Source organism: Leucopleurus acutus (genome assembly GCF_964270905.1).
Source record: "Leucopleurus acutus genome assembly, chromosome: 7".
Classification (NCBI taxonomy): domain Eukaryota; kingdom Metazoa; phylum Chordata; class Mammalia; order Artiodactyla; family Delphinidae; genus Leucopleurus; species Leucopleurus acutus.
In genome coordinates, this window is record NC_139150.1 from 84,742,797 (window position 1) to 84,814,885 (window position 72,089).

At 40.2% G+C, this 72,089-nt stretch overlaps 1 protein-coding gene across 1 annotated transcript; it reads right to left on the reverse strand.

Moving 5' to 3' along the window:
• Window positions 1–36,670: 36,670 nt before the first annotated feature.
• Window positions 36,671–37,841, reverse strand: GAS1 (growth arrest specific 1). Its single transcript, XM_082842678.1, has one exon. The coding sequence runs from the start codon at window positions 37,741–37,743 to the stop codon at window positions 36,697–36,699; it is 1,047 nt and encodes a 348-aa protein (XP_082698804.1). The 5' UTR covers window positions 37,744–37,841; the 3' UTR covers window positions 36,671–36,696.
• Window positions 37,842–72,089: the final 34,248 nt, after the last annotated feature.

Here is a 72,089-nt window from a genome sequence, read left to right on the forward strand (position 1 = left end):
GGGGATATAAAGAGAGTTGGAGCAACCTATGAGCATCACCTCTCCATCCCACACTCCCTGATGTGTAAACAGGGCACATACATATATGGCCTCTTAATAGCGCTCATGGCTCCTCAACACATAGTACATATTCACATGCAGAGAGATAAAACTGCACCTTAGCTTCATGTCAATATAGGCCCCTCTACTTAAAACAATTTTGAAGGCAATCTAAATAAAGAAACCCACATTCTTCTGTTTGCATATTCACAGCATCTCCCCAGGAGGTGGGAGAAATGTTTACAATGTGAGAAACTAAACCCTTCTCCAGTGTTTCTCCAGTGAAGTGAAAGGGAGGAATGAGCTGTCAGTTTGGGGAGGGTCCGGAGAGCACTTTCTATGGGTTAAGGGGCCCCATCCGCCATGGGACCTCTCTGTCCACACACTACCCTGCTCCCTGGCTGCTGTCTTCACCACCTAGGTCCCACCTGAGGAAACACTTTCCTGCTAAAGAGCTATGAATTAAATAAAGCCACCTCGTGAAGTTGAAAGCAATTGTTGACGTGGAAGCAGTGATGACTGTATGATGAAAAACAAAAGAGTTTTGTAGAGACTCAACTGTGATGGTAATATTTAAAGCCGTCACATTTTATGTTATTATTATTTTTTAATTAGGTGCTTTTGAGGGAACATCTAAAACTAGAGCAAAGTTTTAATTTTCTTAGTTTATGAACCAAATGTAAAACAATTGTCACTGATTAGGAGCCTACGTGAAGGTGATATTGCAAGGTGACTCCTTATTTATTTGGGGACAGTGGGTACCCTGACATTGGAGAGTTCCCTGAAGCTCACCTCTGTGGGTAGAGACATGATCACCTGTGTGTGTGGACCAGGTCCCACTGCCCTTTATCTAAGTCCCAAGGAGGCAGGGGGCTGCACAAGCCCTAACTTTCTTCTCCTTTCCCCAAAGAACTAGCCTCTAAGGTCCTCAGGCAGCTCTGAAGCAGGTCTGAAGACTTTCCAAAGAGGAAATCAAATCCAAAAATGGTGTGAATTACCCAGGAGCACAGACAGAGGTGTGGAGCTTCTTGGGGCCACCACAATGGTGCTCTTATTTGAATGAATGTGGTCTCCCAGGATTTTATTGATGTCTATTGATTGCATAGCACTATCTCAAATATGATGTTACCTTAAAAAGTTCCAACTCACATGTCTTAGTGTGGATTTCCCCAAGAAGAGGCCCTGAAAGAAGGACATGGCTGCAAGCAGGTAATTTGGGGTGTGATGATCCCCAGAAGAAGGGCCAACAAAAGAATGCATTGTCAAGGTTGCCGCGGTGGGCAATGTAGTTCAATTCCACCTAGACTTCCTGAGAAGCGTCCTGACTGCTTCTGCTTGAAGACGGTGGCATTGATCTGGGCGCTCCATCTTTCCCACTGGTCCAATGTTTCTTCACATGTTAGTCCTCCTGCTCTTCTGAGCCAGGCATTCTCCAAGGGAGGTACCGCAGACTAGGGGGAGCCCAGAGCAACCGTGAAGTTGTGCAGAGTGAGCCCAGTGAGCTTGAGAAGGGGCATCAAGTACGGCGCACCTGCTGGGAACTGCCCTCCCTGTAAATAAATCTTTTCCGAGGGCTCCCAAGGGGAGGCACTCTCTACACTTTAGACACGAGGCTCTGTAACAGGAGCACTTTGCCCACCGTGCCTGCCTGTTAAGGGGTGGAAGTGGGGTTTTAGCTCAGGAAAGTTTCTTTCCACTATTTCTACATGGTGTAACCCAGTCCTCCAGTCCCCAATTTGTTTCTAACCTTCTTCGCTCTTCAGCTTTCTTTCTACCCTACTTCTAGTAACCACTTGAGGACCAGAAAACCAAGTGCCCCCTTCTCAATGATTCTAAAAGGGTTGAAGCAGAACCTGAGACATGGTTTATGAGCATAGCGTTTTTGGTTTTGTATTTTTGAGACGTAAGGAGTGGCACCCACAGGCACGGGGAGGTGACACGCGGAAGGGAAGGCACTCACAAAGGGGTGCATTATTAAGCCTCCTAATACCTAATACCAAAGACAAGTGATTCATAATCTCACCAGAAGGCTCTAGAAATGGTATAAAACACCTACTGCAGAATGATCCCAGCTAAGGGGCAAAGGGAGTGTGGTGCTTATGCCCCACGTTTCTGTGTCATGGTTAAGGGGCAACAGGCTTAGTGTTGTAGGTAAAGTGGGTTCCAACACTCTCCAGCAAAGGCCCTAGTGCTGCACTGGGAGCCAGCCTGAAGTGCTTCAACACAGAGAGGCCTGAGGGGACGCTCAGTGGACTGATCAAGTCAGCTGCCGTCTCCTACTCACCTTGACCTTCCAAGAGACAGAAGTGACTTTGGGGGACTAAAGCTCGTTGGGATAAAATTCCTCAGGGCTCTTCTAAGCAGTCAAGTGCTCAATCGATGTTCGTTGTGGTAACCCCTCTTCGCTTTCCCACTTATTTGTTTAACTCTTCCCTTCCCTCCGTGCTCTTAGCCAGCAAGTGACAAGGTTCTACATTTCTAAGGCATATTTTTTTTAATTAATTAATTTATTTATTTTTGCGATACGCGGGCCTCTCACTGTTGTGGCCTCTCCCGTTGCGGAGCACAGTCTCTGGACACGCAGGCTCAGCGGCCATGGCTCACGGGCCCAGCCGCTCTGCGGCACGTGGGATCCTCCCGGACCGGGGCACGAACCTGCGTCCCCTGCATCGGCAGGCGGACTCTCAACCACTGCGCCACCAGGGAAGCCCCAAGGTATAGTATTTTTCATACATTACCTGTTACATGTAAGCTCCCAACTACCTGTTCATCCTGAGACACTAAACGTTTTAAATCTAGCGTCTATTTGCTTAAGTTTGCGATGATGTTGGAAGAGATTCGGCTGTACATGCCACAAATGACAAATAGCCTTTACCACCCTTAGGGCTCCTTCTCACAGGTAGTGCTTTGATCACATCTCAGGAGTCACAAAGTAGGCTCTGGAGAGGCATCTGTGCTTGTCACATAGATTCTGAGGGACTGAGATGCTGTCTGCCCACTACAACACCCAGACTCCTCATGCCATGGGTTTTGTTGCCAAGCCTAGATTATCCGGCATTGTTTGTGTAGCACATAACTTCACAAATTACCTTATGTTGTCATTTGAATCAGGGAACATAAAGTGTCACCTTTGTTCTCTGGCAAATGCCAGCAGAAAAAAAGGGAAATGACTTTGCAGAGTAAGTGGAAGCTACGAGAAATTTAACCATTCTTCAAGGTGCCGTTCGTAAGATAATTAAATCAAGGGCAGATTCCATGACAAATGATATTTCTGTCTTGATGAAAATGAACACAAAATAATTTTAGACAATGCTTTTATAAATTCAGAATTTCACTAGCTATAGTTGAAGAAACTTGCTGCTTTCATTCATTTATTCTCACATAAATGTTTCAAGCTTATTACAAAAATACCTCTCTTCTAATCTGCCGTTTAAAAAAATTTTTTGTTACCCCTTACTGAAAGGCTTAGCTTCAAGATTATTTTCAATAAGTCCTGTTTTCATTTGTATTTGCTGATCCCTGTAGAGAAAGGCAGCGTTTTGTCACTAAAGTACTCCAACAGTTACAGCAAGGCTAGTTTATGGAGAACATTCTTTCCCTGATTTTGTTCAAATGCAAGTGCTGATACAATTTGATTAAAGTAGCTGTAAAATATGCTGGGTATGTGGGAAATAAGAGTATGGAAAGAGTTTGAGAAATTCTAATCCTGTAGCTCTCAAGACTTCGAGAGTTGGACCCCATCTGGTGTAAATGGATTAAAAATCTTTTCTCATTTCAAAGGTTTGATCTCAACAAGGGCTTGATTTGATGAAATCAAAGTGGCAGCTTGGATTTGAAAACTATTTAGAATGGAACTTCCTAAAGTTTACATGTGAGGGAAGAATTGGCAGAGATATAAATGTGGGGTGACCATGTATTTATATGTGTGTTTCACTGGAGGTCTGTTTGCAGAGAGAAGGATGGCAAAAAAAAAAAAAAAAAAAAAATTGAGAATGAGGATAAGTATAAGTATCAGGTTACTTGTGTAACAGAAAGATGTTTTTATAATTCTTAGCTTCGAAGGTTGAAAAAGTGTATATGCTTTTAAAGAACAGAGTCTCCTGCAAAAGCCATTTTCCATATTATCTCCCCTTCCTTCTCCTTATTCATCCCCTGATATATACTCTCAGGCTTTTGTACTTCAAGTTACCTTCCCCTTAATTGTGTGCTATCATTAGTGACTAATACCCCAAATAGGCACAGGAGAGAAAACAAAAACAAACAAAAAAATGGTCCAATGATAGGTGGTAGACAGAGTGTGGCACATGAAGAATGGCCCACATATGTGGTCTTTAAGGCCTAAATTCTTAAAAGTTGCAAACAGTGATTTCTTTAGAAAGGGAATTCACCTTCTTGCAATGAGTTGGGGCAATTATTAGTCTCACTAATAATGTGCAACTCTGTTGTCTCTGAGATGATGCAGGAGTAGTTTGCAGTCTCCCATCCCCCACTACCCCACACACAATGTTAACAAAAACTCTGGCAAATTTCTACCTTTGCCAATAGGCAAACTCCACACAGTATTTGCAATGGAAAAATTGTTGGAAAATATCTGGTTCAGTATTCTGCATAAATTGTGGGATGATGCTAGAGGCAAGCAAGATGGCAGTGGTGGGTATGAGGCCTGATGAAACAGAAAGCAGTGACCCAAATCAGCCTTGCTTCTCAGAGTTAGCAAGCAAGTGCAGAAATCCCTGAGAAGAATTCTTATATATAGGCATAAGAAAAGAAGATGTAAATGAAGTTCCTCTGCACATTTTATAAACTGTCTTAGACTCTAAATTCATGCTAGGTTCTAGATATACCTTGAACAAAAAGAGGTTATTGAAAACATTACTTTGCCAGAAAAAAAAATGCATTTAAACTCTACAATATGCTTGCATCCTAGCTGCATTTACAAGCCATTCAACTCTCCACTGTTCCCTTCCATGCTTGCTTTCCCCTACAGTTATCTCATCACCAGCATATGGGACTATAACTATTGTATAGCAGGTGCATTTAGAATTCCTGCATAAAGTAAATGTCCATAAAGGTATGCAATTTGTCTTCTATTGCTGCTACACGAATTATCATAAAGTTCATGGCTTAAAACAGCACAAAATTAGTATCTTATGGTTCTGGAATCAGAAATCTGAAATGACTCTCGTGGAGCTAAAAAATAAGATTTCATAGGGGGGGTTCTGGGGGAGATTCTATTTCCTTCCCTTTTCAGCTTCTAGAGACTGCAGACGTTCCTGGGCTCACAGCCCCCTTCTACCTTCAAAGCCAGCAATTGGATCATTTCGAACTCCTTTTCAGACTATCCCCCTCCTGCTTCCTTTTTCACTTATTAAGACCATTGTGATGATATTGAACCCACCTGGATAATCCAGGCTACTCTCCCCATCTCCAAATCCTTAATCACATCTACAAAGTCCCTTTTGCCCTGTAAGGTAAATAATCACAGGTTCTGGGGATTAGGAGGAGAATATCTTGGATATATTTTATGTATCTATGACTGGTACAGAAGGTAAAACACACACCCTGACAAAGCACTACTCTATTGGACAGGTTTTAGTATGCTAAATTTATTCTTTGCCCTATTACCTGAATTTAGTTAGTTCTACTATCTAACTTGTTTTCAACTGAAGGAAAGTAGGGATGTGCTAACTTTCCAGACTGCTTAATGAGTACCCAAGTGGCTCCAAAGTAATGCTATTGTTTTCAAGGATTTAGCATAGATATCTGTTCATTTTAGTTCACTGTGATAACTGGACTGAAGGTGATATCTCTTGCAGTTATTTCCAATTTTGGTATATAACAACAAAGTGAACAATCTAGCACTATTGGACAACTCTGTTTATGGAAATAATCAGAAAAGGAGAATGCCAGTGCCAGGGAACTGGTTGGTTATTACAGATATTTGTCTCTGACTCATCTAATCCCATTTAAGATGTGAAAGATCAACTTTCGGAAGTTCAGTGGATAGTGGGATTTACAGAATGGTGGAGAGAACGTATGTAAGCTCACTTCTCCATAAAATGGACAGAAACACTGATAAAAGTAGTCAAAATCAACATTTTAATAACTCTGGAAATTAACCAAAGGCCTGCAAGAATCTAAAGAAGGTTTATTCAAGAAAATCTGATTTTAAAAAAAAACTGATAAACATTACTAAGAAGAGCAGAATTTGCATTACTTTTAGTTTGACCTACTCTCATTCTCTTCTCCCCAGCTCCACAGTAGCCTTGAAAACCAGTAGCCTCACAACCGCGGTGGCAGCCATGAGGAAGGAAGTCCAGGTTTGAAGTTCCATCCCTAAAGCACAGTCACTATTTGACTTGACTTGCAGCTCCATGGGAAACCCCATTTGCAAAGCTGTGTCTTCATTTAACCTGACCTAGAGCTCACTCCACCAAAAACACCCTATCCCCAGTGCATTTTTTGAAAACAATCAGAGGCAGTTGTTCACCACTGCAGTTACTTGAAGCTGGTATATCAGTTAGGGCAAACAAGATGTTTGCCAAAACGTAAAAAAGAAGAACTGGAGAATGAGATATCCACAGGGGGCTTTGAAAAGCTCTGACATATTCCTGGGAATCTACAAGGCTATAAGTATGTAGAGCTGTGCATGTGGGGTTGTGCTTATGACCAGGAAAGACCTGAAAGAGCCCCACATTCTCACCTCTGGCTGAGCCTTGCAGCTGTACAAAAGCAGGAAGTAAAGGCTAAGGCGGAGCTGTAAAATGTTGGGACATCAAGTGTATATCCCAACACACACACTTTGCAAAGAATGGAAGACTTATTGCTTAAAGGTCTCTAAGGAAATCTCTAACCAATCGTTATCCAATCACTAAACTAACTGAGCAAAGACTTCAGTGACTGCAAACTACAAAGAATACAACTTTTACAGAATTAGTCCAGGAAAGTCAATAAGTGAGTAAGCAACAGCTATAACAACAGAGCAATAACAAAGAGTGGGTTGGAATGGGGGTAATCTAATTTCCAGAATTGCCACATTATATTACTTAAAGTGTTCAGTTTTCAACAAAGTTATAAGATATGCAAAGAAACAGAAAAATATTGTCCATATCGGGGGAAGGGAAGCAAAGGAAAACAGTCCACAGGATGTGCATTTAAGGAGACCCAGATACTTGACTTACTAGACAAAGACTTTAAATCAGCTATTTTAAATGTGTTCAAAGAACTAAAAGAAACCATGTGTAAAGAGTTAAAGGAATTATGACAACGGTGTCTCACAAAATAGAAAATATCAACAAAGACATAGAAATTACATTAAAAAGTACCAAAGAGAGATTCTTGTTTTGAAAATAAAATAATAGAAATGAAAAATGCCTTAAAGAAACTCAACAGCAAAGGTAAACTGTAAGAAACAAGATCAGAGAACTTGAAGACAGGTCCATTGAGATTATCCAGTCTAATGAATAGAAAATAAAAAGAATGGGAAAAAAATGGCAGAGCCTCAGAAACCTATAAGACACCATTGAGTATACCAACATATGCATAACGGGAGTCCTAGAAGCAAAGGAGAAAAAGGGAAAAACAGATAGAATATCTGAAGAAATAGAATAAAAAATTTCTCAAATTTGATGAAAAAGAATGATTTTCAAGATGCTCAAAACTCCAAGTAAGATAAACACAAAGATATTTGTACCTACACACATCATAATCATACTGCCAAAAGTAAAAGAGAATCTTAAAATCAGAAATTCCTTCTGGAAGGCCAGTATTAACCTGATACCAAGGTTAGACAAAGACATCACAAGAAAAGAAAACTATAAACCAATATTCCTTATGACTATTGATGCCAAAATCCTCAAAAAATAGCAAACTGAATCCATGAACATGTTAAAAGGATTATACATCATGACTAAGTAAAATTTATCCCAGAATGCAAGGTTTGTTTAACATCTGAAAGATCAGTTTTATCAATAGAATAAAGAACAAAAACCACATGACCATCTACATAGATGAAGGACAAGCATTTGATAAATTCCAGCAGGTTTTCATGACAAAACACTCAACAAACTAGGAATAAAAGAGAACTTCCTCAACCTGAAAAGGCTACCCATGAAAAATGCAGAGTTAATATCATGTTTAATGTTTATGGTCTGAATGCTTTCTTCTAAGATCAGAAACAAGGCAAGAATATCTGTTCTTGCCACTTGTAGTCAACATTGTACTGGAGGTTCTAGCCAGGGCAATTAGGCAGGAAAAAAAAAAAAGCCATCTGGATTACCCAGATGGCTTTTTTTTTCTCTAGTAGGTCTGTGTCTTTATTCCTGTCTTGACCCTAGGTTCTTCATGACTTTTTTTTTTTTTTTTTTTTTAGATTTCATATATACATGTTAGCATATGGTATTTGTTCTTCTCTTTCTGACTTACTTCACTCTGTATGACAGACTCTAGGTCCATCCACCTCACTACAAATAATTCAGTTTTGTTTCTTTTTATGGCTGAGTAATATTCCATTGTATATATGTGCCACATCTTCTTTATCCATTCATCTGTCAATGGACACTTAGGTTGCTTAAAGTTAACCTTAACTAAAGATTTACAGAACCTTTACCAAACGTCACATTAACAAGTTAATATAAACATGTATACTCCAATAAAGATGTTTAAAAAAATAAAAAACCATCTGGATTGGAAAAGAAGAAGTAAACCTATTTCTATTGACAGATGACATAATCTTTAATATATAAAATCCTAAAGAATCCACAAAAATAATATTATAAGTAATGGTTTCATTGCAGTTGCAAGACACAAGATCAATGTAAAAAAAATCAATTGTATTTCTCTCCAGTATCAATGCACATTCTGAAAATAAAAGATGAAATTAAGAAAATATTTCCACTTAGAATAGCACTAAAAATAAAACGCTTAGGAATAAATTTAACAACAGAAATTGTACACCAAAATACAAAAATTTATTGAAAGAAATTAAGAGAGCTAAATAAATGAGAAGACACACAGGTTCATGGATCAGAAGACTTAATATTTTTAAAATGGGAATACTCCCCCCAATTGATCTACTGATTCAATACAATCCTTATCAAAATACCAACTGACTTTTTAAAAAAGAAATTGGCAGGCTGATTTCAAAATTTTTATGGAAATTTAACAGACCCAGAATAGCCAAAAACAATCTTCAAAAGGAACAAAGTTGACAGACTCACATTTCCCAAATCCAGAGCTTACTATATAACTGTAGTAAGACATAACAATGGACATATAGATTAATGGAATGGAATTGAGGATCCAGAAATAAACTCTTATATATTTATAGTCATTTGATTTTCTACAAGGGTTCCAAGATAATACAATGGGGAAAACAATAATCTTTCAACTAATGATACTGAGACAACTGGATATTCTATGCAAAAGATTAGAGTTGAACCCCTATCTCACACCATACACAAAACATAAATCAAAAAGGGACCATATACTAAACACCTAATGTAATAACTAAAACTATAAAACTTTTACAAGCAGGGCTTCCCTGGTGTCGCAGTGGTTGAGAATCTGCCTGCCAATGCAGGGAACACGGGTTCGTGCCCTGGTCTGGGAGGATCCCACATCCCGCGGAGCGGCTGGGCCCGTGAGCCATGGCTGCTGGACCTGCACGTCCAGAGCCTGTGCTCCACAATGGGAGAGGCCACAACAGTGAGAAGCCCACGTACCGCAAAAAAAAAAACAAAAAACAAAAAACCTTTTACGAGGAAACATCAAAGTTAATCTAATGAATTTGTGTTAAGTAATAGTTTCTTAGGTATTAAAACAACATAAAGACAGATAAATGGGACTTAATTAAAATTTAAAAACTTTTGTGCTGTAAATGATAGCCTAAAGAAATTGAAAAGACAACTCACAGATGGGAGAAAATATTTGCAAATCTAGGTACAAGGGACTTGTGTCCAGAATATATAAAGAACTCACAACTCAAAAATGATAAATAATCCAATTTAAAAATAGAAAAATGACTTGAATGGATATTTCTACAAAGAAGATGTACAAATTATCAATACACACAAGAAAAGATGTTCAGTATCATTAATCATTGGGGAAATTAAATCAGAAACACAATGAGATACCACTTCATACCACTAATATGGCTAAAATAAAAAAGACAGATAATAGCTAGTGACAGTGAGGATGTAATGTAAGTGGAATTGTCTAGATCACTGGCAGGAATGTTAAGTGGTACAGCTACTTTGGAAAACAATTTGGCAGTTCCTAAAAATGTTAAGCATTAGAGTTACCATTTGACTCAGCATTTCCACTCCACTTATCACTCAAGACAAGTGAAAATATATGTTCACACAAAATCTTGTATACGAATGTTCATAGCAGGATTATTCATCATAGCCAAAACATGGAAAGGAAACAACCTAAATGTCTACCAGCTGATGAATGGGTAAACAAAATTGGGTATATGTACATAGTGAAACATTATTTGGCAATAAAAAGGAATGAAGTACTGATAGATGGTATATGAATGAACCTTGAAAACATTATGCTAAGTGAAACAAGACAGACGCAAAAGATCACATATTGTATGATTCCATTCATATAAAATGTCCGTAATAGGTAAATCTATAGAATCAGAAAGTATATTAGTGATTCCTTAGGACTAGAGAGGAAGAGAGTATTGGGATAAATGAGGAATAACTACTGATGGGTACTAGGTTCCTTTTTGTGGTGATGAAAAGTTCTAAAATTAGATAGTGATGATGGTTGCGCAATTCTATGAAAATACTAAAAGCCACCAAATTGTACACTTTAAATAGGTGAATTCATGGTATGTAAATTATGCCTCACTAAAGCTATTTACACAGAGATGTTTCATATATGTATGAAATAATGTATTTACTGGAAAAAATATATATATTGGAAAAATACCAGGCACAAGGAGCTTCTTAGATTGAGTTTCAGCTCAACCATCAATCTAACCTGAAACCTTAAGACAATCACTTTCCCTCTCTTGGACTCAGTTTTCTCATCTGCAAAATGGACTAATAGTAACATCCATTCTGCAGGCCACAGGGAGCTGCTGTGAGGATTGAATGAGGTAATTAGGGTGGAAGCAATGATCAGCTGGGTAGAGTTGGGCACCACATAATGTATTTAGGTATAGTTTAGGCTGTAGAGTGTCAAGGTTAAGAACATGGACTCTAGGACCAGGCAGCCTGTGTTCACAAACTTGCTGTGATAGAAAGCAAGTAACTCTGCCTTTCTGTGTGTGGTCTCCTATAAAACGGGATCACAGTAGGGCTGCTTTTACAGGGTTGTGACAAGAATGAAATGAGTTAAGAAAACACATACAAAACTTACAAAAAGTGAAGTTCAGTGGACTATGGAATGGATGTGGATTTTGAGAATTCATTGCTCAAACTCTGATTGCTAAAAGAAAGGAGAGGGAGGGAGGGAAGGAAGAAGGAAAGGTTTTGGAGGGTCTGAGACAGAAAGCTATTGTATCAAATTGACATCATTTGAGATTATGAAACAAATTATGATGGTGAAGAGTGGCTTCAGTAAGTTAATATCATCTGTTAATCAGCTATAGACATTTCTAGTAAAGAGAGAAGGAAAGTACTTTTTTCTCCATATCCCAGATTATTCCATGTTACCGTATTGTTACAAATGATGGAAAGAAATATAAGAAAGAAGTAGTTAAATAGTTTTGTTCTCACATGACTTTGCAAATGTCATACCTGAGAAAATCTGGAGCTTACAAAGAACCATTCACTCATTGGAAACTACTCTTCGAGCACCTAGGTGAGCTCCTGAGGAGTGAGATGGCTTTAACTTGTGGGCCCTAAGGCAGATGTCCAAAATGAAGACTCTTGACTCTCCTCCTAGGAGAACAAACTAACAAAGACCAATTTAATGCTTCCTATGTTGTTTGGAATATAATGGAATGAATAAATACATTTTTTCATTATCCCTGGGAAATTTACACTTTCATATTGAACAGACCCGTCGAGAATTCCATCTGTTTCCTCACATTTCAAAGTCTGAGCTTAAGTGTTTAGTAAATGGGTCTTCAACAGAATGGTCTTTGCTGAGGAAGGCTCAGCAGTCTCAGCCTCTACTTTGGAAGAGCTGAAGGTCCACTAGGAGAGACATAATTCATCGCATGAAGTAGAAGGACAGCAAAACCAGCCAGAGGGCCACAGACAGTCATGAAGAATTAGAAAGGAGAGAAAACTAGAAGAGAGAACTAGGGAAAGTTCCAAGGAGACGGCAAGGTGGCGGGGGGGTGAAGGATTCCTGACAAGCCTGGGGTGGATGCAGATAACCAGATACTGGGGATAATTCTGTTTGTCTGGAATGTAGGAACATACAAGGGAGGGATGAGAGGGAAGATGGAAAGATAACACAGTATTTAATCATTCCCCCAAGCTCAGGTCACAGTCTGAGAAGTTTGCAATTTGTATTTCAACTTATGGGAGGATAGTTTTAAAAGTTTTAAACAGAAAAATATTATGATTGGAGCTATGGTTTAGAAAAAGTTTAAGATGGAAAGTTTAAGAAACTTTCATTGGGGAAATTTTATTCTCAAATGAAGTGCCAGACACATTGCTGCTTCCGAGAAACTCTTCAGTTTTGTCTTTATAGAGAATGGAATCATCTAACTGTTTTCCTTTTCTATTTGGCTCCCAGGACACACAGTGCAAATCTGCCATTTGATTTTTACTAGGTTAAACACATGGCCTGTATTTCTGCAATGAATTTCTCCTAGACCTTGGTCTTCCATTCTCATGTCTATTTTCCATGATTCTGACTTTTATCCCTTACATTTTCTCTTTTATGGCATGTATTCACGAACATTGCCACAAATCCTCTGGCTAAAATGAGGTAGAGATGTCTCATTTTACATCTACATGTGCGTATACATACAACGGAATATAGTTTATGGGAAGGATTGGATAAGCATATGTTTGAGTCCAGTACACCAGCGAGGCAATACCAGTGTGTAATGAGGTCTGAGCTGGAGTCATAACAACACAAGTGGATGAGGGAACGGTGTGAGTCCTTGGAAACGTCAGTATTAGTGAGATTCTCTACATCTTAGATGTGTGGTGTGGGGCAGACCAAAAAGTCAAAGCTGATTGATGTCATAGATCAAAACCAGGTGACTAGATTTCTTTGAGAGTGGTGGCAGCCTTAATATAAATAAAAAAACATAGGAAGAAGAAAAGTTTTTTATGTGAGGGTGATAAGGAAAGTTCTAGAAATGTTGACTAAGTTGGACACATCCAGTGAGCAGATAGAAATGGAGGGGGCAATCTTAAGGGAGTCTGAGCTTGTGGCATGGCTCAAGAAATCACTTGCATAGAGGTGGGCGTTGAGGGAATGCAAGGTGATGAAACTTCCAAAGAGAAGCATATATAGGGTGAAAAGCAAAGGGGTAAAATTAGAGTCTTGGTCAATGTATACACTATAGGATGAGAGAATTGAGAAGAATCAGAATAGCAGACCCCTAAGAGAACCAAAATGAGCCTGTGACAGGAAAGCCAAGAGTGGAGAAAGTAACAAGGAGGAATCTGTAATCAGCAAGAAAAACCATTGGATTTATTTATGAGAAAATCACTGAAACTTTTAAGAAAACTATTTCAGTAGAGTACTGAGGCAGGTAGAAGCCAATTTCCACGATTTAAGAAGTGAACGGGGGCTTCCCTGGTGGCACAGTGGTTGAGAGTCCGCCTGCCAATGCAGGGGACACGGGTTCGTGCCCCGGTCCGGGAAGATCCCACATGCCACGGAGCGGCTAGGCCCATGAGCCATGGCCGCTGAGCCTGCGCGTCTGGAGCCTGTGCTCTGCAACAGGAGAGGCCACAACAGTAAGAGGCCCGCGTACCGCAGAAAAAAAAAAAGAAGTGAACAAATGTTAAGAAAGTAAAGGGTATAGGTGTAGACCAGAACCTCTCAAACACCACCAGCAGGCCTGGGCACTTTGAAAATATCCAGCCTCTTGGGCCCTACCTCTGGAGTTGCTGGTTCACTAGGTCTGGATTTTAGGGTGGAGGGGACAGAACCATGTGCAGAGTTCTGCACATAATCAACTGTGGTTCAAGGTGAGCTTGCCTATTTGTTTGGTTGTATGTGTGCTCTGGGGGGAGGGTATACTCTGAAACTCCAAAGGGTCAGATAAATTTATTTGAGAAAGAGCCTGCAACAGATGAGACCCAAATTGGTTTTCAAAGGGTGGAAAACAGGGATTGGTGGAGAGGGAAAAACTAACATAAGGAAATGGAGCAGAATGGGAGTGTGCGAGCAAGGTGTGTGCAGCTGAAAAACTGGAGACATGGCAGGTGCCTGGGAGACTGTGCAGTGGAATTAAGGAGAGTTGAGAGAAATAGAGAGAGAAATACTAACATCTAGACTAGAGGGTTTGTAGTAGATACTTTAGAGCAGTGATTCTCGAAGTGTGGTCCCCTGACCCCAGCATCAGCATCACCTGGGAAAGTCAGCAAATTCTCAGGCCTCTGCCCCAGGTCACCAGAACTGAAGACATTCTGGATGAGTCTAGAAATCTGTATCTTAATAATTCCCGCAGGTCATTTGGATGCAAATTTGAGAACTGCTGCTTTAGGAAAGGAAGAGCCGGCCACACTACTACAAGTGATGGAGTGAAAGTGCTGTTTGGGAAAGGTTGTGGGGATGCAAAAAGACCAAATGCAGGATGTTACAATAATCTCATTTATTCAAAGGACAGTTTAGAGGACTGCAGTAAGTAGGGTGAAATGGATGGAAGAGACTGATATGACATCAATAAGGAAGAACTGCAGGACGTGGGGCCCGGAAATGTGGAAGGCTAAGACTCTCTGAACATCCCTCACTAGACTGCTTCCAGCAGCCTGGGGTGTTCTCATCCGTCCTATGAAGCTGGGAGGGGGTGTGTTATGAGGAAACACCCCCAGAATGCACCCATTTTCTGTTTAGTTTCAAAGTCCAGAGAAAGTCTGTCCTGTGGGGAACTGGACATGCAGAATGGACACAGACAGAGCAGGCCCAGAGCTGTCCACCAAGACGTGACAGCTGAAATGGCTTGAGCACATGAGACACATAGGTAGCTGACTAACAAGTGTTCTGAATCCTACTCTACAAAAGCCACAGTGAGATAACCAGCATTCTGCGTCTGTAGTGGGAGCAGGTTCTGTGCGTGTGTGAGTGCACGTGTGTGCATATGTGAGCGTGTGTGTGTGCGTGTGGTGGTGTGTTGTGTGTGTGCATGTATGTGTGTGTGTGTTAAATAAATGTTCTTTATTCACCTGTTCTAAAATGTGTACATGATCTCACTTTTAGTAGGATAGAATGCTACCCATAAAAGGTTACCTTATAATTTCAAATAATGCTGACTTTTTTGTTTGTTTTGAATGGACTTTTTTTTTAACATCTTTATTGGAATATAATTGCTTTACAATGGTGTGTTAGTTTCTGCTTTATAACAAAGTGAATCAGCTATAGGTATACATATATCCCCATATCGCCTCCCTCTTGTGTCTCCCTCCCACCCTCCCTATCCCACCGCTCTAGATAGTCACAAAGCACCGAGCTGATCTCCCTGTGCTATGTGGCTGCTTCCTACTAGCTATCTATTTTACATTTGGTAGTGTATATATGTCCATGCCACTCTCTCACTTTGTCCCAGCTTCCCCTTCCCCCTCCCCGTGTCCTCAAGTCCATTCTCTACGTATACGTCTTTATTCTTTTCCTGTCCCTAGGTCCTTCAGAACCATTTTTTTTTTAAGATTCCATATATATGGGTTAGCAAACAGTATTTGTTTTTCTCTTTCTGACTTACTTCACTCTGTATGACACTCTAGGTCCATCCACCTCACTACAAATAACTCAGTTTCGTTTCTTTTTATGTCTGAGTAATATTCCATTATATTCCATTGTATATATGTGCCACATCTTCTTTATCCATTCATCTGTCGATGGACACTTAGGTTGCTTCCATGTCCTGGCTATTGTAAATAGAGCTGCAATGAACATTGTGGTACATGACTCTTTTTGATTATGGTTTTCTTAGGGTATATGCCCAGTAGTGGGATTGCTGGGTCATATGGTAGTTCTATTTTTAGCTTTTTAAGGAACCTGCAACCTGTTCTCCATAGTGGCTGTATCAATTTACATTCCCACCAACAGTGCAAAACGGTTCCTTTTTCTCCACACCCTCTCCAGCATTTATTGTTTGTAGATTTTTTGATGATGGCCATTCTAACAGGTGTGAGGTGATACCTCATTGTAGTTTTGATTTGCATTTCTCTAATGATGAGTGATGTTGAGCATCCTTTCATGTGTTTGTTGGCAATCTGTATATCTTCTTTGGAGAAATGTCTATTTAGGTCTTCTGCCCATTTTTGGATTGGGTTGTTTTTTTTTTTTTTTTTATATTGAGCTGCATGAACTGCTTGTAAATTTTGGAGATTAATCCTTTGTCAGTTGCTTCATTTGCAAATATTTTCTCCCATTCTGAGACTTGTCTTTTCTACTTGTTTATATTTTCTTTTGCTGTACAAAAGCTTTTAGGTTTCATTAGGTCCCATTTGTTTAGTTTTGTTTTTATTTCCAGTTCTCTAGGAGGTGGGTCAAAAAGGATCTTTCTGTTATTTATGTCATAGAGTGCTCTGCCTATGTTTTCCTCTAAGAATTTTATAGTGTCTGGACTTACATTTAGGTCTTTAATCCATTTTGAGTTTATTTGTGTATGGTGTTAGGGAGTGTTCTAATTTCATTCTTTTACATTTAGCTGTACAGTTTTCCCAGCACTATTTACTGAAGAGGCTGTCTTTTCTCCATTGTATATTCTTGTCTCCTTTATCAAAGATAAGGTGACCATATGTGCGTGGGTTTATCTCTGGGCTTTCTATCCTGTTCCATTGATCTACATTTCTGTTTTTGTGCCAGTACCATACTGTCTTGATTACTGTAACTTTGTAGTATGGTCTGAATGGATTTTATTTTTTAGAACAGCTTTAGATTTGTAGAAAAATTGAAAAGATAGTAGAGAGAATACTCATTTACCCATTCTTGCAGTTTCCCTTGTTATTGCTTGATATCTTAGATTTGTATGGTACGTTTGTTATAATCAATGAACCAACATAGATAAATTATTACTGACTGTAGTCTATAGTTTATTCAGATCTCCTTTGTTTTTATCTAAAAGTTTTTCTGTTCCAGGATCCCATCCAGGATATATTACATTTACTTGTCATGTCTCCCTAGGCTCCTCTTGGCTGTGACAGTTTCTCAGACTCTCCTTGTTTTTGATGCCCCTGACAGTTTTAGGGTTACTGGTCAAGTATTTTGATATTTTACTTCTTAATATGGCAAAAAAAAATATTCTAACAAATAACACTTGCTGAGCATTTTGTCCTATGTGATATCTCTTAATACTCACAGTACTTCCTGCCTCTGTAGTATTACATGGTCATGATTTTTCAGGTGGGGAAACTGAGGCTTTCTTTTCTTTCCCATGACACATTTAACAAGGGAATCCAAAGCTGAGTTGGGGTAGGAGGTGCAGGACAGAAATGTTCATTTTTAAAACCCATAAATAAATTCATTTACTTCCCTGCATTGCTTTCCTCAGTGGTTTCCAATCCCTCCCCATCCAGGAGGGCAATTGAACTTTTTCTGAAATAAATTTACACCTTTGAAATTTGGTAGATTGTATGGTGGTTGATCTTTAGAAGCCTGCTTCTCGCTTCCACAAGCAGGTCATTCAAAACCCGGTTATAGCAGAATGTCACTCTGCAGAGACCTGGGAAAAGCTGTTGCTGTGTCAGATCCTAGGGTGACTGCAGAAAGCCGCTGTCTGCAGGCTGAATCTGAGCTCAACACCCTTCAGCCCAGCCTCTTACCCAGCATCACAGTCAAGCTAAATGACTATTTTTTCATCAGCGAGCAGATAATCATTCAAAGGCGTGGCCCAAAGCAACCTCCCTGAAAAGATCTTATGAAGTCATTTCTCTTTGCAAATCCATAAAAATCGCCTCGGACTCATTATCAATAGGGAGGCTTAGAGGGAGAGCAGAAGTCATTGGATTATGATGTGCTCGTTTTAATGAAATTCCTCTCCTGCTGAGATGTTCCCTGCAGATTTTCCATATTTCAGCCTGGGAAAGGTTTGATGCTTTCCTGCCGGTGCCAAGAGTTAATTGAAAACATTCAGGATAAATTCGGCTCAGGGGCCAACGCTTCCAGCCCATCATTATTCTTAGCAATAATAAAGGAGTAATACAATTATTAATAGGCATGTTGTATCCTCTTAAAATGACCGTGGATTTAGGAACCGTGTCTTCGGTATTCTTTCTAAAACGCCACACAAAACCCTGAAATAAGAGGCTGGGAACTTAGAAGAAAAACAAGCTTTGCTGTTTTATTTTATATAATTTGGCTCTTCCTGTTTGGAGTGGATTGTTGTTTTTTCCCCAAAGTTCTATTTTCAAGTCTAGTATTGGGTTTTGAGCAATACACACTTATGGATATTAAAAGAAAATATCTCTGTAAACATTGGCAAAACAATTTATGCAATTGTAATTGTGTGAGATTTTATGACAGTGCTCGCTGGGGCAACTTACATTTTGGCACCGTCTAGCAAAATTGAATTAGCTTTAGACTGAAAATACAGCCTGTTTTACCCTCTACCTGCTATTTGTCTCCTAAACTTTATTGAATAACATAGAAATCTAATAGTTAGTAGTTGTTATGAACAGGAATTCTTATTTTCTTTACTTTTTCATGTGGTTTGGAATGTTAATTCTCTTATTAACACTTTTCCATCTTGTTTGAAAACCAATGTTCAAAACTTTTCTTGAAACTTGATCTCTGTGGCCCTTGTAGAAATGTTAGGATAACTGAGGAAATTAGAAATACATTTCTGTCCTGGGTGTTGCCTATTAAAAGGAGCAATGAACACCATCCAATCATCAAGTCTTTCCTTTTTCTAATTAGAATTCACAGACAAAATGTCTCTGAAAGAACGGGCAAGTCACAGAGAGTATTAGCAGTACTATTTTCTAGAGTAATACTATAGCTTTAAATCTCTAATAGGATGTTTAAGTTAATCAATCATTGTACCATCTTTTTGTTTTCTAAAACTTCATGAATTTTACACATATACATAAATTTTAGATGTCTTTTTTAATATCTCCATGTAACCATTTTCTACGTAAGGAAAACTGAGACTCACAGTGTAAGAGAGTAAGTGACAGTAGGGGCTAAAATTCTCATCTGCTCTTGGTTTCTTGTTTACCTTCCCTTCTAGAGTGTAAGCTCAGTGAGGCCAGGGATGGTTCAATCACTGTTTTTTCTCTTATGCCTAGAAGGGAGCTGAACACTTATTGAATTATTCTGGCTCTTCTTGACTCTTGCCTTTACTTGGGGAAATAAACCCAATTAGAAGTAATTTTCTCCTTCATTAAACTATGATGGTGTGGTTTTTGTGGAGAGGGATTCTGTTACAAGATCATTTTAACTGAAGATGCTAATAAGTACTTTGGGGATATTCTTTTAGATGTTAGCTAAAAGGGTTACTGCTTCTACAGTGCAATTTTCAGGACTCTCCATAAAACTACACCAAAAGATGCCTCCACCTCATTCAATAGACTTTGCATGAAATCCCATCACTCCTTCAACTCATATTGATGTTCCTCAAAGTGTAATCAGGAGATGCCTGTCAAAAGCACAGATTGTCATGCTTCTGCCCTCAGAGAATCGGGTTCAGTCAGTAGGTATACGAGTGAAGCCCAGGAATCTGCACTTTGAACAAGTTCCCCCAGATGATTCTTGTGCATACTAAGGTCTGGGAAACACCGGATAAGTTTCAACATGTGACTTTGGAAGGAGCTGTTATCATACATAATGTGCTATCACTATATGATATGATGTTTGCATTAGGGGGAATAAATAGGCTTTCTTTAAAATGAAGTCTAACTAAAAAGTATACCAACAGTACCAGAATTCTCAACAAAAAAACCAAAAAACTTAACCACAACCCTGTCACCCCTCTAAATGCAACTTCCTTTTTAAAAAAATTTCAGCTTTATTAAGATATGATTGGCAATTAAAATTGTAAGGTATTTAAATTGTACATAGCGGTGATTTGATATACAGACACACTGTGAAAGAATTCCCTTCACCCAGTTAATTAAAACATCCATAACCTCATGGTTATAGCTTTGTATGTGTGTGTGAGAGAATATTTAAGTTCTATTCTTTTATCAAATTTCATTTATACAGTACAGTGTTATCAACTCTAATCACCACATTTTACATAGATCTTCAGGCCTTATTCATCTCATAGCTGAAAGTTTGTATCCTTCTGTTAAATTCAACTCCTTCTCAAATATCCTGTATTAGATCACTAGGGCTGTCACAATAAACACCACAAACTGAGTGGCTTAAACGACAAACCGTCTCACGGTTCTAGAAACCAGAAGTCTGAGATCGAAGTGTCCACAGGTTGGTTCCTTCTCAAGGTGGCCAGGAAGAATCTGTTCTCGCCTGACTTCTGGTGGTTTGCTGGCAATCTTCAGAGTTCCTTGGCTTGTGGAAACATCACTTCTATCTTTGCCTTCATCTTTACAGGTTCTCCTGTATGTGTGCACCTGTGTCCAAATTTTCCGTTTTTATAAGGACACCAGTCATTTTGGTCCCTTCCAGTATTACTTAATTTTAACTTCACTAATTACATCTGCAACAACACTATTTCCAAATAAGTTCCACATCCTGAGGTACTGGGGTTTAGGACTTCAACATATGAATTTGTGGGGGAAACAATTCAACCATAACATCCCCCATCCTGGACAACTAGGCACCAGGGACACTTGAGCTTGGGAGGCCCATGTCAGGCCCAGGCCAGCTTGTCACCCTCTGAAACCTGTGTGCACAGAAGTGTCCCTGCAATGTCAGCCACATCAAGAGTGGAGCAGACTGTCCAACAGCATCACAGACTGAACTGGTGGGTAAGAGCCATCACTGGGGAGTGGAGCCAATGGAAGAGAAATTGGGGAAAGCAGAGGAACTAATGAGGAGGCTGGAGAAATTGCTGCTACCGGCGACATCTCAACATTTCTGTATCTGGGACCTTAGGGGTGCCAATGACAAGGGAGATTGGGAAACTTGTCTTGAAATCATGCTGAATTAGCAAGCATGTCATCACTTTCATTGTAGCTCATATTAATATTTATTTGGAGGGCTGGGAGAGAGTTGATAGAACTGTGGGGTAACTCGCACCACTGCCCAGCCGTCCCTCTACTTGCTATTCATTGCTGACCAATGATGAGGATAATGACAATGATAATTGTGACATTGTCTTCATAGTATGTAGCATAGTTCCTGGCACACAGAGACACTTAATAAATACTGGTTGAACGAAGAGCCCAAAAGGGCTAAGACCTCACTTAAGACCAAGCATATTTGTTTCCTAGTGAAACCATTCTCGCTGGTGGCATCACAAACAAATTAAAGTCAGATGGCATGCCTGGAATGTGCTTAGTTGACAAAAAGAATGTATTCCAAAGATTTGGCTTCGTTCTGGGATGTTTTATACAAGCTGAAATGAAAAAGGAATGTTTAAAATGAAACTCACCAAGGGAGACTAAATGTCAGCATCATATGTAAAGAATCCTTAAACGTTATCTGTAATGAAAGCTACATCTACCTCCTTCCCAGAGGGAAATGTTTATATCTGAAGGTGAAGAAGAGAAGTCCTGGGGGCCTGATACATTTAAGTTGACTCTATTCCTGCCACTAGGGTAGCATAATTTGTAGGTCCAATAATCATAATGGCACTTCAGATTTGAATGGGCATCTATAGTACAGCATTAATTTCATAGGATGAACTCATTTGGTATGCATTTTTCTCTCTGAGGAAGGTAGGGTTGAAATTGTCCCCATTTCCCAGTGACAGTAACAGCTGCCATTCTTTGACCATTTGCCCATGTCCTTTCACATTAAGATATGGATCCTCCATTCCTAGTTCTGTAGGGAGTCCCAGGTTTTCTATAAGAACCTGCTCAATTCCCAGGGCATCACTTTTTTCTAGTCCCCTCTAAGTCTAATTTCCTCTTTTTCCTGTACTCTCACTGCTCTCTCTGCATCTTGGATCTGTTTATCTACTCCAACACTAACCTATAGTGAGACAAACCACAGTTTGTCTTCTTGAACCACAGTTCTATTACTTAACAAAAGTCAAGAGCATCAAGGAGGGTATATTTTTACAGAAGTTTTATAAATAACAGTGAAGTGTATGTATGTAAGTTCCATACAGCCGATAATTTAAAGTGAATATTAGATAGTCCTTGTTCTCTGTAAGTCCATCCACTATTTCTGTCACACCCTGCCTCCGTCTCTTGCCGTGTTTCTCTGTCTTATCTCAGTCTCCACTTTCTTATTCTCTTCTCCTCTCACTTCTGATTTCCTCACCAAACATCATGGTTATTTCTCATAAAAAGCACTTGAAATATCTTTTTGTGTTCTCTAGTCAAGCTTTCCATTCTGGAGCCTCCCCTGCATTTCCCTACCCAATAACTTATCAAGATTCTTCCTAAATAGACCATTTCTTCCCTAAAAGGAAATTTGGTTCTACCTGGACAAATAAGTTTTCTTACTTCGCTTTTAACTCATAACAATTCTCTAAGGGTAGATATAATTGATTACCTCAATTTTGCTATTCTCCACCAAAAAAAAGCCATTAATATGTATTGTTAATTGTAAGAAAAGATGGATTGCAAAGAAAAAATGTGAATAGCAAAACAGAGCAAACAATTTATGACACAACATGGAATTGGTGGAGGGAAGAAAGTCTTAGGAAAAGTGATTTTTTTCTTTAGGAGGACAATATGGACTAACCTTAAACATTGAGAGAAAATAATGAATATATGGATTAAATATTAAGATAAACACTAGAAAAAATAGAAATGAAATGTATAACTTTCAAACAATTGGGAGAGTTGGGGTGGGGGTGGGGGGCACACAGCAAAACAACAGTATAAAAAGACGTGATCAATCCAACAAAGGCAATGTAGTGGGATTAAAAAGCAAAACAAAACAGGAAAGCATGGTAAATTTAAAACACAAACTAAGAAGGTAAGAATAAATTGAAACAAACCAATAACCAGTAAATGTAAATAAACATAAATCCCTTATGAAAAGATAAAATCTCCATTAGATTAAAAAATAGTACCAATCAACTAACCAATCAAATAAAATCTACCCTAACCAACTATGTGCTCTTTATAAGAACTAAAATAAAATAACACAAAATATTGAAAAGGAGGAGATTTAAGGAGTTATATCACCTCCCAAAATAGTGTTAAGGAGAATATTAAGTATAAGTAAGTATAAGTAAGTATAAGTAAGAATATTAAGTATAAGTAAGTAAGAATATTATATAAGTAAGAAGAATATTATATAAGTAATATAAGTAAGAATATTAAGTATAAGTAAGTATATTAAACAAATTATAAAATAAAATGTACATTTTGATTTTGTTAAATATATAGATATTGAAAGATTATATGTAAATATACATAGATTATCTCCAGATGTTATTATTATGGGTGTTTATTCTGCTCTTCCTGATTAACTGTATCTTCTAAATTTCAATGTATATGTATTACTTTGCAACATGTAAAAGCAAAGTGAAGTTTATTTTATTTTTATTTTTATTTTTTGCGGTACACGGGCCTCTCACTGTTGTGGCCTCTCCCATTGCGGAGCACAGGCTCCGGATGCGCAGGCTCAGCGGCCATGGCTCATGGGCCCAGCCGCTCCACGGCATGTGGGATCTTCCCGAACCAGGGCACGAACCCGTGTCCCCTGCATCGGCAGGTGGACTCTCAACCACTGCACCACCAGGGAAGCCCTGAAGTTTATTTTTTTAAGTAAATAGTATAAATTAACAAAATAAAAACACGTATAGCAACAATTATTTTGAGACAAAATAGAATTAAAGGCCAAAATCAGTAAAAGGGCAAAGAGTTACGTTTGATATTGTTAAAAGTTATTTTCTGCCATAAACATAAAATAGTCATGCACCTAAATTCATTTAACACCATGCCTTCAAATATACATGCAAAACTTGATGGAAATAGAAGGAGAAATAGATGAATCCACAACATGGTGAGAGACTTTAACCTATCTCTTTAAGAAAACAACAGAAAAATAAATATATAGAATTAAGATAATTAAATTAACACACTGTTACAAAGAAGAACACTAACAAAATCAGAGATTACTCTTTCCTTTTCTATGTACCTAAAATATATATAAAATTTGATCATATTCACAGCCATAAATAAAATCACATTAAGTTGCAAAAAGTGTCAATAGAAATTATTAAGCTTATATACATTACTCATTTTAATTAAAATTATAAAATGAGAAAATAACACCCAAAACCTTTAAAAAACTTTAGAAAGTAACAGATAATTATAAGGTTAAATAGCCATCAAAATGGGAAGTATGTGTTCTTTGGAAATGAATCACAATAAAATAATAGCTCATCAAAGCCTGTAGGATGTGACTAAAAGTTGCACAAAGGAAAAGTTGTATCAAGAAATCAACGAATTAGAATGGTTAAAAAATAAAAATAAATGAGCTAAGCATTTAGCTCAAGAACCCAGCAAAGTAAGAAGAAGTATGAAATCAGTAATGATACAGCAAAAATTAACAACAGAAGAAACAATCCCAGCATGAATTTCATAGACGAAACTCAAAACTTATTGTCTGAAAAAATAACAATAACATGAACAAAACATCAAAAGAGAGAAGGCACATAAAAGGTTAAGAAAGAAGGAAAACATAAACACAAAATTTAGATATTAAAAATCTGAAAGAGAATAGTTTATACAATGTATAGAAATGTTTTAGAAATCTAGATGAAATTGATTTTATTTTGTAAAAGTATAAATCACCAACAATAGTTCATGAAGTAGAATTTCTCAGTAGACCAATAAACAAAAAATAAACTGAAAATAAATAAACTGAAAAAAATTTTCCTTAATTTCATTAAGCATGTACTAGAAACCTATATCAAGCATCATAATAGAAACAGAACTAATACTCCTAGTTTCAGCATACAAGAAGAATGGCCACCTATTATCATGCCTTTCTATTTAACATTGTACTGGCAATCCTAGCCAGGGCAATATGACATGAAAATTAATTATGAGGTATAAACATTATAAACATTAGAAAGGAAAAAGTGTAGCAGCAGTTTTCAAAAAGTGGTGTATGGATTCCTGGAGGATCCCCCAATAACTTTCAAGCATATCACGAGGTCAAAATTGTTTTCATAATAATCCCAAGACACTATTTTCCTTTTTCACTGTGTTGACATTTGATGGTGGAGCAAAAGCTGTGGTGACTAAAACTGATAGTGATTTAGCACAAATCAGGGCACTTGCACAAAATTATACCAGTAGTCATATTCTTCACTGCCATGCACTTATACTAAAAATATTTGATGGTGTCACATAAGAACGTCCTTAATGAAACAATAGAAATTTTATTTAAATTCTACCCTTGAGTACACATCTTTTTAATATTCTGTATGACAAAATGGGAAGAACACATAATATATTTTTTCTGCATTAAATGTTTTTCTCAAGGAAAAACACCTGTGTGGTTGTGTGGTTGCTTGAGTTGTGAACTGAACTAGCCATTTTCCATTGAACACTGTTTTTACAGGAAAGAATGAAAGATAAACTAGTTTTTATTCAGACTTGGATATTTGGCAAACATTTTATTAGAAATAAACACAATTAAAGGAAAATAACAGGATTTGTTGCCAACAATAACATTTGATCTTGCATGCAAAAATGAGAATTTTGGAAAACTTGTATCCTGCACTATGAGCCTAATATAATTCCAATAATTAGAGAATTTTATGATGAGACTGGTGGTGATACTAACAAACATTGTTTATTTAATATTATAAATTAATATGTGTTATTTGAATCATCTTCATAATTCAATAAAAAATATTTTTCAAAAGACCAATGGATGGTGTTACAAAATCATGCATGGATGAAAGTTCCATATAAATGTCAAGACAGAAGAATTAACATCACAGATTATGAAATGTCTATTGATATGGTTTCAGATCTACCTTATAATTAACCTTTAAAAATCTACCATTTATTAAGTGTTGTGTATCAAAGAAGAATGTCCACAATTATCTGAAAATACAATTAAGTTATTCCTGCCTTATATATATCCACATATACATATATATATAGGGTATCTCATGTATCATATTGGAATAGATTGAATGCAGAAGCAGATATAAAAATCTAGCTGCCTTCTTACTAATTTTTTTTTTGGAAAATAGATTTACTTTCCATTAAAATGTATTATTTATGTTAACATGTAATAGGTTTATTATTTTTAATTATTTATTCTACATTTAAAATATATCTGCTCTGACTTATAATATGGTAAATATTGATATACATAACCCACTGGGATAACCTTGCCCCAAAAGAGGTCTGGTCTTTGCCTTCAGCTTCTAGGAGGTAATTTTTGTTTGCTTGGAGGTGGTGAGCTAAACAGGTAGTAAGGAAGTCATTTAAGATAGGGGCTGGCCACACCTTATAGTAGGAGCTGGCTATACCAGAAAGGCCAATAATGTGATTTATGGGTCACATGGTATCATTCGACCTGGAGACTGAGATCAACCACAATCAATCCACCATTATGTACTCATGATTGGTGGATCGATCAATCAACCAATCATGCGTGCATAACGGAGCCAAAAAAATCTCTGAACCCTGGGCTCAGGCAAGCTTCCCTGGTTGGCAATAATCTACGTGTATTTTCACATATATCCTGACTCCATGAGGAGAGATCATGAGAGCTCTGCAGATAATACTTCCCCTGATTCTGCTCTATGAAATTTTTCCCTGTGATAAACTATAACTGTGAGTATAACAGCTTTCACTGAGTTCTGTGAGTCCTCCTAGTGAATTATTGAACCTCAAACTTGCACTGGTGTCAGAAATCAGAGCAGTCTTAGAAACTGTGCCCCCTAACTCTTCACACTCACATAGACAAAATCTCAGTAATTTTTAAGAGTACAAATCTTCCTTAGACCAAAAAGTTTGAGAATCATTAATATGTTTTTTATATGTCTAGAAAATCAAAGAGAGTCTCCTGCCAATAACTAGAGCCCATTAGAGTTCAACAAGGTGTTTAGATACAAGAACAACGTACAAAACCCAAGTTTCCTATAATCAGTAATGATGAATTAGGCAATGTAATCATCATTATCATCATCACCATGATCATTACCATCATCATCCAACAGAAACTATGAAGTACCTAGAAATAAATCTAAAAAGAAATAAACAAAACCTGAATAAAAAAGAAGATATAAAATTTACAGTAAGACCTATTTATGGATCAATATAATATTTATCTAATTGGAAAGATGGAAAGACTCACTATTATAAAGCTACCACTTGTCTCCATATTGATCTATGAATTACACCCAATCCCAATCAAAGTTTCAACAAAGGCTTTTTAAAGAAATTTCAGAAGTTAATTCTAAAATTCTTCTGGAAACAAAAAATACAGTGTTATGTAAAGTAAAATGTCTTGAAGTAGAAGAAAGTGAAGAAATGGTCCTACTAGGTATCATATCACATTTCAAGTTTTTGTGAATAAAAAAATAGAATACTATTTCAGGCCTTGTTTAGCTTTTTGGACCTACCATTCTATATATTCTGAAAATTAAAGCTATAAATTGCTCTCTTCCATTTTTTTCTTCCTATCATGCCAGCAGAATTCTAGGAACATACTCTTTATTGAGGAAGTGTTTACAAATTGGCTTCTATAATTCTTCCCATCTCTGAGTGCATGCTCCTTTGCAACTGGACTTTGCCTTTCTTCTCATCAAGAGGTGGAGTCTATCTCTCTACCCTTGAAGTTGGGCCTGGTCATGTGACTTGCTTTGTACAAGGGGACGTTGGCAAATGTGATGCAAGTGGCAGCTTGAAAAGTGCTTGCACATTGGTGCTTTCCTTCTCTCGGTGCTTTTGGAGTCCAGCTGTCATAATAAGAAACCTGGGCTAGCCTGCTAGATGTAAGGAACACATGTCTCAGCTGCCCTTGTCACACCAGCCAACTGCCAATCATGTGAATGAGGCCATCAAGAACACACCCTCTCCCTACCTGACCCCCAGCTAACCATAGCCAAGTGAGCCCAGAAAAGGTCAGCAGAGAGTTTCCCAGTTGAGTCCAGTCCAAATTGCCTACCAACAAAATCGTGAACAAATAAATGATAACAGCTTTAAGTCACTAAGTTTTGGGGTGGTCTATGATGAACAGAAACCAAGTAATAAAATAACCAATTTCCTGCCAGCATCCTAAATATCAGCAGTTCTTTTTTAAAAAAAATACTATTTGTTTCCAAAGACTGAATTTTGTGAAAAGAAAAAACAGTAGGGTGACAGTGAACAAGGACTCCGTTTGACAATTTAAATGACATATGAGCCTGTTGTCTATTTCTAGAGCTTACTAATGGTTATTTTAAAAAATAATACGCAAGTTTGTGATTAACTTACTCACAGATAATTTGTTCTGCCGGAATATAATCATACATTTTCATTTAGGCACATGTCAAGAATTAGGGCATACTTCAGCTCCTAAAAGTGCTATAATAATTTTGGGCTTAACTCTTCTATCAGAACTTTCCTAGAAGAAGACAACTGTACAATGAACTGGAAATTATGGGATTTAATTCTTCCACTTGTAAAACATATTTAAAAAACTCAGAATGATTAGCCATACATACGAAAGTTTATATTTCCCCACACGTGTCTGTGAGGCACAAACACATCTTGAGAAAGGAAAGATAGACAAAACGCTTAGTGAACAGATATAGAGACAGAAGATGGTGTGGTCCTTCTTTAATAGAGGAAGAACGAATGGTCTTCTTACAAGACCACAAAACACAAGGGTAAAAGTTCAGAAAACAGTTTTCTAGCATGGCCTGCACTTCTTGTGGACAGGAAGTTTCACGTTTTGGTTCGCTACTGTATGCCTCGTGCCTAGAGTGTCACTCAGACCATTGTAAGTGCTCAGAAAACATTGACTGAATGATGGATGAATGGAGAAATGAATGAGTTGACGAATAAAAGATCTCTTGAGACTTTTCTTGCTCTAACAAGAAGCAATGTTTTTACGATTTATTTTTATTTGTCATGTGCTTTTTCAAATAGAGTAATTTTACAGTTTGAATTATTTTAGGCTTCATAAAAGATCACTTCTTCATGAGAATTTGAGGTAGACTGAGCAGAAGGGAAGGGTGGGCACAGCCCTCTGAAGTATAAATAAAGGTAGCAGTTATCACAGGTGTGAAACTATGCTTTCTTATTTCTTCCTTGTAGTTCTGAATACTACTAGTTAAACCACATTTAAATTTGAGAGTAAGGTAATATATACTCATTGATAAAATTTGGGAAACATATAAATATATAAGGAAGAAAATAATAATTACCTGCAATGCCACCATATACCTTTTGAGAATCAATATGTTACAAAAGCTATGACCTCAATCTCTGGACACAAACAGACCTAGATTGCATATTCACCAACTTACGCACTGAATAACACTGGTCAATTTACTTAAACATCAGCTTCTTCATCTGTCAAATGGAAATAATAATAAAAACAACATGAAGTTTCTGTAACGATGAAATGTTATATGCTCAGCCCTGTGTGGCACATAATAATCACTCAATAATATTAACTATCACTATTTTTTATTATTACTATTATATTACTGCCATGGCATATTTTGGTACTTTTTATTTCCCTACAGTTAGTTGTGATTATAATTGTGATTACTACTACTGTTATAATGAAGAATATTTTGGTCACATATTTTCTTAGAACTCCAGTGAATTCATTTTTCTTTCTAAGCAATAGTATTGGTTTCTTAAGCATTTGCAAATTTAGTTGTCCATGTCCAGAAGCTTCATGATTTCATATTCCTGCTCCTCCTAAGATGCCTCTGACCTTCTCTTTTCCCTTCTGGGATTCCTTTCCTGGGCACTCCTTCCTCTGCCCACTGCCCTCTTCTCTCTGCACTCTTTGGGTACCTCACTCCTAGAAGTCTTCACCATGACCACTCTCCAAGTCCGACTCCTGTCTCGAGCTTCAGCCCTATAGTTGGTTTTCTGCAGTGCACTGCCAACTGGATATTCCTTATATCCTCAAACACAACTAGCCCCTCAATCTTTCTTTCTTGAGGACGGAACATGACATCATCCGCCAGTTTTCTGAGCCAGAAACCCAGCAGTCCAGCGGTCGTATTAGCCTCCGCCCTCCCTGAACGCTCCATGTTTGACCAGTCATAGTGTCTTGAATCTGCCTTCTCCCTCCTCCTGCTGCCACTATTCTAGCTCAGTTGCCTGACTTTCTTTATTTATGGGACCTGGCAGTAACTGTTGTCCCAGTCTCTGGTCTTCATGCCTTAAAACCATCACGTACTCTGTTCAAGAAGGTAAACCTCTGGAGCCTTCAGCTGGGAATTCTCAGAGGTTTCCTGTCATGGGCACTGAGCAGGGTAATGTCAATGCCTAGAATGACATTCAAGGCTTCTGTGACCTGGTATTAACCCTTCTTTCAAGCCCCAACCTTGTTACTTCCCACTTTATATTTTGGTGGTGACACGATCATACCACACACACACACACACACACACACACACACACACACTCTGCTGTTCAATCCCTCCATGTCTTAGGACGTGTGGTTCCCTCTGATGGAAATGTCTTCCCCACTGTTCTTGCTAATGTCCATTCCTGTCCTCATACTTAGCTTCAGTATCACCTTCTCCAAGTTTCCTTACACCCAGAGTCGGGCTAAGTCATCCAATCATCCTCCTCTGTGCTCTCTATTTGAGGTTGAAAGGACACATCCTGATGGCCAGCTTGTGCAGGGATGAGACCGCATCATGTACACACTGGTAGCCCCTCAACAGATGCCTATGGAACCAAGCAAACTCTTTTTGTTTCCCCTCCCCTCCCCTCACTTGTTCAGGGCTACAGACATAGGTCTTAGTCACCCTAAGAGCTTACTTCAATGTTCACTACAGAAGGATGCTCCAAACAGGTGTAACTACCTGATAGGTAACAGCAGACAGGGGTTAAAATTAAGGTTAATTGACTGGCGTTTTCATAACAGAGGTGTCTATGAGAAAGTCCTCAAATCTCACTGAATTGTTCCTTATTATGGTACTTAGTAACATCTGATCAGTGATCAAAATATACAATAGGATTTGGTTGTGAGATATGACTCCATTCTGCTATCCAAGAACCCACAAATATATTTAAATATAGAAATAAACTTAGAAAAATTCATATTAATAACCAGAGAATATAATGGTGTCCATAAAGTCTGGAAATAGATAATATGCCTTTATTTTTTGTTACAGATTGAAGATGTCCTTGGTGACGTGTGTTTTCACCTGTTCGCAGACTCACCCTGTTTGCTTAAGGGGAACTCGGTAAAGCTACATACAGTATATATCAGCACCATTGAGAGAAACTGTCTTTGATCCACATCATAAAATTGGACTCGCAGCACTACAAAATCACCAAAATATAATTTTGACAAATGCCATGTCAAAAAATGTAGACATTGGATTTTCTTAGGGAGCCCAAGCTCCTGAAATAAGGTAAGGAAACCCTTCCAGTATGTCAGCAGCCTTTCTTGCTTCCATTGCATGCATATTACACAGGGTTTGGAGGTAGCCCTCCAAAATATTAGCTGAAAGCTTCCTCGCAAAGCAGATCTTTCCCACATCCTTCCCTGCCGTTCCTCTTTAAGAGGTGTCAGCATGGCTGAAAGAATGAAGTGGCTGTACATTGTTTGGCAGTGCTATTATGTGCTTAACATTTCCATAACAAAAGTGCCACTCGACTTCTCCCCGATTAATGCAGCTCGAGGGCTCTTGTCGTCCTTTAATAAAACATTGTTGAAATCATTTATTTAGAGCCCCTGGTTACTAGTGGGAGAATGACCATCTTTGTGCCAAAATATAGTGTATACAGTCCACTATTTTGTAGTAGATCATTCTGTTATTTAAGAAATTGATTAAATGGATGCCTTAGAAGGTATTTATGCTAATAGCACATTACTTATGTCATTCAAATAGTCAGGGGTAAAGCTTTACAACTGTCCAGCAGAAGCAACCCCTCCAATAGAATACAGTGACCTCCAACTTTACTTAACCCACAAGGCTGCAAGACCCACTGGAAACCCAAGCCTCCGGGAAGGGGAACTGCTGTTGGGCCATAGGCATTGTAACACGATGCTTCCCATTGTAACACGATGCTTCCCAACAACCTTGTTCTTGGGGAGCTGGGAGAAACCGGGTCAGCTGACAGTGTTTCAGAAGGTCCTAGGTATAAGAGGTCAAAAACCAAATAATGTGTGCTTTTCTTTTTACGGGTTCAAAAAGGGGCACACGAGTTTATGTTTGAGAACTTCCACGGTTGAAACCAGTGAACTAATCATGCAAGGTAAAGTTGAAAGTAGAAAGGTTTTCAATGCAGAGTTTGAGGTCTCTGAAAGTTCTCTTGTCCCTTTCCCCCTCTTTTTATTCTATACAACACAGCATTGCTGGGATGGAGTCGGGGTGCATACGTTGGGAGTGGTGAGTAAGAGACCCCCTCCAGTCCATGCGGTTTCTCTTGACTCTTCACCCAAGAGAGACTGCTGGTTCTAAGTCATCTTCACCCATGTGGACCCCAGTGGGAGAGTTGCAGTGCACCCCAGATGTGTCAGAGCATGGCGCCCCCTTAAGTTTGTGGCAGTTGGCACCAGGAGCTGTTCCTTACTTATGGACATTGGTCAGGGCCCTGCCCACGCTAAGGGATGTCCTACCACTTAGTGCAAGAATTTAGTTCCCTCCAGCCATTTTTTTCACTTGACATACGTATATTGCCCGCGTACATTGCTAGATATTGTTGAAAATAAACAGAGACCTTATGTTATGTCCATTGTGGTCATACACAAAAGCGTTGCCATGTCCTTGGGTGAGCAGTGAAGCCTGAACCTCCTTCCATTTACTGTATGGTCACTGTCAGCTCAATGAACTGCCCCCTTGTTCTCCACCATTGTCCCACACTCCCTTAAACATTTGTCACTGAGGTGCCTCCAAAGACAAATAAACTGTCACTGAGGATGCAAACCTGCTAACGGGGAAATGGGAGCAGCCGGGAGGACACAGATTTTCTATGAAATCCAAAAGGAGCTGCTCTCACTCTGGAAGACTTCTGTTAGAAGTCTGGCGCTCTTTAAGATCTCCGGGAAAAGTCAGGGATACCTTTGCCTTCCGTAATGGTACTTCCAGGCATTGTCCATGAGACATTTGGCCGTCTCAAATGTCCAAAATTCCAAAGGCTCCCCAGACACCGTGAGATATTACAGATGTCAACAACTGTAAAAATCCTTTCGGTCTAGGAACAGATGGCAACCTCCAATCCCGTAACCTAACATCTCAGCAACCTGTTCTGGAATCTACTAGGTCTGCAGAGGGAAGAAGAGGGGCCCCTGGGCTCCAGCATAGAACTGTTTAAATTAAAATGGACCACCGATCAGTGTTCACTTTCTCCAAGGAAGAAAGCATAAAGCTTCACGTCCTCACTCCCCAAGAGCGAGCTGTGTTGATTTACTCCGGGCAGATGCTTTTGACAGGACCCTGTAAAATCAAGTCGTGAGTTTATTGTAGCAGTTAATTATCAAGCCTTTTCTAGTGCTAATGCCTTTTACTTCTTACTGGGGAAAACTGGGCCTTTTACTGGGACAAAGACTTAACTTTTAGTCAAGAATGTGTTAAAATAACATGAGGAGGAGATGATTTAAATATATTTAAGGACAAACGCAGAAGCATTTGCTAACTCGTCGTTTTGTAAAGAAAGCTGATTTCATTCACAAGTCTCTTGGAATACTCTTTGTTCACTTCCCAAAGAAACAACGCTTTCAGCTTTATTTTAACAATATGTTTACTCAACCATTCAGGTGACGGGGTTCTAGCCACACACCACTCTCCTGGGCTGGTCTGACACCACAACTATCTCAGACTTTCTGATGCTATGCATATATGAATCTTGGTTTTAGATGCAATAAGAATTGCCTCAAAGCCCTCCATAAAAGCTGGGAAGAGAGTGAATTAGAGGCAAAAGAACCTCGAAAGTAGGGGGTGGGAGTGGGTGGGAGGAAGTTGGAAGGGGGCATAGCTTTGTTAATTACTTCAGGCAGCAGAGAAATCTGGTTGTGTTTTCTCAGCACATGTTAATATCATATAAAGAGACACGAGATCTTGCTAATCTGTCGACCCCTCAGACAAAGTTTATTTGTGGTGACTTTTAAACTCCTGACTTGCCTTCCAATCACCGAGTTTAAAATGAAAAGCTTTAAATAAACACCAGGAATAGAAGATAAATAAACTTTTTTTCCCCCTTGCAAGTGCCTAGCTTGGCGAGGTTCAGACTCAAATCCCCAGAGGACAGAGCGCTCTCTTTTGTGTTAATGTTTAAAAGATTTTCCAATGCCGGAGTTTATTCCTACTGCAAACATTTCTATTTACAAGGTCAAGTGTATCAGCACTCGACACAGCTTAAGAGTGTAATTATTTATCTAAGGGCGTTTGAGTGTAGATCAGTAGCTCTGGCAGGAGCCCAGCCTTCAGCCCACTGCTAAACAACTCCTCACAACAATATTACAAGTTCTGGTAATTGTTCCTCTCCCCAGTATGTTTACTTTTGCCCGCCCGAATGTTTTGTAACAAAATTTTGTACTTTTTTACTCAAAGTGCGAAAATGACTTTGAAGTTGAGTCTCCCAGGTTTCCTAAGACCTATTGATAACAGATGTTATTGGCATGTTTGATTGTAGGAGAATGTCTAAGAGCCAGAGAGGACGCTCCGGAGGGTGGGGGGCAAGGGGAGGGTCCCAGTGGAAAGGGGGAGGGGAAAGAAATGTCTGGGTTAGTCCCAAATGATGTGAAGCCTCTCCACAAACGTAAATATCAATGGAGACCAGTCAAATTATATCTTGTAGCTGCCTCATTTACAGATGTCTAATTGTTCATTAAATTGAAGGCAGAAATAATAGCCCTCATTTCTTGTCTTGTACTGTATTTTAATTTCAGTTGATGGTTGATAGATTCCCAGTGGCTCCTCCACCCCCCTCCTCACCCATCATTGGGTTAACCACAATGTAACTCTGGAAAGTAACTACACCATATTCATTATTTAAAACTCTTTACTGATGTACACATTTTAATAAAATCAAATAACAACAAAAAAATACACAAAGCCACCGTTACTTAAAACATTGGACTTCTTTTTTTAAAAAACAATGTCTATAAAAATACAATGTTTAAGGCAGTTTGGAAATGCGTTTATACATTTCTACAACGTCCATAAATTCTCTTGAAAATAAGAATGTTAACTTCAAATCTATAAAATACACTGTACATTTCAAAATTGTTCTAGATAGAGCACACTTCACAACGGACTGTGGTTTTGGATCCCTAGTGACAAACGGATTCTTTACATTTCAGGGAGCAAAGGTGTACCATGGATGCGGATTTAAGTTTTTTAATTTCTTTTAAAAAATAAATTATTTCTGAAGCATACAATTTATAAAAATTCTATATACAAAATACAACAACTGGTAACAAACCCCAGTTTTAATACATTTTATATACGAAGTACCAGGGGTGAGCGCCCTGATAAAAGCAGAGGCAATATATATTCTCCGCATATTTGTACGTACAATTTCTTGATGTAAAGAAAATGACAACAAAACAAACATCATAAAGAGGCTTTCATAGATGGCAGTGCAGAGCTCTTTTAAATATAAAGTTGCATTGTTCAACACCACTAGCAACTGTTTAGATCAGAATTTTTGGATCCTTAATCCTAAGAAATGTGCTAAGAGATCAGAGTGGTGGCAATGAAATTAAAGTCAAGGGCTAAAATTTACCCAAAACTAATTAAGGAAAATTAACCCCTCTCATGCTTGCCCGCCCGCCCCCCACCCACCCCCCCCAAAAAAAACTGAGGATTCTGGGCGCGGATACCAAGACTAAACGAATGAATTGGTTACGATTGCAATGTCTTCACTGGCCACAATAAAAGTCGATTACCGGCACTTTTCCCCCCCCTCGCAGGAGAAACGCTAATAAACAGCCTCTTTGCAAATATAAATCCTCCTTCAAAACCCCTGCTCCGAACCCAGTCCCTTGAAACTCTTAAGACCCCCACTGGTCGGCATCCTCTCTTCGGAGTCCAGGACTACGGTTCCGTCCTCCCAGGCCCGTTTCATGTCGGGGGTCCGGAGTTAGGCTGGTTTCTGCGGGGAGTGTCTGGAACCCGGAATGGGGGCAGGGGAGGATGTCCAAAAAGTCCTGCTCGGGAGAGGAGGCGAAGGTCGTGCCAAGAGTCAAGGCGGGGAGACCGGCTAGGCAGAAACCACCTAGAAAACGTTTTGGAAAATACCCCCGACCACCCCTCTGTTCCCGAGCCACAGGTGCCCCGGCGCCGACCCTCCCGTGGCCGACGGCGGGGGGCCGCGAGTGTTAAAAGAGCAGCGGTAGCAGCAGCAGGAGCAAGATGGAGGCGAGCGGGGTCCAGGCGCCTCGGGTCGCCGAGCGGCAGCCGCTGCTGCTGCTCCTGCGCCCGGACCCATAGGGCAGGTCCCCGCGGCCGCCCGCCGCAGCAGCGCCGCCGCCCGGGCGCGGAGGGTGCGGGACGCCGTCGTCGTCGTCCAGCGGCTGCTCGCCGCCCGCGCCCCCGGCGCGCTGCTCCTCGTCGTACTCCTCGTCGTAGTAGTCGTCCAGGCCCCCGTCCGAGCCGCTGCTGCCCGGGCCGTTGCCCAGCTCGGCGCCGAAGCACAGGCGGGCCATGTTCTCTTTGACCGACTCGCAGATGGGTCGCTCCAGGCCGTCGCACACACAGTCGTTGAGCAGCGCCGCCTTGGGCACGGCCAGCATGTCCTCGATGACCGTGCGGCACTCGTCGGTGCAGCGAAGCCCGTTGAAGAGCTTCCCGCAGTAGGTCAGGTAGCGGCTGAGCGCCAGGTTGCAGCGGCTGTCGCGGTCGCAGCGCCGCCGGGCCTCGGTGCAGCCCATAACCCCGCCCGCGCCCGGGCCGCCCGCGCCGCCGCCGCTCGTCCGGGGCAGGCACGGCTCAATGGCGCGCTTGGTGGACTTGCAGTTCTCGTCTTGCGCGCAGTCACAGTCCTCCAAGGCGGGCCCGCGGCGCGTGTGGTTGAGCTGAATAAGGGCCGAGATGCAGTGGCTCGGGCAGCGCCAGCGCGACGAGAAGGACGCGGCCGAGGCCGGGAAGGCGGCGGCGGCGGCGGCGGCCCCCGGCGCGTCGCCCCCGCTGCGCTGCGCCAACACCGGCGCGCACGCCTCGGCGTACTGGTTGTAGGCGTAGCTGCACTCCGGCTCCCCCTGGCACTGCAGCAGCGCCTGCCAGCAGATGAGGCGGCGGCCGTGCGCCAGCCCGGAGCCCCGCGGCGCCGAGCCCAGCAGCTGCAGCAGCGCCATCAGGCACAGCCAGGCGCCCGGCACGGTCCCCCCGCGGGCCCCGCCGCCGCCGCCCAGCAGCCCTGCCACCATCGCGGGCAGCGGCGGCCGCCGGGCGAGGAGCGGAAAGGACACGAGGCGCGGGGAGCGGCGGACGCGGAGCCGGCGGAAAAGTTTGCCCCAGTCCTGCCAACTTCTTGCATGAGTGTTTTCATAAATCCATGCGCGCCGCTGGCTGGTGCCCCGCTGCTTGCAGAAGGTCGGCTCTCGCTGGGACTGCAGGGGCTTCCTAGAAGTGCAAGGCCGCGGAGAACCCCTCCGGTCGGCCCCCGGCAGTGGCGGGAGGCGCTCACTGCCGCCCCGGGGGGCTGCGGGCCGCGGGGTCGCGGCGGGGCTGCGGGACCGCGCGGCGCCGTGGGTGCATTTTGCTCCGCGCCTGCAGATCCGTTGTGCGGCCGCGGCGGCTCCTTCCTCCCAGGCTCAGCGCCGCGCCGCCGCCGCCGCCGCCGCCGCCGCGGGCTCTCGCATCGCGCCGCTTCCTGGCTCGCGTCCCGGCGCTGCCCGCCTTCCCGCGGCCCGGCCGCCCGCGTCCCCTCCCCCTCCGCCCGCGGCGACCCCGGCCTCGGCCGAGCTCCGGGGAGCTCTTTTCGGGCGGCGCGGGGAGAACGGGAAACTCAGCGCGGCCGGAGAGCGGCTCCCGGGCTTCCCTCGGCGGCGGCTTCTCGGGTGACAAGGAGCCCGGGGAGCGGATCCGCTGAGCCTGGCTGCGGACTCGCTCGCAGCGAGGCTTTAAATACAAAAGTGGGCCGGGAGCCCCCGCGTGGTGCCGCGGTGCCCCCTCATTATGCATGCATGGAAAAGCAAACAAACAAAAACATTAGCAACGCTCCTCCGGCTCGCCGAGCCCTGGCCCCGCGCGCTCCGAGCCTGCCCGCTTTCTCCTTTCTCCACTCTCTTTCGCCCTTTGCTCGGCCCCCTTTCCCGGCTTTTCGAGATGCTATTGGTCCCGCCTGTTGTTGTTGAAACTTTTTTTTTTTTTTACGAGCCGCTGGAGTGGGGTTGCGGAGTGGGGGAGGGCGGGGAGGGTGGTGGGCAGCTCACATTCAGGCATTCAGGGCTTGAAAGGAGCGGCTTAAGGAGCCTGACAGAGGCCCGGGAGCTCCTCCTACTCTTAAGGAGGCTCGGATATGGAGCCCTTGCTGGAGCACAGAACCAGAGGGCAGAGCTCAGGGGCAGCTGTTTGCAACCGGCTCGTCCACGGTCCTTTTTGTTTGGTTCTTCTTCTTCTTTTTTTTTAGGTACTTTTATTAATTGTCCCTGGCCCCCATGTGTGCTTTCTACTGGATTCAGAATTCAGTTTGTTTTTCGAGATCCCCATCTTGCCTGATCATCACAGGGGGAGGAGAGAAATCAGAGAATTTGATGCGGGATGTTTAAACTTAAAAGAAAAAATCCAAATGCACAGAAGAAAGAGGCACACGCTTTAGTTAGGGAGATACTGATGAGATATTTGCAAATCCTTCCTCTACCACCCCTTCACCCCCCAGCACCCTGTTGCCAATGACAAGTATGGCCCTGGAGTCAGACATCATTGCCAATTGCAAGCCAGAAATCCAATAAGCCAAATTAATTTTTTTTAAAGAATATAAGTTTCTAACACAGACGGCAATGAAAAAACAGTAATAGTATTAAAAATCTTTAGGGATATTGAGCAGTACCATCTGGCCGCAGTCACAACATAGAGGAAGGGGATAAATTGGTACCCTCCAAGGTTTCTATTAAAGCTCATGTTTCAATCTCTCTCGGCTTAAGGGAAACCGCCCAGGTACAGCAGCCTCTGCGATCCAGGCGTGGGAGTTTGCGAACTACCTTAACTGCGGCGCAACGCAGCCTTCGACCACCAGAGGCACCCGGCGTCTGCGGCCTGTCAAAAACTGGCGCTTTTTTCCTCCCCTTTCCGTGGAGAGACTATCAACTCCATCTGTCACAAAAATTAAGGCTAAATCTCCTCTCCAGAAGCCGAGGGAGCCGGGGCTCCAGTGCGCACGGAGTTCGGCTGTCTGCCTGTCCCCGGGGGCCCGGTGAGATGGGAATGGCAAAAGTTAGAATAGAGACACAGCGTCTGCAGACTTCGGCTGCAGAAAAGCCTCCTGTTCCTGCGGAGCCTGTTGCATTCCTCAGAGGCTCAGGGTCTGCCTTAGGAAGCTGCACCTCTGCAATCCCCAAAACAACACTAAACCAAACAAACCTCAAAAGAGCCAGGTTGAAGTGAGACAGACCCTGTTGCTCTGACTTGAATGATGGAAAACACACAAACAACAATCGCAGTCTATATTAAAAAAAAAAAAATATATATATATATATATATATATAGAGAGAGAGAGAGAGAGAGAGAGAGAGAGCGAGAGAGAGAGGGAGAGAGAGAGAAAGGCTGCAACTGTATGGCTCATTAGAACAACCATTTCCCAGGTTCTGGGTTTGTTTTTGTTTGTTTGTTTTGTTTTTTTGTTTGTTTGTTTTTGTCTTTGGTTTGGTTTGGTTTGGTTATTTGGAATTGTAATCTCCGTCCTGCCAGGAGGGCTCAAACCAGCCACAATACTTTTCTGGGACATGGACCCTTCACCTGTAAGGTTCAAGGCCAGATTGGACACTTGAAAAAGTCCTTTCATTTTTAATACTCTGTGATTTTTAGGCTCATAAGAACAACATCAACAGTCAGCTGCGTTTTAAGCCAATGTTTGTTGAGTTCCTTTAAAATAGTGAGTCTCAAACCTTAGTGAGTGTGAGACTCGCCTGGTGGCCTTGTTCAAACCCAGATTGCTGGGCCCTCTCCTGGAGTTCCTTATGCAGTAGGACTGGGGTGAGGGTGAGGGGCAAGGATCTGCATTTCTAACAAGTTCTCAGGGAATGCTGCTGCTGCCTGTTGGGAACCAACTTTTGAGAACACCTATTCTAGAGGTCCACATGTTTTGTTGTTGTTGTTTGAAAAACTTGCCTCATCCTGGCCTTGATAGAGCTCTCAGTAAGATTTCAGCAAGGCCTGAGAGCTTTGAGAGCTCTGGGGTCACCTCAGGACCCCAGTCTCATGGCATTTCAGGCCTGCATGGCTGTCAGCTGCCAGAAAGACCAAGGCTGAAAAGGAGGCTATGATGATGAGATAGGAGGAGGAATGAGCTCCCTCCCCCCTCAGCCCCAGAGACTGAGTACCACCTTACCTCACATCCAGGTTTTCATTGATAGCCACCAGACCTCCAAGCCATCTCTCATCACCCAGACACTAATCCCCATATCACTCTGTACATCCCTTAAACTGACTTAAGCTTAAGTCATGATTCCCATCGTGAGCTTTCCCCCCACTCCCACCCCCCAAAACCCCACTTCCCCTGGAGCTCTCAGTTTGTTCTCAGCAAAATCTCCCATGTTCCCGGCCTGCTTTCTGAGCTGGATCTCCACATTCTTGCTCTAAGTAAAACTGGCTGGAACCTACAGAATGGGAGAAAATATTTGCAAACCACGTATCTGATAAGGGATTCATATGCAAAATATAACAGGAACTCATACCACTCAATAACAAAAAAATAAACAATCTGATTAAATAATGGAAAGAGAACTCGAATAGACATTTTTCCAAAGAAGACATAAAAATGGCCAAGAAATACATGAGAAGATGCTCGACATCACTAATCATTGGGGAAATGCAAATCAAAACCACAATGAGATATCACCTGACACCTGTTAGAATGGCTGTCATCAAAAAGACAAGAGATAACAAATGCTGGTGAGGGTGTGGAGAAAAGGGAACACTCATACACTGTTAGTGGGAATGTAAATTTGTGCAGCCACTACGGAAAACAGTATGGAGTTTCCTCAAAACATTAAAAATAGAACTACCATATAACCCAGCAATTCCACTTCTGAGTATTTATCCAGAGGCGATGAAATCACTATCTCAAAGAGATATCTACAATCCCATGGTCATTGCAGCATTATTCACCGTAGCCAAGATAGAAAAATGACCTAAGTGTCCATCAATAGACAAAGAATGGGTAAATAAAATGTGGTTGGTGTATCTAATGGAGCATGATTCAGCCATAGGGGGGAAAAAAGAAGAAGGAAAATCTTGCTACATGCATCAACACGGATTCCCTTGAGGGCATTATGCTAAGTGAGATAAATCAGACAGAGAAAGACAAATACGATCTGATCTCACCTATATGTGGAGTCTTAACCAAATTCATAGAAACAGAGAGTAGAATGGTGGTTGACAGGGACTGAAAGTTGGGGGAGATGAGAAGATATTGGTGAAGGGGTACAAACTTTCACTTATGAGATGAATAAGTTCCAGAGATGTAATGTACAGCATGGTGACTATAGTTAACACTACTGTATTGTACACTTGAAAGTTGCTAAGAGAGTAGAGCTTTCATGTTCTCACCATAACAACGGCAACAAAAAATGGTAATTATGTGAGGTGAAGGATGTGTTAACTAACCTTACTGTGGTACACATTTCACAGTATGTATGTTTATTAAATTGTCACATCGTACGCTTTAAACTTATACAATGTTATATGTTAATTATATCTCAGTAAACCTGGGAAAACAAATCCCATATGATCTTTTGAGGCACAGCCTCCATTTTAGCCCTCTTCAGTCCTGGCTGATTTTTCTTCCATAACCCACCTCCCACCAGCCCTCGAAGTGGGGTACACAGGCTGTTGTTCCTCCCTTGTTCCCACTTCCAAACTATTCTCTTCTCTCCTCCTTGGAAACTTCTAGCTTCTATAAATGGCTGTCAGCTACTCCAACAGTCACCTACTGACCTTTCCTCCAGGAAACCTTCTCAACTAGGATTGCTCCTGGGAACCGCAGAAGACATAAAATGAGTTGAGTGGCTGTTTCCTCCATTCTCTCAAGGATGGTACATAACCAGCACTGAAACCTATTGTCAACATCAGTTAGATCCATTAAACTGATAATCTGCCTTCACTGACCAAGCTTGCTTTAATTTTTGCTACAAAAAATTTGCATGTCCTTCAAGTGTCATGTAGCCTAAACAATAAGATGTTTGCTCAAGCTGTTTTTCAGGAACTTGGAGTCAACTGTGTCCAGTTTGAGCTCTAGCCGGTAAAGACTGGTTAAGACCACCCATCCACCAATTGAGCATGCTCAAGTGTCTGCTGCATGACCTCTTGATACCGGAGAGCTGAAAACTCCACCCTAAGAACATGCTAATTTGCCATTTTCTGAACACTTGTCTCACGAAGACGCCTGCAGCTTAGTTGCGCCTGTGCAAAACGATGATTACCTCCCCTTTTTCTTATTTCCAATCACCTTTCCTCACTCTCCGCACAGCTCAGCTATATCCCATAGATACCCTGAGCCCTTCTCCTTCGGAAAGACAGATTTGAGACTTGTTCTCCCATCTCCTCATTTGGCTGCCTTGTGAATAAGCCCTTTGCTGCGAACCTTGGCATCTCAGTGTTTGCCTTGCTGCATGTTGGGCAAATGCACCTGGTTCAGTAAGAGTACCACTCTGGGCACAGAGGAGAAATTGGTCCATCACAGTGGATGCTGTATCAGCCAGGGCTTGACCACAAAGGAGAGTCCATGAGCAAGACAGGTGAAGGATTTATTATGGAGAGGGGACCTCCCACAAGGTGGTAGCTGGTGCAGTCTGTTGCTTCTGTGTCTGTTTTTGAGCCTGGATTCACTGGGGTTGGCCAGACAGGTGGTTGGAAAGGAGAGCTGGACCTTGAACCTGTGAGGAAAACTGGAACCAGTTGGAGTGAACTGGAACTTGCATCTCCCTCATCACTTCCAACCTCAGTGCCACAGGGGGTGACTTGTAGGGGAAGCTGGCACCTTCAAACCTGGAGCTGATACACACTTTGTCCAGGACTCAGAGAAGCTGACGTAGGAAAGTGGCAGGAGTTTGGGAAGCTCAGGTCAGGTGCTGACCCAAGGGGAGCTTTAAATCAGCAAGGAAGGGAGCCAGCTGCCACAGCGCTAGGGCCTCCCCCACCTTCAGAGCTTACAAAGAATGTGATGCTGCTGCCACTTCCAGATCTGGTGCAGAATTCCCCTCGTGGTCAACACTAACAGGCAACAGCGTGGGGAGGGCATTCAGGGCACACAGCTCCATCTCAGTCCAGTGGACATAGCACAGCGCCATCCCTGGTGCATTTGGGCATTCGGGCTTAATTCCCTCAGGGGTGCATTTTTCCTCATGGTTTCCGCATCTGGCTCACTGGTTTTCTCTCCACACTACTCTTCATGACAACCTCAACCTCTGAGTTCCTTGACTTCTCACATTCATGCTCTTAACCGTACCCTAGATCTAGGTATTACCATAACTGTGTTACCTCGAAAGTCTCCAATTCAGAATCTCGAATTGGAATGTCATTTCATCGACCACCACCTCCTGTGTTTCCAGTCTGTCTTGGTGCTGTCGCCTCCCACCTGCTCAAGACGTTCTTTGCAATTACTTCTGCTGTTTTCTTAGCTCCCTTTCTACTGTATCATGCCCATCCACCTACAATAAGCTATACTTTGTTGTATCTTAAAACAAAACAAATGTTTCCTAGACCTCAAGTCCCCACTCAGTAACTATCCCATTTCTATGAAAACTCCTTGAAAAAGTTGCTTTTACTCACTTTGTCTGCTATCTCCTCAGTTCACTATAATTGAGATTCATCTCACCATTTTTCTCATCAAGGATGACTGAAATTTTGCTCTACCCGATCCGTGATCACCTCTCAGCCCTCATCTTATCTGACCTTTCGGCACCACAGGACATGACTGATAACCCCTCTCTTCAAAGTGCTTTTTCATTTGGATTCTGGGACCCTATACTCTCCTGTTCCCCATTGTACTCACCGAGGGTTCATTTTCTCTCTAAACGCACTCCTTAGGTGATCTCATCCAGTGCCTAGATTCTAAATTCCATCTAAATTACACTGATATTTTCAATCCCAGTCTTTCACTGATTTCTCTGTGTATGTATTCACTTGATTGGTCAATGAGCATCACAAACTTAGCTTACCCCAAGAGGACTTCTGATTTCCCACCCCCAAAATGTGTTTGTTGCCTGGTCTTTTTTTTTTTTTTAATTAATTAATTAATTAATTTATGGCTGTGTTGGGTCTTCGTTTCTGTGCGAGGGCTTTCTCTAGTTGTGGCGAGCGGGGGCCACTCTTCATCGCGGTGCGTGGGCCTCTCACTATCGCGGCCTCTCTTGTTGCAGAGCACAGGCTCCAGATGCGCAGGCTCAGTAGTTGTGGCTCACGGGCCCAGTTGCTCTGCGGCATGTGGAATCTTCCCAGACCAGGGCACGAACCCGCGTCCACTGCATTGGCAGGCAGACTCCCAACCACTGCGCCACCAGGGAAGCCCTGTTGCCTGGTCTTTCAGTGGTATATATTCTCCAAAATTCGTCTCCATCAATTTCCTTCATCCCTTTATATCCATACTATTCAGATCAGGCAGTCTAACATCTTTTCCCTTAAATCTTGGGCAGACATTAGTGACTTTGACCAATGGAATGCAGTGATAGGGACTGACACTCTGGGGCTTCTTGGAGAGGGTACAAGAAGCCTTGCAGCTTCTACCTGGGCCTCTTGGAATGCTTGCTCTGGAGAAGCCAGTTACCATGTAGGAAATCCGACTACTTTGAGACTCCCATGCTGCAAAGAAGGCCAGGCTTGCCATGTGGAGAGGGTACATGGAGATAGAAAGAGATGCCTGGGCAGCTCCCAGCTTTTTCAGCCATGTGAGTGAGCAAGGCATAAGATAGGTGAGCGAAAAAGACATCTTGGATGTCCAGCCCAGTGGAACCTTCAGATGACTCCACAGCTGCCATCTGAAGAAAAGCACATGAGAGAAACCCCAACCCAGGGTTGGGACTAGGGTGAGGGGAGTGAGGCACCAGGTACAAAATTTAATGGGATACTCACTCTCATCGTGATGCTGCAGGGACCTTGAGAGTGAGTGCCCTTTACGTCTTGTACCCTAGACACTTCATTCACCTCACCCTAGTTCTGGTCTTGCCCCATGAAAGAACAGCACAGCTTAGCTCTGTCAACCCAAAGGATCATGAGAAATAACAAAGAATGTAGTGTTAAGGCACTAAGTTTTGAGGTGGTTTTGTTATGCACCAATAAATAATCACATATACACTTTCCATCATACCCAATTACTTGGGTCAAAGATCTACCTGGACTCTTCCTTTTTCTTCACATCCCATATCCAACTGATGGCCCATCACAGGCAGTCAATAAAAGATTTGATAGGCTGAATGCATGAAAGATCAGAACTTATTTCTTATCTTCTGTATTAGCCAACTCAGAACTAGTCAAAACCACTTATACTATAGAAAAGGGAACAGAGACCCTGAGAGGTTAAAGAATATGGAAAAGTTCTGAAGCCTTAAAAGAGAACATGATATTCCCAGAGTGTTGAGTGGTTCAGTGAAAGAACAAAAGGTACATGATAAGCACCGCTTACCTCTTGGTGCTTAGCAATATGGCAGATAGAAAACCATAAGAAGCAGATCTGTGCCCTTTTGGGGACTTTGCAATATGTCAGCTGGCCATTGGGGGGTGGCTAGGATGCTTACCACTTAGTTGAAGGCTTAAGTCATAGGTGTCCTCTCACCTGTTTTATTTATTTTTGTTTTTATGACTAGAGAATATGAATACATGGTGGCAGACAACCAGTGGAAACCAAACAACATCTACTCTAGAATTCTAATCCTACTTCATATCCTGCAGGTCTACCCCATTCTCTCTACAAGTCTTCTCTTTATCTCTCCATTGCTTTCTTAAGAGGAATGAATTCTTGGGAACAAAGTAGGATGGGAATATCGTATGGATGGGAACCCCATTCATGCACAACAAGTTGGGTCATGCCCATAGCTGAAGATCTGAGGCCTTCTCCTGAACTCCATCTTTCCTTATAACCCCCTCAAGAACCGTTCCAAGTCTTATTAATTCCATCTAAGAAAAAGTCTCTCGCATCCAACCTTCCTGTATTCCCACTGCCCTGGCTTCTTAGAGTTTCTCACCATTGCTGACCACTAGGTGTTTCCCAACTCTTTCTCTAAATCATAGGTTCTTAGCCTGGGAAGTGTCTCAGAATCACTTGGGAGGCTTTTGAAAAATACGTATACCTGTACAAGTTCTGTTACACTTGAATTCTTCCCAAAGGCCCAGGAGTATGTATTTTGGGAAAAAATTACAAAGGTATATTTCTGGTTAAATAATCCTGTCGGTGGTTCCCAGACTTGGGGATTTCATAGATCAGTTCATTTTTTTAAAAAAATTTGGATTATCTTTGAAAAAAGATACTAACTTTTTAATTTTGTCAAATATTAACAAACAAAAAAATCCTTACTACCACCTATTAACATTAGTGTTTTATTAAATAAAGGGAACTTTGAAACCACAAAGGCAGGGTGGAAATAACTGGAGAATAGAGGCCTTTAAATTGAATGCATTTAGACTTTTAAAGAATTTAATACATTGTCCTATTTTTCTTCTCATTTCAACAGAAAGTTACTACACAAGGGAAACTTCGGAAGCTTTTGCAACTTTGGACAGCATTTTGGAATCACTCCTCTAAAGTAATCCTCCATGCTGCTGCTAAGTCTGACCAAATCACTACTCCAGTTAAAAACTTCCAGTTACTCTTCAGGAGAATGCCCAAGGTCATGACCATAACTACAGGATGTAATAGTTCGGAAAACCAGTTCCAAATACTTACCCCCATCTATTCCTGCCTGTACCTTCAAACACACGTGCATGCACTCTCACCCACAGACACACACGTGCAGGCACACATATATATGCATGCACTCACATACACACATGCAGACACACATACATACACTCACACATGCACGCGAGTAAACACAAATTGGCATTTCTCTCTGAGCATCAGTCATGGCATTGCCATCCTGCTTTTAACCTGGGCCTTTAGTATGTTTGTCTCTTTGTCAGAGAAGTGGTTCTGGTCCCTACAGAACCCTTATTCCTTGGATAATACATGTAACGTCAACACCATCCTCTCTGTGTGCACATACTCTTTGTAATATCAGCTGGCAGCTGACTTCCCAGATTTTTCATCATGTGCACTTGGCTCTCATGGTCAGATGAGTCAGTGGTTGAGTGGATGAGCTGTTTGGGGTGCCACCCACCCAGATGCAGACACTATAATATTGAGACACATCAAATCAAAATAATAGCAGTCTAAGACCAGGAGGGATTTATCCTAGAGATCCAAATGCAGGAAATGTAGCCACATAATCTGTACCAATAAATTAAAAGAGAAAAAGATATGATCATATCAGACAATGCTGAAAAGACATTAGCAGCCATTGCTAATAAAAACCCCAGGCAAGGGAGCAATAGGTAGAAACTAACTACACGATGTAAAACATACAGAAACCAGAAACCAAAGTTACAAAACGCTAGAGCCGTTTGAATTAAAATTGGAAATGGCAGGAATAGTCAATGCCATTATTACTTAGTATTTCCTTAGAAGTTTTAACAAATATAATAAGAACAAAAAATGTAATGATAGACACAAAAATTGGGAAAGAAGATATAAAAACTCTTTCAGCAAACATGGCCAACATTACTAGTGTTGGTCAATTCTTAGGTTGTCCTCACCTTTTCTTGGCCATGCAGTTGGGCAGGATGATGTAACCAGTTCTAGCCAGTGGGCTGTGACTGGAAGTGACATCCAGCACTTTTAAGATGAGGCATTTATATCCTCCTGCCCTCTCTTTCCCTGCCCTGCTGAACCTAGAAGCCTCCAGTTGTTTTGGGGGTAGGGATGGGGTGGGACTAGAAGATCAAAACAGCCTATGGTGCAAATTCAATACTCTAGAGCACAGCTGTCCTGGACCCACAGCAGTTTTTGCATGAGTGAAAAAATAAAAACTTATGTTGTGATAAACCCCTGAAATGTTGATATTATTTGTAACTACAGCATAACTTGCCCATCCCTAACTGACATAGTTAATGGAATAATTGCATGCTTAGAAAACCCAAGAGATGCTTTTTTAAAAAATCACTAGATGCAATGAGAAAATTTGGTAAAGTCCCTACCTCTAGATGAATATAAAAAGAACTTTTCTGTACTCTAGTCATGAACACTTAGAAAAGAAAACTGGAAAAATACTTTCTGTATATTGTGACAAAAGATATAAAATATTTAGGAATAAATTTTATAAGGAAGATTTTAGACCCATATGAATAGTTATAAAATACTATTATGAGAATGAAAATAAGATCTGAATATATAGAAAAGTATCCACAAAATAAAATGCTAATTCTCCCAAATAATACATAAATTTAATGCAATTCCAGTTGAAATCTCAACAGGGTTCTTGGAATTGGATGAAATTATGTTAAAATTCATATAGAAAAATTAATGACTAAAAATACCTAAGAAAATTACAAAACTGAAATGAGAGGTATCAGAACATATGATATAGCCTTAATAATTAAATCAGTATGGTGCTGATTAGACCATAACCTTTGTCGTATATTTACTTCACAAAGGTTATGGTTTAATCAGTGGGAAAAGTGTGGTCTCTTAAATAAATGACGCTGGAAAAACTGGCCATCCATTTAAGAGGAACTATAAAAATACAAATTCCAGATAGAAACTTAAATATAAAAAGTAAAATAAAAATCAAATAAGAAAATCTAGGCTATGCCATGTATCTTAGAATTTAGAAAGACTCTTATAACCAAGACTGGAAAATCAGAAGATAATGGAACAAAAACATACATATTTGACTATATAAAAAATTAAGAAGTTGTGTATGGAAAAGATAACCAGAGACAAAGTCAATAGACTGGAAAGAACAAGATAGAAAACATTTAGAGCTGGAAGAGAGCTGGAAAGAACATTTATAAAGTAGATGACAAAAGACCAACTTTTGAATAAGCAAAGAGCTCTTATAAACTTATAAGAAAAAGATAGTCTAAGAGAAAATGGGGAAAGATGTAAACAGAAAGTTCACAGAAGTGCAAATCCATATGTCAACAAACAAGTGAAAAAATATTTAAATTAATTAGTAGTCAGATCAAAGGAAATGAGAAAACAATGAGATATCACTTTAACACCCACTAGACTGGCTAAAATGTGGAAGAACTGTGACAATAGTTCTCCTAAGGATATCTCCAAACACTACTGGTGGAAATGCAAATCCTTTTTGGAAGTTGATGTAGCTACACCTTTAAAATGTAAAATAAATGTAAAATACAACCATTTGGCCCAGCCCACTACTGAGAACATTTCCAATAATAATACAAAAAAAAAAAAAAAAACAACACATAAGAAAGATGCTGTGTATATTCTAGCAATCTCAATAGAAATACTTTTTTTGCCAAAAGTATTTTTTTCCCAAAAAGTTCTAGGCAAAGTGCTGGAACCTCACTTGGTCTAGGTCATGCAGCCCTGTACCTTAGGAGTGAGAGAGAGGAAGCCCCTGAAGGAAAGCCAAGAGTGTCATCGGAAGAAAAGTGTCCTTTGTGCCAGGGCTCTACCAACGCGTTCCATGAGTTCGTCCTGGTCCATGCACTGTTCCTGAGTGGCCCCTGAGAATGTGCGAGTGACATACTTGATACTTTTTTAACAATTTGGAAGAATAATTTTATGGCTGTTGAATCCAATAATAAAAATTGGGGGCTTCTATTTTGTAGGTATCATTTAAGTTGGGTGATATGGTGTCTTCTCTGCAGATGGGAACTTTTCCAAGCTAGAGAATATGGAGACCAACAGCATTAATGTTGAGCAGATAAATGTCTGCCAGCAGTGCAATAGGCTGGGGAACTTGACAGGGCGGTGTTTGTACTTATTAAGTGACTCTTTCGATCCTGAATAGAAAAAATCAGTTAATTTGTTGCATTAAAGTTTGAATGAACTTCTATCATTTCACATCATCTTTACAAAGCCCCCTTGATAAAGAGGTGATAGAGATCGCTTTGCCCCACCCCTTCAGGAAGGTGATGGCAGCCTTATATCCACAAAGACACTGGGACCTTAAGATCATGGTAGAGCATACACATGTTTTTATCTTTATTCATTTATTTTTATTTTGTTTATTTTTATGTGATGGATTGAAAAAATAACCTGGTCTTTCACCACAGGTCATTGGAGAAGTTGATACTAGTTATTTTATTTGGTTTTAGAGGCAAATTAGTGTTAGGTGCAGGAGCTTAAGGGCTCACCACTGTGTGAAGATTAATAAAAATGTAAGAAACAAACTTCTGATTCTTCAAAGAACGTCGTTAATAACCCCAGGATGCCAAGTGACAGCACGACCCAGCTTGTGCTCAGAGCAGACAGAGCAGCTGTTCTCCAGGGGGTGGGAAGCAAGCTCCACACCATTGCTTTGGGAGATAAAGATGCTGGCTGGGTTTCAACAAGAGGAAATCTCACAGAATCAGCAGGTGCTCCAATTCTCAGGAAACTTGACTTTCATACTTTCTGAAAGAGAGATATTAATGAAACAGAGATTTAAAATCCAAATAGATCATTTGAGGCACAATACGCTTTACTCTCTGTGGCTTGCAGTTGGCAGTCAGTACAGTTTTCCTCAAAAAGTAATTTTTCCAAGGTTGCGCCTTATACACATTTGGACATAACATCTTAAGTTCTCCCATAATTGGGGCCAATTCGTTAGTGGGCATTATAGAATATTTCAAAGCTATGCCAGGCCTTGTTTTAAAATCTGGTTTTTCACTGTTGATATCAAGAAGAAACTTTTTTGTAACTATGTCATAAACCTGGATCAACTGTTATCTAAATATTAATAACATAATTTGTTAGAGAACTTATCAATTGTCTTACGAATTTGCTTTTTATTTTGTAAAAATCTATATAAAAGGAATAGGCTTCCCCTCTCCACCCCACGCCCCCAACAAAAAAACTTTCAACTGCAAAATTATCTATCAGCAAGCTAATGTAAAATTCCACAGTGTGTGGTTAACGCTTCTCAAACAATTTGGTTTGAATTGTTAACATTAGAATTGCTTACGTCTTTATTGCTAAAAGTATGTATTGCCATAGAGTATTTTGGGGAAAAAATCTATGATCTTATTGACTAATAAAGATTACAAACTATTTAATGCTTTTCAATGAAATGTGTATCCCAGGACTGTATCAAGTATATCACAGATGAGTTCACACTCATCCTACATTTTAAAGTTGCTTTCACACTTACCTGCTCATTTTTCACTGGTTTTGATTCAGTTGAGGCCAAAAGATATCTATTGAGCACCTAACTGTATGTGCCGGGAAGCTGAAGTATTTTTTTTTAACATCTTTATTGGAATATAATTGCTTTACAATGTGTGTTAGTTTCTGCTTTATAACAAAGTGAATCAGATATACATTTACATATATCCCCATATCTTCTCCCTCTTGGGTCTCCCTCCCATCATCCCTATCCCACTCCTCTAGGTGGTCACCAAGCACCGAGCTGATCTCCCTGTGCTATGCGGCTGCTTCACACTAGCTATCTATTTTACATCTGGTAGTATATGTAAGTCCATGCCACTCTCTCACTTCGTCCTAGCTTATACTTCCCCCTCCCCGTGTCCTCAAGTCCATTCTCTATGTCTGCGTCTTTATTCCTGCCCTGCCCCTAAGTTCTGAAGTATTTTTTAAAAAATCTTCCAACTTTGTTCTTTTATCGTTGTTATTATTAATAAACTATTTTTTATAAGTACTGCTAGGTTTACAGAAAAATTGATTGGAAGGTACCAAGTTCCCACATATCCCCCGCCCCCTTCCCCCTGCCCAGTTCCCCTTTTTATTTACATATTTTATTAGTATTGTATGTTTGTTACAATCAATGAACCAATATTAATACATTATTATTAACTAAAGCCCCTAGTTTACATTAGGGTTCACTCTTTGTGTTGAGCATTCTATGGGTTTTGACAAGTGTATAATGTCATGTATTGACCAGTCTATATCATACTATTATTATACAGAATAGTTTAACTGCCCTGAAAATCTTCTGGAAGCATTCTGTTTTAACCTAGAAGGGATGTTAAGTTGAATCTTTTCATTTAAAGCTTCCATATTTAGTATTCCTTTTTTGTTCATTAAAAAAATAAATTGAGGCCATACATGCTATTTGAATTCAAAGGTTGTACACATTTCCCTCAACGATTAACCATTTATATTAATAGAATCATTCATATAATTCAGTTATCCATCACAGAAATATTTATTGAGTTCTTACCTGGGTCAGCACTCTGTTCCGATAGTCTTCTAATGAGGGAAGTTTGTGATGGGTGGCTTTATGCTATAGACCTTTGTTTCATGCATGGATATATTGATACATTTAATTACCGCAGCTCCTTTCACAGTGTTTTTTTTTTCCCAGTTTTTTTTTAGATTATTAAATGTATTTTTGAATAAGAAATATAAGTATATAGTGCAAAACATACAAGGTATAAAAAAGTTCACTGTATCCAGAAAGCCTCCACTCACCTTTGTACCCAAGAACTCACCTCCCTCAGCCACTGTTATCAATTTCTTGTATGCATTCCCAGAGATATTATATATGTATATAAAATAAATCTTTTTAAACAATGATCTTTGCCTTTTTTTTGCACTTAATATATTTTGGACACTGTTCCATATCACTTCATAAAGCACTGACATATCTTGCTTATCCTTTTGATGAGTGCATAGTATTCCATTTTTTGATGTTTCATACATTATTTAACCAGTCCCTTACTGACTAGCAGTTAAAGTTCGATCTTTTGTTGTTTCAATGCAGCAGTGAATAACCTTGCATATTTATCTTTTCATAAGTATTTTAATACAGCTAGAGGATACAGTTTAGGGAGTGAAATTACTGCATCAAAGAGGAGGTACATTTTAAATTATAATAGATCAATTGTGATAGATAGATTGTGATAGAAGATTGTTCCATCTATTCATGGTAGTGTTACAGAGCAAGGACTCACTGCCCCATGTGCACAGAAGACACCAGCTTTTGAGAAAAGAAAGAGCTTTATTGTGAGGTTGACCGGCGAGGAGACAGGAGGCAGGACTTAAATTTCCTTGATCCAGGGTTCAGGGTGAAATTTAAAGGGTTGGGGGAATTTCAAAGTTGGAAGATGATTGGCTAGTCTTGAATAGGGCCATATAAGCTACTTGTGCTGTTGGAAGTCAGATTTTCCTTACTGAAGTATTTCTTGCTTCATAAAGGACTCTGGTGGCAGCATTTCTATTTGAGTTAAGTGGACTGAGGATTCTTAGTTCCGAGGTCATCCTGGAGACGTGGGCTTCCAACTTGCACATGCACAGTGCTGTTCTTTAAAATAACTCAAGGTTTAATTAATCAATCAACCTATTTAAGGAGGCAAAACGAGTTTCATCTGGTTTACGTGCTGTTTCAATAGGTCAACTGTTCTCCATAGAAGTTGTGCGAGTGTAGGGGAGTGTTGTCTGCTTGCATCATTGCCAAAGCAACATGTTATTAAGTTTTGGATCTTTGCCAATCTGATAGATGAAAATTATGCCTCATTGTAACTTTAATTTTACTTTCTCTTGTTATGTATAAGACAAACATTATTATTTAAGTCTTCAGAAAATTAATAAGGTAAAGATTGATGACATTTAAGTTGAAGAAGGTTAAGTGATCCGACATCAGCCAAAACTAATAAGTGAGAACACCCAGAAAGTGACCTGCTAAGCTTGTCTCCCTGGCCATCACCCCACCTTGCTTCCATAGCACCCAGCACAGTGTAGGGATGATGGCTTAGAGGTTTGCCTTTCCTGGGAATTTCCCTACACTTGGTCAGTAATTCTTAAAAAAGATGTTGAAGAATGCCTTTTACAAAGGGAAATGACTTCTTATTAAAATAGCAAGATCAATGAATTCTAAAGAATCCTCCCATACCTAAAATGCATGTTCTAGACTTCTAGTAGAGGTGAACATACCCTATTATTGATGAGACATATTTGAAAAACAACGCTTTGCTCTTTCCTTCCCACTTCCCACTCTGAAGCACTAGTTTCCTCTCTGTATGTGACTTCAAACTTGGAGCATTGGGTTCCTTATCCTATGGAACCCTGAGAACCTGTGGTTTCTGAGTAGCCGTTAAAGACTCTGGCTTCATCCATGACTTATATACATACATCATTGGAATTTGTTGTCAGGTTGAGGCTTGTCCCTGACTTGTGCTGTTTCCTGATGCTCCTGTCCCAGTCAGTTTGCTGCTGAGAGAGGATTAATTGCCCTGATCATCATTTGCCTGAAGTCATGGTTGGGTTTGGGGATATGAGAAGAGACAGAGTCATCTGGAGAGGAGTGGCTTTCCCAGAGCAGGACAGCTTGTGGTAATTTGACAATTGTTAAACAAATCAACAAAATGACTAAATGAAGCAAATTTCTGGAATAGAAGTTATGTCAATCCTGAATTATAAATTTTTACCGTTACTATCCTCTATTTACCAAATATTGAGCACCTACTACATATCGAGGACTCTTCTAGGTTTTAGACATCTAGCAATGACTAGCACAGGGGGAAAATGCCCGCCCATAGGGTTGTTTTATCCAAGGGTCATTGTAATTGTCTTTCCCCGTTCTCATGGTGGATCTGAGGACCTCGTGAATCATCACTCAAAAAGGGGAGTCCATTTCTGGAAAACCACAGATGCCCTTAGGCTCAGTCTTATCTCTGCTACAAACAAAAGAAGTGAACTGAATTCTTTCCTGACATAGAGAGCTTCATCTAGATCCCAGGAAGAAAAGTCTCTAAGATTCTCAAATCCTTGAAAAGCATCTGGGGAAGCATAAATGACAAGGAGAAAAAGCATCCCTTTAAAAGCCAGTCAGCCACTTTTCTGCCAAGGGCTTGTCAAAATTGCTCAAGAGAGAGAAAAAAGAGAAACAAGTGCACATACACATTTTTAAAGTAGCTGCAACCAAGACAACGCCAATTATTCAACCACAGTAAAGAAACCAGCAGTCAAACCACACTGATTATTTAACCGCGTATCCAAGTGCTGAACACAGCCATAGCCAGCCACGTTAATTTAATGTAAATATCCTGAGTAACCAGCCCCCGTGGAGGCAAGAGCTGCAGCAAAGGACAGTGCCTCACCTTTCCTTGTTTTGGCTCCAGATGTCTGGAGCTGGAAAACTGGCTATAATCCAACTAATATTTTCCCTTTTTTCCCTCCTTTCTGCATTTTTGTTTCTCCAAAACCCCAATTCATTCTTTCCTTACTGATCCACTAGTCTCAAATGAACACACACTCAGGGAAACATTTCATTTGATGCATTCTGTTCTCTTCCTCTTGATTTCCACCTTTTCTTTCCTTTATTTTTCATTTCAATCCTTTCTCCTTTTTTTTTTAACCTTCATGCTTTGATTCCAAAGTACTTGATTCCTATTTATTTAATTTTTACTAATCATCATATGTAAAGTTTATTCTCAGGAAGTGCATATCAGGAAAACATAAACTTTCTCCTTTGCAACTTGTAACTACAGAATTTGCACTAGGTTGAAACCTACTATAAAATAGTCCCTTTCACTGGGAAATGCCCAAGCTCGTGGATCTTGTGAGTCCAGATATCCATGTTTGAAAAACACTGTCCCACTCTCACTGGCCACAAATATAAGCATCTGACTCAAGGTCAGCCAACCCATTGTTGTCTATTAACCAATCAGATTTCTCTCTTTGAGATTTGAACCAGGAGACACAGAGATGGACTGAAACGTGGGGGGCTGAGTCAGGGCTGGATGACAGGATGGGCCATGTGCAAATAGAACAAATTTAGCTGGAGAGAGGAAGAGAGGGAAGCAGAGCTAAGGAAGACCCTATGGTCCACAGAGGATAAAAAGTGAAGCAACAGGTAACCATATGCTTCCTTGAAGGAGGGATAGAGGCACCTCATTTTACATTGATTGGTCCAGTTCTAGTTCCCGTGAGGCCAGTCTCTATTTCAGTTGTTAAGACCATGAGATTGACATTGTATCCTTATATTACATCTGTGTGCATGGATTATAGTATAAAATCAGGCTCTGGAGTCACTTAGCTTTTATCTCTTCCTCTTCTCAATGCCCACCTTTTCTCTCCACATGAAATCAGTTTCAAAAAGATGCTTCTAAATAAAATATCCATCTTATGTTATGTGTAGAGAAGTCTCCCGGACGTGATGTAACAGGCTCAATGAGAACTCATGTTTTGTGGAAGTGAGTCATGGAATTACTCTACATAAATGATGCTCATGATTCCATTTATGCCTAATTTTTTGAACTGTATCCCACCAATGGCCAAGCACAATGTTGGGGAACTGAAACTTCTTCCCTCTCCTATTGCCTTTGGAGTGCTCCAGGCTCTAATCTGACTTTTCTGATCAAATCTGACCAGGTTTTGGGGGTGGGAAATCAGAAGCGCTCCTGGAGCAAGCTAAATTTGTGAAGCTCATTGAACAACCAAGTGAATACATACACGTGGAAATCACAGAAAGACTGGGATTGAAAATATCAAATCAGGAGATGTAATTTAGCATCAAGGCACTAGATGAGATCACCTAAGGAGTGAGTTTAGAGAGAGAAGGAGCCCCAGGGAGTACAATGGGGAACAGGAGAGTGTGAAGCCAAACGTAAAAGCACTTTGAGAAGAAGCGGTGATCAGTCATGTCCTGTGGTGCCGAAAGGTCAGATAAAATGAGGGCTGAGTGACCTTGTTAAAAAAATGGTGGATGTAACTTGATTTTAGGGAATGAAGGAGAACATGAGGGAATAGTGGAAAAAAAACAAGTAAAAGCAACTTTTTCAAAGAGTTTTCCTAGAAATCTGATAGTAACTGAATGGGGATTTCTCCAGAGGAGACTATGGCCACCAGCACTGGGGAGAGACAGGGTTTGAATCCCAGCTTTTCCATAGGCTAATCAGACATTTTACGCAAGTTAGTTAACAATTCTGACACTCAAGCTTTTTAATCCATAAAATCTGGGTAACAAATATTACCTACATGTAGAATTTAGGGGACATTAGATACCTAACACGGTGACTTGTAACTAGTAAGTGTTCATTAACTAGTAGAAAATTGTTAGTTAGTAATTTGGGAAAAATATTAGTAGAACAAGAATTTGGCACTAACAGAGTGATTTCTTCCACACCTGCCTTAGAAATGGCTCCGATTCAATGCCTGGGTCTCACAGGTCTGGTTGCTGAGGGGAATGTGGTCATCCCACTGGGGAGCACACATTTGGACTTGGGATCTGGGTTAGGAAATTAGTAGCTGAAGAGTTAGACTCCTGGCGTTCTAAGCATATTGACTAAATTAAATCAAAACACAGAAGAGAGAATTCATTGATCTAATATCTGTGAGCACAGGTAAGGTACCACAGGATTTCAAAGCCTACTCTTGAAAAGAAACTCATGAAGTTTTGTGCAACTAACTCTTTTAGTCATTGTCTCTCCGCAGTGTGTCTGGCACTGTGCCACCCTAGGTGAGGAAACTCAGACCAAGTGTGAGATCACTCCTGTCCTTCACGGACTTGCCAGCTAAGCTGAGGTGAGAACCCCACATGGACAGACACTGTCTAATACAACAGTGTATCTTAAACTTGAACCAAATTTCCTGGGTTATTTCATAAAGTTCCCTGGGCTGCTCCTGGAGCTGCAGGAGATTCCCTGGTAGTGGAGCCTGTGAATCTGTACTTATGACTGTCTCCAGTGATTTCATCTATACCTTGGAGTCTGAGCACTACTGCTAAGGAAACTTAGACACTCAGGGAGCTTTGGGGGCAGATGAATGAAAAGGTATCAGAGTTTTAAGACTAACCTGGTGGCAATTGTTAGGAATGATGGAAGGGAGGAAGGACAGAGGTACTGAGTAAGATGAGGTTGCAATGAACCCCGGGTGGGGAGTGCTTGTGCTGTATCAAGGTGGCAGTGAATGTGAAAGGTGGTCAGGTGAGACAGATGTTTTGAAGCAAAATTGACCATATTTAGTGACTGGTTGGAAATGATGAATAAAGGAAAAAAGGAAAAGATGACTCCAGTGTTTTGAGACAGGCTGCTCCCCTTAGCTCCAGACTCGTGTGTTTGCTTCCTCAACATTTCCCCGTGGAGGTCCAAGAGTCATTGTCAACATAGCATGTCAAACACAGAAGCCCTCATTTCACTCTCCCCTAAACTTTCTTATTTCCTAGCTCCTTCCATCTCAGCCAGTGACAGCTCCATTCTCTCCACTGCTCAAGACAAGACTTTGAAGCAATTCTTGACTTCTCCATTTCTCCCACAGTCCCATGAGTAAACCTTTCAGTTTTACTTTCAAAATTGACCAAAAACCTTTTCATTTTCCTCCATCTTCACCACTGTCATCCAGATCCAACCCAAAATCATCTTTAGCCTAAGCTATTATAGTAGCCTCCTAACTGGTCCCTGCCTCCACACTTGCTTCTTAAAGTCTATTCAGATCATGAAATGTCTCTACTCGGAAGCTTCAGTTGTTCCCCAGCTCATTCAAAGTAAAAGCCAAACTCCTTATAGTGGCCCACAAGGTCCTACAAGGTCTAGGTCTCTAGTATTTCTCCAACCTCATCTCCTCTCACTGACCCAGGAACAGTCTGCATTAGGTATTCAAGCTGGCAAGTTGGTGCTTGTATTGGGCAAGGAAGCTCTCAACTTTGACTCTTTGTTCTTGTTGTTTTTTCCCTCTAAAGTTGTTTGACCTAAACTTCTTCCCACTCCCTCTCCTCCTCTGTTGAGCCTTTGGTCTCTGCAGTGTTATTCATTGAATTCAATGCTATTCCTCCAGAAATCTACATGAGATTATTATTATTATTCCAATCAGGTCAATGTCACTTCTTCACAGAGATCTTTCATGACCACCCTGCATGAAATGACATGATCAAGTAACTAGTTGTGACTCTTTATCCATCTTGCTTTATTTTTAAATTAGCCTGTCTCACTTGGCATATTATATGTTTATTTATCTACTATCTGTCTGCAACTATCTGTCAGCAGAGTGTAAAACACAAAGAGAAGGGCATTTGTCTACTTTATTTAGAGCTGTATTCCCAGAGCCTTGAAGAGAGACTGCACATAGCAATCTCTCATAAAACATTTGTTGAATGAATTGCAAGACTGAATTTAGAGGCAGCACAGTCCTGGTAAAGAACAAGGTCTCTTAAACTGGGTGGGTTGGATTTATATTTTGCCTCTGTCTTTTACTCCATATGTAATCCTGGACAAGTTTCCTGGCATCTCCATGCCTCAGTTTTCCTACTGTACAATGCAGGTATTAATAAGAACAATATGTAGCATTTAAAAAATGTGGCCATGAAGGACCTTCAGGATGGTGGAGGAGTAAGACATGGAGATCACCTTCCCCCCAACAAATACATCAAAAATACACCTACATGTGGAACAACTCCTATAGAACACCTACTAAATGCTGGCAGAAGACCTCAGACTTCCCAAAAGAGTCACGGTGCTCCAGCTGGGTATCAGGCCTGAGCCTCTGATGTGGTAGAGCCAAGTTCAGGACATTGGACCACCAGAGACCTCCCGGACCCATGTAATATCAACTGGGGAGAGGTCTCCCAGAGATCTCCAACTCAACTCTAAGACTCAGCTTCGTTCAACGACCAGAAAACTCCAGTGCTAGACACCCAATGCCAAATAACTAGCAAGACAGGAACACAACCACACCCATCAACAGAGGGGCTGCTAAAATCATAATAAGTTCACAGACACCCCAAAACACACCATTAGACATGGTCCGGCACACCAGAAAGACAAGATCCAGCCTAATCCAACAGAACACAGACTCCAGTCTCCTCCACCAGGAAGCCTACACAACCCATTGAACCAACCTTACTCACTGGGGGCAGACACCAAAAACAACAGGAACTACGAACCTGCAGCCTGCGAAAAGGAGACTCCAAACTCAGTGAGTTAAGCAAAATGAGAAGACAGAGAAATACACAGCAGATGAAAGAGCAAGGTGAAAACCCACCAAACCAAACAAATGAAGAGGAAATAGGCAGTCTACCTGTAAAAGAATTCAGAATAATTATAGTAAAGATGACCCAAAATCTTGGAAGGAGAATGAAGAAAATACAAGAAACATTTAACAAGAACCTAGAAGAACTAAAGAGCAAACAAACAAGGATGAACAGCACAATAAATGAAATTAAAAATTCTCTAGAAGGAATCAATAGCAGAATAACTGAGGCAGAGGAACGGATAAGTGACCTGGAAGATAAAATAGTGGAAATAACCACCACAGAGCAGAATAAAGAAAAAAGAATAAAAAGAATTGAGGACAGTCTCCAAGACCTCTGGGACAACATTAAATGCACCAAAATTCAAATTATAAGGGTCCCAGAAGAAAAAGATAAAAAGAAAAGGACTGAGAAAATATTTGAAGAGATTATACTTGAAAAATTCCCTAATATGGGAAAGGAAATAGTCAAGTCCAGGAAGGTCAGAGAGTCCCATACAGGATAAATCCAAGGAGAAACACGCCAAGACAGATATTAATCAAATTATCAAAAGTTAAATACAAAGAAAAAATATTAAAACAACAAGGGAAAAGCAACAAATAACTTACAAGGGAATCCCCATCAGGTTAACAGCTGATCCTTCAGCAGAAACTCTGCAAGCCAGAAGGGACTGGCAGGACATTTTTAAAGTGATGAAAGGGCAATATCTACAACCAAGAATACTCTACCCAGCAAGGATCTCATTCAGATTCAACAGAGAAATTAAAAACTTCACAGACAAGCAAAAGCTAAGAGAATTCAACACCGGCAAACTAGCTTCACAACAAATGCTAAAGGAACTTCTCTAAGCAGGAAACACAAGAGAAGGAAAGACTTACAATAACAATTCCAAAACAATCAAGAAAATGGTAATAGGAACATGCATATCAATAATTGCCTTAAATGTAAATGGATTAAATGTTCCAACCAAAAGACACAGACTGGCTGAATGGGTACAAAAACAAGACCTGTATACATGCTGTCTACAAGAGACCAACTTCAGACCTAGGGACACATACAGACTGAAAGTGAGGGGATGGAAAAAGATATTCCTTGAAAATGGAAATCTAAAGAAAGCTGGAGTAGCAAGTCTCATATCAAACAAAATAGACTTCAAAATAAAGTCTATTACAAGAGACAAAGAAGGAGGCTACATAATGATCAAGGGATCAATCCAAGAAGAAGATATAACAATTGTAAATATTTATGCACCCAACATAGGAGCACCTCAATACATAAGGCAAATGCTAATAACCATGAAAGGAGAAATCGACAGCAATACAATAATATTAGGGGACTTTAACACCCCACTTTCACCAATGGACAGATCGTCCAAAATGAATATAAATAAGGAAACACAAGCTTTAAATGACACATTAAACAAGATGGACTTAATTGACATTTATAGGACATTCTATCCAAAAACAACAGAATACACTTTCTTCTCAAGTACTCATGGAACATTCACCAAGATAGTTCATATCTTGGGTCACAAATCAAGCCTTGGTAAATTTAAGAAAAGTGAAATACTATCAAGTACCTTTTCCAACCACAACACTATGAGACTAGATATCAGTTACAGGCAAAAAAAACTGTAAAAAATAAAAACACATGGAGGATAAACAATATGTTACTAAATAACCAAGAAATCACTGAAGAAATCAAAGAGGAAATCAAAAAAATACCTAGAAAAATGACAATGAAAACACGATGGCCCAAAACTTATGGGATACAGCAAAAGTAGTTCTAAGAGGGAAGTTTATAGCAATACAATCCTAACTCTAGACAGATGAAAAATCTCAAATAAACAACCTAACCTTACACTTAAAGCAATTAGAGAAAGAAGAACAAAACAAACCCAAAGTTAGCAGAAGGAAAGAAATCATAAAAATCAGATCAGAAATAAATGAAAAAGAAATGAAGGAAACAATAGTAAAGATCAGTAAATCTAAAAGCTGGTAATTTGAGAAGATACACAAAATTGATAGCCAGACTCATCAAGAAAAAAAGAAGACTAAAATCAACAGAATTAGAAATGAAAAAGGAGAAGTAACAACTGATACTGCAGAAATACAAAGGATCATGAGAAATTACTACAGGCAACTATATGCCAATAAATGGACAACCTGGAAGAAATGGACAAATTCTTAGAAAAGCACAACCTTCCAAGACTAAACCAGGAAGCATTAGAAAATATAAACAGAGTTATCACAGCACTGAAATTGAAAATGTGATTAAAATTTTTCCAACAAACAAAAGCCCAGGACCAGATGGATTCACAGGTGAATTCTATCAAACATTTACAGAAGAGCTAACACCTGTCCTTCTCAAACTCTTCCAAAATATAGCAGAGGGAGGAACACTCCCAAACTCATTCTACAAGGCCACCATCACCCTGATACCAAAACTAGACAAAGATATCACAAAAAAAGAAAACTACAGGTCAATATCACTGATGAATATAGATGCAAAAATCCTCAACAAAATATTAGCAAACAGAATTCAACACCAATTAAAAGGATCGTACACCATGATCAAGTGGGTTTTATCCAGGAATGGAAGGATTCTTCAGTATATGCAAATCAATCAATGTGGTACACCATATTAACAAACTGAAGGATAAAAACCATGTGACCATCTCAATAGATGCAGAAAAACCTTTTGACAAAATTCAACACCAATTCATGATAAAAACTCTCCAGAGAGTAGGCATAAAGGGAACTTACCTCAACTTAATAAAGGCCATATATAACAAACCCACAAACAACATCATTCTCAATGGTGAAAAACTGAAACTACTTCCTCTAAGATCAGGAACAAGACAAGGTTGCCCACTCTCACCACTGTTATTCAACATAGTTCTGGAAGTTTTAGCCACAGCAATCAGAAATGAAAAAGAAAGAAAAGGAATCCAAATTGTAAAAGAAGAAGTAAAACTGTCACTTTTTGCAGATGACATGATACTATACATAGAGAAACCTAAAGATGCTACCAGAAAACTACTAGAGCTAATCAATGAATTTGGTAAAGTAGCAGGATACAAAATTAATGCACAGAAATCTCTTGCATTCCTATATACTTATGATGAAAAATCTGAAAGAGAAATTAAGGAAACACTCCCATTTACCACTGCAACAAAAAGAATAAAATACCTAAGAATAAACCTACCTAAGGAGACAAAAGACCTGTATGCAGAAAACTATAAGACACTGATGAAAGAAATTAAAGATGATACAAACAGATGGAGAGATATACCATGTTCTTCGATTGGACGAATCAACATTGTGAAAATGACTCTACTACCCAAAGCAATCTACAGATTCAATGCAATCCCTATGAAACTACCACTGGCATTTTTCACAGAACTAGAACAAAAAATTTCACAATTTATATAGAAACACAAAAGACCCCAAATGGCCAAAGCAATCTTGAGAAAGAAAAACGGAGCTAGAGAAATGAGGTTTCCAGACTTCAGACTATACTACAAAGCTACAGTAATCAAGACAGTATAGTACTGGCACAAAAACAGAAATATAGATCAATGGAACAGGATAGAGAGCTCAGAGATCAACCCACTCACCTATGGTCACCTTAACTTTGATAAAGGAGGCAAGCATATACGATGGAGAAGGACAACCTCTTCAATAAGTGGTGCTGGGAAAACTGGACAGCTACATGTAAAAGAATGAAATTAGAGCACTCCCTAACACCATATACAAAAATAACTCAAAATGGATTAAAGACCTAGATGTAAGGCTAGACACTATAAAACTCTAAGAGGAAAACATAGGCAGAACACTCTATGACATAAATCACAGCAAGATCCTTTCTGACCTACCTTCTAGAGAAATGCAAATAAAAACAAAACTAAACAAATGGGACCTAATGAACCTTAAAATCTTTTGCACAACAAAGGACAACATAAACAAGATGAAAAGACAACCTTCAGAATGGGAGAAAATATTTGAAAATGAAGCAACTGACAAGGATTAAACTCCAAAATGTACAAGCAGCTCATGCAGCTCAATATCAAAAAAACAAACAACCCAATCCCAAAATGGGCAGCAGACCTAAATAGACATTTCCCCAAAGAAGATATACAGATTGCCAAGAAACGCATGAAAGGATGCTCAACATAACTAATCATTAGAGAAATACAGATCAAAACTACAATGATGTATCACCTCACAGTGGTCAGAATGGCCATCATCAAAAAATCTACAAACAATATATGCTGGAGAGGGTGTGAAGAAAAGGGAACCCTCTTGCACCCTTGGCGGGAATGTAAATTGATACAGCCACTATGGAGAACAGTATGGAGGCTCATTAAAAATTAAAAATATAACTACCATATGACACAGCAATCCCACTACTGGGCATATATCCTGAGAAAACCATAATTCAAAAAGAGTCATGTACCACAATGTTCATTGCAGCTCTATTTACAATAGCTAGGACATGGAAGCAACCTAAGTGTCCATTGACAGATGAATGGATAAAGAAGATGTGGCACATACGTACAATGGAATATTACTCAGCCATAAAAAGAAATGAAATAGAGTTATTTGTAGTGAGATGAATGGACCTAGAGTCTGTCATACAGAGTGAAGTATGTCAGAAAGAGAAATACAAATACTGTATGCTAACACATATATATGGAATCTAAAAAAAAAAAAAAAGGTTCTTAAGAACCTAGGGGCAGGACAGTAATAAAGATACAGACGTAGAGAATGGACTTTGGGACACGGGGAGGGGGAAGGGTAAGCTGGGATGAAGTGAGAGAGTCACATTGACATATATACACTACCAAATGTAAAGTAGATAGCTAGTGGGAAGCAGCCGCATAGCACAGGGAGATTAGCTCGGTGCTTTGTGACCACCTAGAGGAGTGAGATAGGGAGGGTGGGAGGGAGATGCAAGAGGTAGGGGATATGGGGATATATGTATACGTATAGCTGATTCACTTTGTTATACAGCAGAAATTTATAACAATATAAAGCAATTACACTCCAATAAAGATGTTTAAAATAACAAATGTGGCCACAAATTCTTTGACACTCCTTCCATCCCATGGAAGGAGTGATAAAGATGTTTAAAAAAACAAATGTGCTGTAGAAACTACTCCTCCTTGTCTGATTTCCTCTATCTGCTCTGATTTCTTCATCCGCAGAATCCACGAACATGTAAAAATGGTTATTCTTTTATGCCACTGAATTTAAGCTAGTTAGTTACATAGCAATAGATACCTTGAACCCCAGCTCAAAGGCTATTCTGGGAAGTAAAGAAGTGATTGTATGTGAAATGCTTAGAACTAGGCCAGTGCCAGCCACATAGTAAGTTGACCTCACTCAGTAATTGTTAGCTTTTATCATTACTGTGATAAAATTTCTACTGATAAATATAGTACTTTTAAAGAATTAGTTAATAAAAATACTCTTCTCTCACCCACATTTAAAACTTAATAATAAAATTTGGAACAGAATTAAGTGGTTCGTGAATTGTATTTTACTCCCCAAGATCAGTGTCTTTACATCCTTGGGTAAAGAGAGATTACAAAGTGATCTTCTTATGAACTGATAATTTGCAGTCGGTTATGATAAAGCCCCAGAAAAACAAAGCCCTTGGTACTACAACAGAATTTTTCTGAGTGAAGGTCTAGAATCCTGCTTACTTTTGTGTTCCTCTGCAACAGTGCAAGGCCCAAAGTAGACACCCCACCAATGTTTGCCTTGCTGATTTCATCAATGCACTTGTGTTCATTGTCTTACATAACCTTCTGGGAAAACATTGCTTTATTTAGTATTATCTCTATTTTTGCCTCTAAATTTGTAATATTTGCTTAGAAGCTGATTGGTAATCTCATAAAATTTAGATTGACGTTTATGGATTAAATGGCCAGTATTGTTAAGAATGTACAGTGCAGCATAAGCACAAAACTCTTGCACAGTCTTCTCCTGGACTTGTGCTTTTTTGAACTGGGTTCAAATCTAAACTGAGCAAGGCCACACAGGGCGTTAGAGCAAAAAATGTAAAGATGGAATGCACTAAACCCCCTCGACTGGGGGAGATAGGCCTTGGAGGAGGGAATTTTAAGGACATACTTTTTTATTTCTGGTCACCTGGCAAGCCAATCTTCAAAAACATACTGCACAAATGTGATTTTCAAAGCCACACACATTGTCTTAGATAGAAAACAACTTCAAACATCACATAGTGTTTTGGAAATTATTTGCTGAATATGTCAACATACCCTGTGAAAGAAAAGCAGTTGCATAGTTTTTGGTCTGTTCTTATGTGCAGATTTCTTGAATTTTGAAATAACAAGATCGTTAATATAATTACTTGGATAGGTATCACATTTTTAGATGGCCTGTTGAATGCTTTGCTATGAACAATTAAATATGTCTCATCTCATGGTGAGCAATCCATGTGTGTGAGAGAGCAGACAGGGGAAGGAAGAAATACCAGTAGGAGAAGCAGAGGAGCAAAGGAAAGAGAAGAGGGGGGACAGAAATATCTAGACTTAACAAATAAGAGAGTGCGGGCAGCATGAGCAAATAGTAATCTTTGAAACTCCTAGTCTCCACAGTTTTACTACAGCAAATATTAGTGCTTCCATATCATTCACAGTCAGTATAGTACAATCTACATATAGGAAGTGAAAAATATTTAAGGCTGGTTTTTCTCAGCCACAATGAAGTTGAGGTAATGGTATTACTTAGGAGTTCCTATTTATTGATCCACTTTGGAATGTTCCTTTGCAGGGGCTGTTGACTTTATGGATCAGGATTGCCATCATGAGTGTGGAAAGTATGGCCTCGAGTTTCAGGTAAGCAGACTCGGGGACACTTTTGTCTCAAGCAAGGGAAGTACACATCGATTAAACATCCATGTGCAACTGATTTGGCTACTTGCCCTGTAATTTTATTTTCGTGGCTTGCCCAATATTCCACCTTGCAAAACTATCTCCTTCATGGATTGTCATTATTACCAATGAAAAACTTTTACTAAACATTCACACTTAACAGTAGGTGTCATTGGTTGAACACAAAGTGTGTGTTACATGGAGTACTGGGCTTACATGTGCACTGTGCCCTTAATCCTAACTCATCCTGTCTATTTTACAGGTGAAAGTTTGAGCTGCTCAGTGCCAAATAGCTAGTAAGCAAAAGAACTGGGATTTGGAGCTAGATCTAGCTGACTGTAAAATCTTGCCTCGTTGTATGTGACATGATACAAAGTGCTTACTTGGAGCAGCTGGTACTGGGAAACTAGTTTACTGGGGCCTTAAATAATCCTTTGGTCTTTAGTCTCTAGATTAAGTTGGCCAATTATTCCAGCCAACAGACGCAGCAGGTTGGAGGAGGGGGGCTGGCTTTGACACCAGCTTGTTGAGACTGGCATTCCAACCCCAACTTTGATATCATCATGGTGAAGTCAGCCTGGCACAGCCCCCGCTTGCCAACTGCCTCAGAATTATGGTTTAGCCACAAGTCAACACCATAGGCTCACAGAAAGCTGTGCAAATGGCTTGGAGAGAGATGGGTGACCTGCAGACTGCGGGTTTCCCAGGCCTGCCAAGTTTTGCTTTCTTAAAGAGAATGAAGACTAAGTAGTTAGCTATCTTGGATTCAGGGTAATGATCCCAATAACCTCACAGGTGTGCAGAGTGACCCTTTCTGATTGTTTAGATGATACTGCAGAGAAATAACTCTAAAATTATTGGATGCTATCCCAAATGTCCCTATTCCCAGTTTTGCATACAACCTTCTTGGTGACTTCTTTGAGTCATCCTGACGTATGTGTGTGACGTGTAAATATATATTGAGCACTCCTGGTATAATGTGTCAGGAACAATACTTTTTCCTGAATTTATTTTGCACTCAGGGTTAATATTAACTAAGCTAACACCCCATCATGGTGCCAGATCTAGGCCATCTGCTCTGATTCATTCCTTGCCTTTCTTCTTCTCTGCCCTGCTCTGTATCACTGGGAGGTTTACCCCTGTGGCCTGTGTTTCCCAGGCTTCTCCATCAATTGTCTTCCAGCAGGATGTGGTTCAAGGGAGGCACTGGGGTGCGATAGTGGGGTAGGAAAGAAGGGGGAAACCAAAATATTTTTCCCTTCCCTCTTTACCTTGGACAATATCCACTGCCAGAACTGTGTCTCTCCCATGTCTGCAGAACCACCAGGCTGCCATGAGTCTCACTGCCTCCATGACCTTGACTTTGTATTAAGCTAACAGTGATCTTTCTCTCTATTCCTCCAGCCTCAGAGAGGGTCTCAAATTGGCTCTTGCCAATCTCTGGGTTGCACCACCATGCTGGGTTCTGCTTCTCAACTTCTATCATCTACGGAAGGAATTAAATTTCCTCTGCCTTACGTACCCAGAGTGGTTTGTTTTCCTGGTTGGACCCTGACAGGTATAATTATGGCATTTTTTTATGTCACTCAGGAATTGTTTCATATATGTATGAATTGCCTTTGATATAAGGTTTTAGTAAGAACTGGAGTGAGGGTCCTTCACTTCTACAAGTGTTCAGTGGGTACCTACTATGCACAAAGCAGGTACATAGGTAAAAATTTACTGGTTGTTACACAGCCAGGGTCTAAAAAAAGTTGAGATCTGAAAAAAAAATTTTTTCAGGTCAGTGGAATATAATTGTCTCAATCAATTTTCTGCCTGCATATAATAAGGAGATACTTGGAAACATTTATTAATGTCCCTGTTTGAACAGTGTCAGTGTCAGGGCTTTTCCTGTGGTGGTGTCATCAGATTGCCTACTGGCATATATTCTCAGAGAGTATGAACAAGTTTACTCAACTAAACTGTTATTTCTACTGATTATCTTAGCAGGAAAAGTCAGGATCATATCCAGAAAGGTGGGTGATCCACATGTTTCCTCCCACCCTCACTATAAGTGCACGGGGATTGAACCCAAGGGGTCATTAAGAACTTCAGTCATTGACCTATGAGGTCTGTGAGGTCCACCCACCAGATAAATTTACTAGTAAGGATGAGGAAGAGACAGAAGACGGGAGGAGTGAGAGGAGGATTTTGCAATTTTTCATGACGTTTAAATGAGGAAATAAGCCACTGATTAGGATAAATCCCAAATAAACTGTGTTGACTGAAGAGTTGTACACATTTTATTTACCAAAGGACACATATGCAAATTCTTATATTATAAATCATGATATTTTGAACGATGCCAAGAAATTGTGCATTTTTAATGACTAAAATCATCTGATTTCTCATGGAGATGGAAGTTAGACCTTGGAGTAATGAGTATCTTTCACTACTCTTCCCTGATACTGCCAGAATCTTGCTTTCTATTCAAACCTCCTCCTTTTGTTAGCCTTAGAGTGGAAGAGGTTGTTGAATTTCAGTTGCGGGTTTAGTGGAGGATGTAGCAGACCTAATGCAGTATCAGAGGAGAGCATGAAAAGAAGGAAGGAGTGGAAGAGAAAGAAAGAGGAGAGGAAGGACAGAGTAACAGTCAAGGAACAGTAATGGGTAAGGCCATGGTCATTCCAGAGGCTGTTGCCTGAACTACTTCCTGCTTCTCTCCACTTCCTGCTTCTCCTGTTGCCTTAGGGGTGGGAACCACATCCCTTCTTATTGCTTTGGCCCTGTGAGGAGGGGTTGCAGGGTTTTGAATTTGTTTTCATCTCTTTGCTCAGATAGGAAGTAAGCTTCTTTTCCTTATCTTACCTATCTTTATCCTTTTATACTTAAAGTATATTTTATTTTCAAAATATTAAATATGAAAGTCTACCTCACCTCCATTTTCCTTCTTGAAATTCAGCCAATTTTGTAGGCTAATTGGCCACCAGTTCTCCATTTTCCCCACTGGATATGGAACCCAACCATGCTCTCATGTTTGCTCAGTTAAAAATACAATTCACCCCTTAACTTTAGCAACTGAAGAAGAGGAAACATATAGTTTACTTGCTTTGTTAAAAAGTAGTTCATTTGCATATCAAATTAATTTGGCTTACGTCAAGAGCAAACTTGAATATTGAGCAAGCTTGGAAATCATATTTAAAGCTCTTTTCCCCTCTTGGGTGACACAATATACAAAAACTTCACAACAGATTGAGATTTCAAATGGTAGTTACAGAAGAGGGCACTTCTTTCCACTTCTTCCCTTACTTCCCTCTTTAAAGAAGGTCCTGAATTGAGTGAATTTAAAATAGAAAATAATAGTAAACAGTATTTTGGAAACAATATGGTCTAGTTGGTGTTGAAAGCTTTAAACTTTTAAATGTTCTCTTTGTGAAGGAATTTGCTAATTATCCAGCAGATATTTTTTCTTTTTATCCCTTATGCATCATAGTTTCCTTAAAATTCTCTCCCTCTCTTTGTTTCTTTCTCTGGCTCTAGCTCCCTCTTGCTCTCCTTTTTTCTTTTAAACAGTGAAGATAGGTTCAAAGAATGTGTAAAGCTTATATCCTTCTCCTGGAAACAAGACGATACCTCAGAGCCAAAGTCCTAAGGCCCTGTCTTGATGAGAAGCCCTCTTACTTTAATTATAACCTCTTCTAGAAGGTCCTCTCTCAACTTAGTGATTTGTGTGTCCTGGAACTAATTTTATTAAGTGAGTTGCAGAATTAAATTATTTGTTTGGATTTCATGGCTCTACCTACACCTCCTAAACTCTACCTAAACCTCCAATGCCCCATTAAAATAATCAAATATTGGATTATGAGTACCTGTTTTTTTTTTTTTTTCAGGGGATTTAAAACTGAGAATTCCCTAACAGTTCTGGGAATGATCAAAGACCTATCAAAACAATTCAAAATCTTGGCTGGGAAGTGATGTCCTTATCCTTGAAAGAAAAAAGCACCCATTAATGGAGCTCATTTTAAAGAGGTCTATTAAGAGCCAGTGGAATATTAAAGTCACCTGATCATTTTGCATTCATCTTAGTCAATATTTGAGACACTAAATTATATCAGTTTTTGAAATAGTCAAATGTCTTTGTTTTAGTTATGTAATTGACTTATCTTTCACAATACAATTGAAAACTAACTCTAAGTTATGAATTTATTACTGATTTATTCTTAAAGTAGAGATTAATTCTCCATTTTTCTTACACAGTACATTTACATAGCCTTGAAAACAAATGCCCTACCAATGCATACTCAGTTCTTAGCGACCCGGTGTAAACTCAGTGGATCACATTTGCACAGGTAATTGCCTGCACATTGTGATTGAAATGAGACCTCAAGCAGCTCATTCCAGCCTCCTCTCCCTCCACCTGGGCCAAAGTTCTCAGATACCCTTCCCCAACTCCCTCTTCCCGGTCAACACCAGTTTAAAAAATAGATGCAGAAGCATGAACCCAAGAAGTTACAGTGAGAAACTGTAGATAGTGTGAGTGACT

What these genes read in the sequence shown, in the direction of transcription:
- GAS1 (XM_082842678.1), bottom strand. Translation starts at nt 37,743, where the DNA reads ATGGTGGCAGGGCTGCTGGGCGGCGGCGGCGGGGCCCGCGGGGGGACC.